The sequence below is a fragment of the Platichthys flesus genome, chromosome 17 (genome assembly GCF_949316205.1).
Source record: "Platichthys flesus chromosome 17, fPlaFle2.1, whole genome shotgun sequence".
NCBI classification, from domain to species: Eukaryota; Metazoa; Chordata; class Actinopteri; order Pleuronectiformes; family Pleuronectidae; genus Platichthys; species Platichthys flesus.
Window position 1 is genome coordinate 14057797 of NC_084961.1, and position 70204 is coordinate 14128000.

The 70204-nt window shown below is 43.8% G+C and overlaps 6 protein-coding genes and 1 pseudogene across 6 annotated transcripts; 2 read left to right on the forward strand and 5 right to left on the reverse strand.

Moving 5' to 3' along the window:
- The first annotated feature begins 4946 nt into the window (after positions 1–4946).
- dlgap3 (discs, large (Drosophila) homolog-associated protein 3) lies at positions 4947–19585 on the forward strand. The gene is made up of 11 exons (XM_062410001.1): positions 4947–6038; positions 9732–9943; positions 10585–10687; positions 10773–10989; positions 12724–13250; positions 14634–14728; positions 15623–15842; positions 17686–17980; positions 18080–18171; positions 18370–18516; positions 19144–19585. The coding sequence occupies exons 1-11, from the start codon at positions 4962–4964 to the stop codon at positions 19447–19449; spliced, it is 3291 nt and encodes a 1096-aa protein (XP_062265985.1). The 5' UTR covers positions 4947–4961; the 3' UTR covers positions 19450–19585.
- A 7248-nt stretch (positions 19586–26833) lies between these two features.
- On the reverse strand, positions 26834–30588 carry LOC133972449 (tissue alpha-L-fucosidase-like). The gene is made up of 8 exons (XM_062409917.1): positions 30116–30588; positions 29384–29518; positions 29163–29300; positions 28931–29036; positions 28645–28845; positions 28341–28537; positions 27568–27667; positions 26834–27403 (listed from the first exon to the last, which is right to left on the reverse strand). The coding sequence occupies exons 1-8, from the start codon at positions 30454–30456 to the stop codon at positions 27269–27271; spliced, it is 1353 nt and encodes a 450-aa protein (XP_062265901.1). The 5' UTR covers positions 30457–30588; the 3' UTR covers positions 26834–27268.
- A 1772-nt stretch (positions 30589–32360) lies between these two features.
- Positions 32361–33875, reverse strand: LOC133972000 (uncharacterized). The gene has a single exon (XM_062409163.1). It carries the CDS (start codon positions 33769–33771, stop codon positions 32953–32955), a length of 819 nt encoding a protein of 272 aa, XP_062265147.1. The 5' UTR covers positions 33772–33875; the 3' UTR covers positions 32361–32952.
- A 322-nt stretch (positions 33876–34197) lies between these two features.
- Positions 34198–38626, reverse strand: LOC133972430 (tissue alpha-L-fucosidase-like). Its single transcript, XM_062409888.1, has 7 exons — positions 38122–38626; positions 37855–37989; positions 37088–37331; positions 36782–36982; positions 36510–36700; positions 36324–36423; positions 34198–35421 (listed from the first exon to the last, which is right to left on the reverse strand). The coding sequence occupies exons 1-7, from the start codon at positions 38487–38489 to the stop codon at positions 35284–35286; spliced, it is 1377 nt and encodes a 458-aa protein (XP_062265872.1). The 5' UTR covers positions 38490–38626; the 3' UTR covers positions 34198–35283.
- A 1173-nt stretch (positions 38627–39799) lies between these two features.
- Positions 39800–44337, reverse strand: zbtb8b (zinc finger and BTB domain containing 8B). Its single transcript, XM_062410513.1, has 5 exons — positions 44202–44337; positions 43100–43292; positions 41945–42845; positions 41579–41757; positions 39800–40908 (listed from the first exon to the last, which is right to left on the reverse strand). The coding sequence occupies exons 2-5, from the start codon at positions 43271–43273 to the stop codon at positions 40594–40596; spliced, it is 1569 nt and encodes a 522-aa protein (XP_062266497.1). The 5' UTR covers positions 43274–43292; positions 44202–44337; the 3' UTR covers positions 39800–40593.
- An 11910-nt stretch (positions 44338–56247) lies between these two features.
- Positions 56248–60125, forward strand: heyl (hes related family bHLH transcription factor with YRPW motif like). The gene is made up of 5 exons (XM_062410092.1): positions 56248–56688; positions 58392–58458; positions 58541–58624; positions 58745–58826; positions 59067–60125. The coding sequence occupies exons 1-5, from the start codon at positions 56609–56611 to the stop codon at positions 59738–59740; spliced, it is 987 nt and encodes a 328-aa protein (XP_062266076.1). The 5' UTR covers positions 56248–56608; the 3' UTR covers positions 59741–60125.
- Positions 60126–65966: 5841 nt separating this feature from the next.
- Positions 65967–70204, reverse strand: part of LOC133972736 (coagulation factor XI-like) — a 5511-nt pseudogene continuing 1273 nt past the window's right edge.

Consider the following 70204-nt stretch of genomic DNA (forward strand, 5'->3'; position numbering starts at 1 on the left):
GACCTCTTCAAGTCCTGCTCATTGACAAATGTCAAAAACCTACTAGAACATCTCTGTAAACATGATAAAAGATAAGGAGTGAAAGTGAGAGAATGGATGATAGAAGGAGGAAGAGAAGTGAAATGAATAAGAAGGTTGTGCTTGAGAATGTGGGAAGGGTACTGGATGGGAAAACAGGGCAAGAGGGGGAGGAGAAGACAGGAAATTGCCCCCAAGGCCCTCTTCAATTTTACCCTTATGATTGGACCATATTTCCCCTGTGCTGTGGCCATCATCTCTCTCACACACATGCAGTCCCTGTCAAACTCTCTCTGCCTCTCACTCTTGCATTTCCATTCATTCTTTCCTGCTGCAGTCCTGCTACGTTCTCCTCCTCTGTCACTCTTCACTGCTCCCCATTGGCATCTCAAGATACAGTCCATTGTCAGCCACCTTCACCAGCTCCTATTTTCATCTCCAGTGGGTGCTTGTGGGGGCATACATCAGCAGGGTACCCATCGTCACAGCCATGTTTGTAGATTAACTTCTGCCAATTTCCACGTAAATATTTGTTGCAACTTCTTCATCCAGAATGGATAAGAAAGCATAGACCAGGACCACCAGAAAGAGAAATCCAAGCCATTGTATTTTCTTGACTTCTTCATATTTCATTTCACTTTGAAGCTGCCTCAGATCTCCGTGCACTCACATGTTACGGGTCCTCTTTCACAAGTGACCCTTGAAATGTTCCATCTTTTCCCATCATCTTTGACCATTTCAGGATCGTGATGGGTTCGCTACAGCAGTTACCTTCTGCTCTAGTGTGTGTGGTGTGTGCGTGTGTGGAAAAATGAAAATAGATCATTCCTGGCTAAGAGCTGAGAGGAGCGAAGCCAGATTCCCAGCATGCATGTCTCTCTGGCTAGCGAAGATGGACCTGCGCACCAACACTCAGCTGAGCCAATCCTCCATTATTTCCCATTCCCCTTATTTATACAGTACATTTTGCCATTGTCTGCCCCTCTCTCCATGATGGGTGTGCAGAGCTCCAGTGGTTGATAGCATCTTTGAAGTCTCCAGTGCAGGCATATATGGAATGATACAACAATAATGAAAACTTTGCCATTGTTCGACTACAATTCTACCCTCTCGTATTCTTTAATGGGTCGACATATCTGCCCCTGACCAAGCTATAGCCTGGTTCATTGTATCTGCTGTCAAACAGCCGGTTTTCAGATGCACAAAACCCACCACCGCACGGCGTCTGCCCATTTCACAGAGAGCAAAGACTGTGGCTGCAAAATAGGGACACAAGTATTTAAAGTAGTAATTCTTTACATTTTACATAAAGGAAGTGTCAAATAAACAGTGTCTGTGCACTAAATATGAAGCTACCACGAGCTTAGCCTTGCACGCAGCATCCACACAAACACTGTAAAAATGGCTCATGCAACATAACGTCCTGTAAAACACTCTGCTGATACACTCAAAACATGTCATGTGCTCACACAGCTCCAGCACCTCAACTCCATAATGCAAACCCTGTCTATATATATTGCATGTGCTATTTATTATTGGTGTTTTATGTAATATTGTATGTGTATTTGTGTGCTTTTGTAATATGGAATTTGTTCCCAGGTAGACTTGCTGTTTCTGCATGGAGTCTGTGAGAGCCTGAACTGTCTCTGACTGAGTGATTACTATTGAAAGTTGTGTGAAATTGATTTCATGACCTACAAACCGCAGCTGAATGTTTGGATGCTGCAGTCTTTTCTCTTGAGCTTGAAATGTGTCTTTCTGCTACACTTCATGGGAATCGGGCTGTATTCTGCTTCCAGACAGAAAGCTAAAGTTCTTTAAAGGAGGCATTGCATGTGTTTCAGGGGACGAATTTACCCTGTTTTCCCTGACGTGGAAAAGCCTTTGACCGACAACTCACAGCAGACGGCAGAGAGAGGGCAGACCCAGCTGTTAGCAAAGTGGGTCAGAGCAGCTGGCATGATCACATTAATATTTAAAATGAAACAACTCCAGTCTTGAAGCCTCTGTAACAATTATGTTGATGCCAAGCAGTGTTACACAATGACAGCGTGCTGTACAGCTCCAACTCCCGGCTGAGCAGCTGCTGAATATTTTTAATACCACACACAGAGGAGGAGGGAGGAGGAGGCTTTGTCCAAAGACAAACAGAAGTATGGAAAAGAAAAATACGTGGCGTGCAAAAATTATTTGAAGAGAGATCCCTGAGCACTTAGCAAGGAACTCATGGAAGAGGGGGCTGAGAGCGAAAAAACAAAGCACCTTGAAAGTGTCCACTGATATTTGGTGTGTTACAGAGAGAGATTACAAATTTGAAACAAACTTTGTAATTAGAGAAGTACTGACAGGCTGAGGGGCAGACAGACTGACAGGTTGAAAAAGAAAGAAAGGAAGAGAGTGAAGGGAGAGGCACGTGACTTGAGGATGGATAGAATTAGGTCAGGAGGAGAGACAGAAAGGAGAGGGGCACGGATGGAGGGATGGATAGAGAGAAGAAAATAAAGATGAGTGAGAGACAACTTTCAGCTGCGTTTCTTTTAACCGCTATCTCTACCGTCTGCGCACAGGGGTGTCTTTTTGACGGTGTTGTGCAGTCAGTGTGCATGTGACTGTGACTGACAGCTCCTAGCCAACAGCCTCTTCCAAAGCCAAAGACTTCCTAATAAACAGAACAAGGTTTAATTTACTCCTCCAGGCGGAACAGAGCAGTGCTGCAGCTCACTTTGCCGCCCTTTCACAAAAGCAGACACAGACACGCAAGTGTGACACACTCCAACAAAAAAAATTGTCTGAACGAAATATTTTATATCGTGTTATTGCTTCTAAGACAAATAAACTTGTGCTCAAGGGGACACAATCCATTTTACTTATTTTGGGATTCTAATCTTGCTTACACCTAACACACATACAAACCAACCAACAAACAAAAAGGGACAAGGGGGGGAACATAACCTCCTTGATTAGATAAGATTAGATTCAACTTTATTGTCATTGCACAGTTCATGTACTTATACAACGAAATGCAGTTTAGCGTCTAACCAGAAGTGCAAAAAAAGGAGTTAAAGTGCAGAGTATTGTGCGTATTTAAAATGTATAATGGTTGTCATTTTTCAGATGTGTATGCATAGTTAGAAGTTGCTTTGCCAAAGAGCAAACATTTCACAAACCAATACAACAACAGATCGTAGGCCCAACATACAGCCAGATTCTTTTCATCAAGTCCATATGTGATTCTTGTGATTTCCTCCACTTCAGCATAATTGAATGGGTTCTTTCATGATCCATAGTGCATCCTTGCACAATCGTGTGGTAATATTTTATGTAGATGTTGTGTAGCCCTGCTGATAATGCCATATATAGATAAGGAAACCAACGAACAACAAAACAACAAATGGACAAGGATGGTAAAAAAACAAAACAGATGAGTGACACACACACGGAGTCAATGTGATGTGGCTCGGTCCATCCAGGTGCCACAGCTGTCTGAAATCTGTCCACAGTGGGATACTGACGTGGTGTGGGCCGTCGTCACGGCTACACCAATGACACAGAAGCATGTGGGGGAGCATCTTGGGTGGCGGCTCTCATTCACCCAATCAAGGCAAACAGGCCACGCTCAATTTAATGATTACCCCAGCATCTGTGCCTTATCTTGCATCTCTGTGTGAAAGACGGCAAAGACGAGCACAAACACACTGGCAGGCGCTCCGAGAGTCCCATCTAGTCGAGGCTTTCATCATGTAATTTCATCACAGTTTAATCACATCTAAAAGCGACGGGAGAGGCTTGTGCACATTATAAACAGTTTGAAGCATGTGACTCATTATATAGTCAGTGGATATTATGGTTAATAGAGGATGTGATTACAGCCACAGCAATTAATGCCAGTCCAATAAAACACATGATTATCACGTTTGGAATTTAATCGGAGTTGTTATCCATGTGATGATAAGGCGAACACAAAAGGCTTTATCCTCTTTCCATTCTGTTTACTTTGACTTACAGCAACTAGACTATGATTTGCATTGTGCTACATCATTTCTGCAGCTCGCCAACGCACAATGGTTTCATTTCCTGCGTTAGTTTTTTTTTATCCAGTCAAGCCGTCAGCAGCGTTGGTTTCTGCCTGGCCACCTGAATATTGTGAATCGTAGTTCTGTGACTCAAAAAGTGAAATCCCTCTTTGATTGGCTGCACAGACATTTGTGAATATGCCCGGACAGACAGCAGGGAGAAGAGCCTGGCTGATGGATGCAACAACAATAAATGGGAGAGAGAGAGAGAGATGAAGGAGAGGCGCTAAATGGGAGAGCACGCCGGAGAGACTATGCAAGAGAGGGGGTAGGGGGGGAAGGCTAATATCCTTGATTTATCAGCCCAGCAGCCTCAGAGATGAATGAGAAGAAGAAAGCTGTCTGTGGCCGCTTATTGCCGCCTGCGGGATGAATGTTCACTATTGCACTATTTGTCTTCGGTTGAGTAAAAAATGAAGTGCAGCATCAATAAAAATGTTAATCAGAAACAGGAAAAAAATAAAAATCCTTTCAATTTGCGGACATCAATCTACAGTCTGATTTTTTGTTGTGATTCATTTGTAAGTCATCGGGTGAACTACACTGCGCTGCCCCTCACACAACTAGTAGAGTATAGAAACATCAAATAAGTTATTTATACCTGTACTCTATCAGAATCATATCTTTAAGGTATTGCATCTCTGTTATTGCCTTTCGCACAAATCGAGCGGATTCTCTTAAAAACTATAAAGGCAGAACAGTACTGAAAACTTTAGATTCCATTATCTGATAAGCCGAATGTTTTATTATGTGCATAAGATCAGAATCTAAAAGTTCACTTCTTCTGTGCCTCCAGGTGAGACCGGTGCAGCCCTGTCACGCCCACAGCGCCCCCTTTCGGCCCGGACGGCCCACCACGCCCCGGCGCCTATGAAAGGGTACCATGTCAGCCGTAGCATGTCCCAGCATTCCTCCGGTGGTGGCGGGGGAGGCCCTTGCCACTGCCCGCCTGAGGACTGTGATGGCCCAGGCAGAGAATACTACCAGGGTCACAGCGACGGCCAATATTACCCTCCGGGGGGTCACGCCGAGGCTCTGGCACTGGAAAGGCATCATTCCCACTCCCACTCCCACAGCCACTCTGGAGGGGGTACGTTTCCTCGCTCCCAGCACCCACCTCTCCAGTCGTTTGACTCTTGTGAGGAGTGCCTGACCTCAGGCCACGGAGGGAAGATGCACCGTATTCCCCCGAATATGGTTGACCAGTTTGAGAAGCAGGTGCCCTTTCATCCCGATGGTTTCCACACGCTGCAGTACCAGCGCACTGCTAGTGGGGGCGCTGAACAACGCAGTGAAAGCCCCTCCCGCATCCGTCACCTAGTCAACTCCGTGCAGCGCCTCTTTGCCAAGTCCCATTCCCTGGAAGCACCATCCAAGCGGGAATACAATGGCACAAGAGGAGGTGGGGACTACCGTGGTGAGAGAGGAGGAGGTCACAGGAGTGGAGGGGAGGAGGGTGGAGGCCACTACTCAGGCCACCAGTCTCGCTCTACCAGGAGGAGCAAGTCTCGAGAGCGCAGCAAGAGTGGAGACTCGAGGCACGAATCGGGCCGACGCCACCGCAGCAGGACAGCGGGCTGGTGGAGCTCTGACGACAACCTGGACAGCGACAGCAGCTACATGGTGAGCGGAGGCAGACGGGGGTATCCAAGTGGACACGAAAGCCTTGACTCTGCCATCCAGGAGCTCACCATGAAGAAGCCCAAGGATCACGGGGGTGGGCGGGCGCCCGGGGAGTGCGTGGCGTGTACCACAATGGCTTTGGCTGGGACTGAGGGAGGGGGACCCCAAGGACACCATGGCCACTCAATGAAGAGGAGCACCTGGTCAGCCATGACAGTGAGTCAGGCCAGGGAGGTGTACCCGTCCACCAGGGGAGGAGCTTATAATAAAGCCCTTGTACCCCTGGAGAGCAAACTGAAGGAGAGGACCTTCCACTACCTGCAGGTGTGTGTACGCCAACCAGTGTGTGTGTGTCTGTGTGTTTGGTCCAGGTATAACCCATTGGCGACTTGTTTTCCTTATGGGACAAATAGCAAATCCACCTGACACAAATAATTTTTTGCTTCAACCTAAGCATGATTAACCAAACAATGAATTCTTACTGGAATTTAATTTTCTATCGGCTCATACAAAGGTATTCATAAAACTTGTCAAAAAACATGAAGTGTCAGGTTAAGAATGAGCAAACACAGCCAAAGGTTGAAAGGTTTAAATATCCACCTGAGCGACACTGTCAGTGACTGTCTTGGTATTTTCGCTGTGAGTCAGAAAACAATGATCCTCACCCACGCAGAGATGATTTGATATCACTCCTAACAGCTCTTACTTCTAGGTGCTGCACTCTGTCTCTGACTCTAACTCGTGATATTTTCCTTTCGCCCTTTCCCTCATTATATGAATTACCCTAAAATTAAAAGCTAATGGTTCTTATAGGGTATCTACAGAGGCAGCTGAGAGATGGAGCGAACACACATATAATTGTACACACACACCATCAAACGTCCAGCTGTGCGGAGGTAGAGCCGCCATGCAGGCTGTGTTTTTACGGAAACAGCAGGTAGCCAAAGAAGTCCCTGGTGTTTTTCCAACTCTCATCCTGTAGACGCAGCTGAGGTCTGCTGATAGAAGAGACAGTGAGAGCAGGGCTGTGTGTGTCAGTGTTTTCAAAGGACACAACCCCACACAATTCGCTCCTGCACCTCAGGCTACACCATCTCAAAGAAATTCCCCCCCACTGCAGCGTTTCTCATATCTCCAGGCATCCTTTGCAGTTTTGCGAAGGAGTGGCGCAAAGGCGTGTGGAGAGAATTTTGTTCGGCACCCGGGATGTGCTTAAGTCAGCCAGATTGATCCATGACTTCAGAGCCGGCGGTTCCCTGAAACAGGAGATATAGAGCTGTTCATGTCCACTCCACTGGGAAGATACATCATGACAAACAGCAGCACAGGTGCCAGAGTGAAGCAATGTCTGGAAATATCTTTGCAGACAGTCTGGTGCAGATGGAGTGTAAAGACTCAAAATCGCACATTGAGAAGCAGAATGTAAAGCAGGTATTATGAACATTTTAACATTAATATTGGATCAGATGACTTCGTAGATGTTTAAGCCGTCACTCAGGGAATTATCACCAACTCCTACAGCTCTCCCAAGATGTATTTAACACAGATAAAGAACTACACAGAAAACATTACGAATAATAATCTACAGTGCAGAGGGAGGCAGGAAAACTCCTTATTTTCAGGCTTAATATAGCTAACATTTATTTCCTATGATTTTGTGTGGTCAAAATTGATTTATTGCAGGTTTAACATTTTTTACTTTTTGTTTTACTTTAGTAAAAAATTACAAAACACTTCACACCTGACAGAAGCGCTGAGCTAACACAAATCTTACACCACAAACCATGAAAAGATCACAATTTATATAACTGTAAATACATTTGTATAAATTGCAAAAATAAAATAAACTTTCTTTCATAACAAAGCAAGTACATTTCCAAGTACCCGTTGAGTTGGTGGGTTTTGAAACACTGACATGATTGTACAAGTCCACACCAGGTCACTGCTCAAGTGAAGCAGCTCAAAGTGAAAAATAAAGGAACATGAAAAGCCGGAGTCTGAATTACAGTTGGACATGTGTAAGGTTTTTCCCCCCATGGTGTCAAAGGCAATCACGATGTGTGGCATCAGAACCCGGTGCCCTCCAATCCCTTAGCCTCTCTCTTCCCCCCTCGGCCTGTGTCTGATAGATAAGAAATGAGAAAAACAAGAATATGGAGCAAAAGTGAAATGAAGACATAAACAGAGGGAGAGACGTAGACTGAGGGGGGAAAGAGCAAGGTAGAGGGATGCAGAGATAGCGGAGCAAGCTCAGGGATAGAAATGAGATAAAGGAGGTGATGATCGCCACGGGGCAAAGTGAGAGGAGGAGTGAAAGTGCAGGATGAGAAAATGAGAGAGATAGTGGAAGGCCAGGGGGATCGGGAGATTAGGCTGAATCATCTTTTTAAGTGATGACCTTAAAAACACACACTCAGCTAGATGCCAAGCCCTGGGGCCTTGACTGAACGTGTGTGTGTTAGTCAGTGTGTGTAGGTGTTTTTTTATATGAACACATGTGTGTGAGACTACACACCTCAGAGAAATTGTAAAAACTGAAGCTTTAATCACACTGGAAAATAAATCAGACACATACACACGCACTTAAATATCGAGCTCCTCCGCCGTATCCGAATGTTGATGTCACTAATTTCTGTTAATCTCTTATAATCTGTGGATTTATACACATTGTCATTACCATCTAATGCTGCATATTTGAAACCAAAACGTGAATTTAACAAAGACACACCGTCATGACTTGTGAGCAATGCTGTGTGGATACTTAACATCTACTTAACAAAGCACTATGTCATTTGGACTGCAGCCACACATGGTGCATTCTGCCGGGCACAGTGCCCCCCTGCCATGAAGTGGTTTTCCTGTTGACAAAAATACAGATTTATTAATCTCTAGACTGGTATATCAACCGTCAACCTTTCTCTAGAACGGTTGAAATTCCTCGTTATCCCTCATTTCTTGAACCAGAGGAGCTGCCGATTACTGATGGTTTAAGTTTCCTAGCTAAATATGAAGATAATCACTGTTTTTTTAATGCCTTCTGTGTATTTTTAACTGATATACAGCTTGGCATCATTCTTGAACTTGCTTGGCCTGAATCTGGTCATTTAGGCTGCAACTATCAGTCAGTTACACAGGAAAAGTGTCAAAGTGGGTCGCTGATGCATCATTCTAATACTTGACAGATTACAAAAGAAATACAAAAGCTCAGGATGAAAACGAGGTGCCATATACCTAAGAGACACAGACGGAGTTGTCCAGAGTGTTTTTGGTGAACTCCAGAGAAAGTGGATCCTACGGCAGTCTACGGGGTTCATTTCTCAAAATTGCTCAAGTCACGTCAAATCAATGTGCATGAAAATATTTTTTCAAATTCATTCCCTATGTGCCCTCTTAAGATCTTTAGAAAATCTCCTAGCAACAAAACCAAATGGAGATGATATTTTAAAGAATATACTAACATTATGACATAGTTATGAGAAGTCCGAATTTTACTCAAGGACTACAGTGGAAACTATAGGAGCCAATATTATGGTTTAATTTCATTGCTCTTTATTAGTTATCTATGTGTTGTTTTACCTGTGTGTGTGTGTGTATCTGTGTGTGTGTGTGTGTGTGTTGTTTTCATTTTGTTTTCTCATCAGACTCCTTCTCGTCCGCTCATCCATCTTCCTGCTCTCCGTGCGTTTAAGTCTGCTTCCCTGCTTCTTGTCTCGTCACCTTGTTCATCTGTCTCTCTCTCTGTATATTTCTGTTTTGAGAAGTCTTTAAATAACAGATAAGGGAAGAATATGCCGACAGTGCAACAACAATCAACATTAATTTGCATTGTTTTCAATAACGTTTCCCTGAGCAGTCGGTGCAGTTGAAGAATGCACTTGCCTTAAACTCTGGGTTCAACCCATTCACAGAGAATCTTACTAAACCAACAGGGCCGTGTGAGTGCTCCACATGGTAGATCAATCCTGCCTCTTTATCGTTACACTTCATCGTCTGACTCCTCATGTGAACGTGTCTCAGGTCCCCTCAGATGACTGGGGAGGCAGCTACGGTGGCGGCCCGGGCGAAACCGGCGGAGAGATCCCTTGCCGCCGCATGCGGAGCGGCAGCTACATCAAGGCCATGGGTGATGACGACAGCGTGGACTCCGACACCAGCCCCAAGGCCTCGCCCAAGTCCACCCTGATCGCTCAGAGAGACGCCTTCCGACGATCCATCAGCATGGATCAGAGGTCAGATGTTATTGTGATCATTTTCAGAGCACTTTATACCACCGATGGAATGTTAAAATATCACAGCATAAAGATACAAGTAGACCCTTTCCGAGAGCAATGACATTTTTATTCTTAAAAATATTCAGTCTGACATGGGAATCCGAATTAGAGGCATTGAAACATCCCAAATGAATGTGGCAATGTTGAAATAGTTGCTACAAATATCAACAAATCCAAACTTTGTATCACATCAGCAAAGTCCATTCATTAAAAAGAGACACAGAAATGAATGTTCTTGCGATGTACATCAGGTAACAGACACCTTCAGAAATAGTCGATAAATTCTTTGGGGAAGTATGTGAGGTTTGTTGTTTTTCCTTTTTTTTCTTCCATAACTGTGTATCCAACATGGAAATAGCGATATTCTGTTCTCAGATTGATTTCTTACAAGATACTCAGGATACTGTTTGGTATAGTACTTTTCAGTTTTTCTCCTTTGACACAGGAACGCAGGAATTTATTTGACCAAAATAGCAAAGCAAACGTTTGGATATTTTGCCGCCAGAATACAATTTCAACTAGGCGGGAAATAAGAGCGGGTTTCACCACACACTGTCATAGTTAAAGTGGATTTTTGGGGTGTCATGTGTTTGCTCCAGGTACTCGTGTAAGCAGTGCACGGATTCCTACCCTACCAGCCGGACCACGCCCAAAACCCACACCCGCTCTCGTAGTTACACCCGCTCTCTGACCAGCTCACAGGTAACCAGTCACGCGCTTCATTCGTTTCTCATCCCGCACAGTGAGTTCATTAACTATACAGACTTTACTCATTCCTCTGCTCCAGCTGGGGGACACTTTGAACCGTCAGTTTGAGGCCGTGTGTGAGACCATGTTCGGGGAGGTGGAGTCCCAAGCCGTGGAGGCCCTGGATCTGCCGGGCGTGTTTCGCTCCCGCAGCCACAGCTACGTCCGCGCCATCCAGGCCGGCTGCTCCCAGGACGACGACTGCCTCTCCGTCTTCTCCATGTCAGGCCCCCAGGGAAGCATCAAGGGCGGGGCCGGTGAGTGTGAGCGTGTGGCGCGGTTCAGTCAGCTTGTTAGTGTTAGAGAAATGTGTGGTTGCCGTCTGTGTGGTGGGAGCCTGGTGGGAGACACAGTTGGAGAAGGAATTTTATGACAGCTTGCGCCTGCCTACCTCGACAGAAGTTTACGAAATTACACACAGACACACACACACACACACACACACAAGCCAGGCTCTGCACAGCTGCATGAAGTATGTGCATCCATTTTAATGTTTTCCTTCTCTTTTCCTTCAATCTCTGCAATCGTTCCCCTCACACTCTCTCTCCTCTGCAGTGTTGACTGTACTGTATGTATATGTGTGCATGCTGTAAGCCCACGGGCTTATGTGGATGTGATTGTGCCGCCCTTTGTTCTCTGTCACCTCTGTCTTCACTCCTATCTCTGCCATCACCCTCCCCTGTGTGATGGCAAGTTTCTGCAGCTCGGTAATGGGGAAACCGGAACGCTCATGATTATGATGATAGCTCAGTGTCTCCAGCTGCTTCTTTCTCTCTGTCTTTCCGTCTGTCTCCCTACCTGGCACCTTCACATTCCCCCTCGCCTTCTCCTCCTTCACCGTCACTCTTGAAGTGAGACATCGCCGATATCCACTTCATCTGCTTTTTTTATCTGGGAGTGTGTCAGCGTGTGTATTTGCTTTTATGTGTGTTTTTTACAGTTGACTGCAGGGCCACTCAGTGCCTCACAGGATATTATTTTTTTTTCAGCTTAGACCAGCAAATCCCCTCTGCGATTTATTTAAGCCACTGTGAAGTGTCAAAAAACACATGATGTATACACAAGCTTAAGTACACATACACCCAGGGGTGCATCCAGGCGCAGGGCCAGGGGGGCACTGGCCCCAGCTGAAATCTGATTGGCCTCTGAAGGGCCCCTGCCCTTTTTTTATAAACTAGCCACTTACTAACAATACTACCAATAAACAAATAAAAATGTCTTAGCTTTAGCATATTCAAGAACAAGTTATATATTCAATGATGTGTGGCTTTGCTTAGAGCTATTTTGAGCTAACAGTAAACACGGAATGAATTAAATGTGCACCTTAATTAATGGAAATGGAAATATAAATGGCCCGTAAATTTTGGCCCCATCTTGGCCCTGATTTAGAAAAGTCCTTTATCTGCCACTGCATGCACCCACGTACAAGTACCCACACACACTGCAGGTCACAGCATCAGATGTATATTTGTGTGTCTGTGTGCATTTTTTTGTGTGTGTGTATACGTTTGATTGGAGCGGTGAGGATGAAGAGACAGAATCTGCACTTCTCATTTTAATATTTCTCTCAGGAAATTGCTTTATATTCCTATGAAGCAGAGTTAAGTTCGCTCAGGGGAAGAGGTTCCTTTTGTCGCCTCTGTCATGTCTGTCTCTTCCACCCCTTTGCTCTCTGCCTCCCACTGAAATTCACACTTTCTTTGGTGAAAAGAAATCGTGAGCTGCTTTTTAAAATATTTTTGTCACACTGGCATTATTTTTTAATGATTTTGTTGTTTTTCTCTCTCTCTCTCTCTGTTTTGGTTCACCTCCTTTTCCCTAAATAAATGTCCCTCTTTTGTGAATCCGTCTATCCTTTCATCTTCTCTTGCCAGTCTGTCAATTTTGTAAGTTTCCAACTCCCCCTCCTCCCAGTTCAGAAAGTTCCTGTTTTGCTTTTAATTGCCCACTCTGCCTCTGTCTCCCTTTCTCCCACTCTTCTGACACTTCAGTCTTTCCCTATCGTAAAGGTGCTCCTCCCCCACTCCCACCTCGCATGTCCAAGTCTTCTCTCTCGGTGCGGGCCCAGAGCAGCACCGAGTCCACCCAGGACGCCTACTTCCAGAATAGTGGACAGTTGACCTCTGTATCCGGGCGCCAGAAGCAGCACAGCAACTCCGTGGACATGGGCAGCTCTGACGGACCCTCGGGTCGCACCTCCAGGGGGGGCTACTACACCGCCACGGGCCCTGGACGTTCCCGACAGCACAGTAACTCGGCAGAGAGCCTCGACGGGGTCAGGGGTTCACGGGAGCTGGTACCCTACGGAGGGGGTCCGGGGGTCGGGGTGAGGGCCAAACACAGCAGCTCAGCTGACAGCCTACTGGAGGGGCCACCGAGGCCGGCCAGAGAGAGGGATGGCAAGGCTGGGGGTAGCCTGGGGAAATCAGTCTCTCTGCCTCAGAACAGCCTAGTGCTGTGTAAAATTGCAGGGCAGGATGAAGGAAGAAGAAAGTGGAGTCCATCAATAGCTGTACAGGTGAGTAAGGACCCAGAGATGATTGTTTAGTCTGTCCAACATCCACAGTCCTAAGAAATTCAAGTTGCATTGATTGAATAACATTCGAGAAGCTTAAACCAAAGAATACTGATCATATTTGCTTCATAACACTTATTATAATTGTTTTCAAATGTTTCTGTTCATTGACTGATCATTCCAGCACTGACATAGGGCTGACAATGTAGGCACTTGTTGAAGGAATAGTTGACCAATGTTAGTTATTCACTTTATTGCTGTTCGCTTATGTGCATGAACTATGAAACTAGAGCTGGATACTGGAAGGAAACTGCTCTGCCCCTCCCCCTAAACATAATAACATATTATCACTCATTTAAAGCAATCATTTGATATTTGGGGAAATGTCTAAACAGGTGGCAGGAGATGTGAAAATCACCCCAGTGGTTTCTTAGTCATTTTTCAACACTGTATTTATTTCGGAAAGAGTTTTCTGATTTCCCAGGGGCCCCTCCTCCAGTGCCACCTCATTTAAAAAAAAATCCTGGTATCGCCCCTGGCCAGGAGTTGGATGAGAAAAGATCAATTCAACTCTCATGTGTGCCTATTAAACATGAAGCTACAGCTAGCAGCCATCGCTGCAGTTATTCCCTTGCTGTAACCTGTTGTTTTTTCTACATTTAGGCTTTTGCCTGGCTTCAAAAGGCCTAATGAGACATTATTGCTCACATTCCCGAATCACAATTTGCCTCATTGAACTTAACAAGATGCAGCATCCACTGCCTTTAACCCTCTACGAGAGTGCGGAAAAACGCCCCCCAAAAAAGGACAGACAGACGTGCCAGATCACGTGTAGAGCAGAGCAAATAAACAAAATAACAATATTTACAACATTCATGAGAAATGAGAGTCTCTAACATAAATGGAGGGGTATATCGATTGTAATGTAGTAGCGGTATGGCCAGGAATAGTAGCATATGTGAGTAGGCATATTATACATCCAAGTAATCTAGTTGTAATCATAATCCACGATCAGATGCCTCCATGATATGGCCGCAGCAGCGATACCTGATCTGCAACGATACAGCACATGGACCTCGGGGAAGAAGTCGAGTCAGTAACATGTATTGATCAGACATTTATGTGATTAAGAGGGAGAAGAGGAAGAAGAAGCTTTCACGTTCTAGGCCTAAAGCAGCAGAACTAAGAGCTGGTCCGAGACCGGAACCAGCTCTGACTATAAACTTTATCAAAAAGATGGCTTCTTCCTCCTGAACTCGGATCAGATTACGTGGTGCTGGCACATTTACCAAAAAAGTGAACTTGTATGTGACATCTTTAGTCCACGTTTTTCAGCAAATAGCTCGCCGGTCTGAGTTTGGTGCTTTGTGTCTTTTTGTGTTCCAGGTGGACAGCTCGGGGACCCTGTCCGATTCAGAGGGAGAGGGTAAAGCTCTGACAGAGGTTCACTCTATAGGGGTCCAGGTGGAAGACGACAAAAGGTAACGGAAGTTTACAAGAAATTCAAAGTAGGGAAATAATAACAATGTGGCATTTGAATTTGCCCTAATTATGGACACCAGGTAAGATCTGCATTTTGTTTGTTTGCTAATTCATCTTTGCCCCCTTCAAAATATGTGGTTTCATCAAGAGCTTGTGATCTCCGCGCGCTAATTTATGTGAATAATCTCCACATATAATTTGAAAAGGCCTCCATCTCCCCGGCGCCCAACAGTGCAGCCACGTATGGTTTGATTTCTTGGCTAGATCCTATTATTTCATTTAACATTTCATCAGACATCACAGCGTGAACTCGGTAACACTTTGTTCCAAGAATGTCTTGTTTTTCGCCATTAGTGACGGTAGCCATGACTACTGCAAATCATACGCTCGACATGACTTTCACATGTGACGCAGCCCTTCTCCTCATTATATCCGGTGCGGCTTACGGGTCAGATGCACACAAACACACGCTCCCGAAAAAAAACTCGGGCGGTGTGTGATCATGCACCTGTTAACAATGTCCCCCACCTCCTGTAATCACAGAGGATGACAGTGGGGCGTTGGTGGAGGGAGTAAAATAGGACCGACATCTGAGTCACACCTCATCACGCAGCAGAGACGGATGAGAGGAGGCGGGATATAAACTTGTAAACACTCATCACCGAGTCCACTGACATGACATTTGCACACAGCGTTGCGTCATATGCCAGAGGATTTAGCAGGACTTATCAAAAAGCGATGGAATAGTGGTGACAGCAGTGACAGCGTGACCGACCCCGGCTCAAACAGGCATCTGCAATTATTAGAAGGGGAAACAAAAATTCTCATCAGAGAGATATTTCTCTTACATGCAATGCTCTGAGTGACTGGATGGCTGCGGGCCTGTGTTGCAGGCGGGCTCGCTTCAAGCGCTCCAACAGCGTGACGGCGAGCGTGCAGGCCGACCTGGACCCCGAGGGCTTCCCGGGGCTCAGCATCGCCGTGCCAACGCAGGATAAGAGTCTCCAGTTCGGCTGCTCCTTCCAGAGGCACTCGTCGGAGCCCGAGTCGGCCAGTCAGTACGCGGAGTGCCATCGCACCGTCCACACGCAGGGACAGTGGGCCTACAGAGAGGTAGGACTGCAATGGTGTGCAAAAACATCTGTTAAGAAGTTTCTCCGATATATCTATACACAGCAGAACCAACATAACTTCCACGGTGAGGGTCACATTGACAAAGAAAGCAGTTACAGCCCCACAAGCTTGAGAAACAAGACATTTAAGCCTAGTGGTGAACCGGCATCATTTATTTTAATTCTAATAATTACGAGAGAAATGGTATTAAGACTCCTTCTTAGAAAGAAAACCTCCTCATTTGCTTCTCAAATACCTTTTTATCTTATTTGTTAAAACCCTTTTTGTGTCCTGATAGTCATCAATAAATAAATTTGTCAGATGGAAAATTAAAAAAAAAGTGGTGTGTCGCTGCAGGTTCATTTGCTTTGGGGAAGTAGCTTATGCAAGAGGGCTACTGGGAGGGGCTGGGATGCATCGGTTGCATTTTAGCCTGCTCTCTAGCTTTTGCAGTATTTACCAACGCTGGCTTTAAATATGACAGTATACCCCTCATGGATATTCATGAAACAGAACCTTTAGTTAATCAAAAACTGTATTTAAGGATCCATTCAATATAAGTTGGTTCATTATGTGGGTCTGTCACCCAGAAAAACACTCCCTTCAGAACATCTGTCTGGAGTAATATCACATAATGAAGATGAAGCACCTTCGTAACAGTGTTGTAAAACACCATCAAACTTCATTTACACTAATGAATTCCTGCTTAAATGGATCATTTGAAATATTCTGGAACAGAAACTAATATAACAACAGGGTGGTCTATTAGATTAGATTAAATTGCTCGGATGATTTTCAGCAGACGACAGTAAACAGGTTAATGTTAATCAGGGGAAGTACTGGAGCTTTTGGCAGGAATATGGTTTGAATCATAGACTAGATATCAAGAAGCACAGCGCGTCTCCATGTCCTGCCAACAACCACAAATGAATGCCGCCATCTTGCGCATTTGGAGCCAGAGTCTGTGTCAGTGGCGTTCATGGAATGGAGCCATGGTAACACTTCACTTTTGGGGAACTGTCATACTGACAATCTTTACATTCAGTTTATGGTGTAGTCCATGTGATTGTGCCTCGCCGTAGCCTACATGTGCACAAGATATAAAGAAAAGGAGAACCTGCTTAAAATCATCCCTTCAGTGCTACTAGTGGTCAAAAACTCACTTTAACGTAAAATCCTAATTTTTTCCCAATTAAAGGTTTAGCATGTACGATTTTGTGGCCTCTAGTGGTGACGTTGCATGTTGCAGCTGAATACTCGTCACGTCACCCTCCCCTTCCAAACATGAAAGAGGTGGCCTTCAAAAGGTGTTAGTTTGTCCAGTCTGGGCTACTGTAAAATAAATAAAGTATGGCCTCCGTAGAAAGGACCCGCTCCTGATGTGAATGCAAAGAATTTAAATATAAACCATATAAAGAAAACAACCATTTCATCTCAATCTTACACACAGAACCACTAAGATAAATTCATTTCAATAAAACCAAGTTTACACAGGGTTAATCCATGACTCTTTGAATTGCAGCCATTGAAGACTCTAACACAATGGAAAGATGCGATGCACATGATCAGGCCTCATATCATCCTGTAATTATATTCCCCACAAAAAGTGAGTTCACAGTCTGTCACTGAAATTGTGATAGAAGCGACAGTGGGAAAGTCTACCGTGGTCTGTGACTGAATGTGGGATTGTTTGGTGCATTTGCTGTAATTACCTTCTTTCAATCACTGTGATACAGGGTGAGGGTCACAGTGAAAAGAAGGTTTGTAGTAGCACTGTCTGGTTCTAATCAGAACACATTACTGACAGTCCAAATACCAACAGTTGTCTCTTCCATTTCAGCAGGACTTTATTCAGGGTGGCTACCCCAACGAGGCCTGCCCGGCAGACCCACGGCCCCATCCCCACCCGCACTTGCCCCCACGTTCCCACTCCCCTCTGCCCATCACCTCTGAGCGAGCCTGGGCGGGAACACCGTCCCTGGAGGGCCCCCGCAGCCTGCCCGACTCGGGCCGAGCCTCACCCTGCATGAGGGACGGAGAGTTCTTCTTGCGCCTCCTTCAGACAGAAGTGGAGAGGATGGAGGGCTGGTGCCAGAACATGGAGAGAGAGGCCGAGGAGAACGAGCTGCCCGAGGAGGGTGAGTTTGGGATGGAGATCGAAGAAGATTAGAGATAAAGATGAACCATGAATAACTCTTGGATTTTCTGAAACTACATTTGTGCTGTTTCCTCCCTAGTTCTTGAGCTGATTCGAAATGCAGTTGGCAGCGCCCAGATGGTCATGTCTCAGAAAGTCCAGCAGTTCTTCCGCCTCTGCCAACAAAGTGTGGTGAGTGTGTGCGATGCCTGCAAACTCATGACAACACACATTACACATGGTGCGTGGTTTTGCCGAGACTCAATGTTTCTAAAGGCAATAATAACATTGGCTTCAAAAACAAAGGAAACTGGTTCTCGCTTTAAAAAATCCTTGTTTATTCATTTCTCGCCCCATCACATGTCACATCCTGACCCCCTGCCTGCCCAGGACCCATCAGCCTACCCTCAGCCCACCTCTCAGGACCTGGCAGGCTTCTGGGACCTGCTCCAGCTCAACATAGAGGACGTCAGGGTCAGGTTTCAGGACCTCCAGAGGCTCAAGGACTCTGGTTGGAGGCTCCTACCTGAAAAGAAGGTGAGACGTCCGGGGATCCAAACAGCCCAGCTTTCCCTTCAACAATCCCCCAGAGCTAAGATGGCAATGTGCAGAAGAGTAGCGCAGATGGCCGTGCCCTCCGAGCCTTTGCAGGCTGCAAATATACAGAACAGCAAGAGGAACTGAGCTGAGTTGAGCTGAGCCGGGTGGAGCGGCCCAAGTGAATTCTTAAAAAGTCTTAAACTGCTAGAAATTATTCCAACTGTAATTTAATTTTGTATTTATTGCTGCTTGTCTGTTACAAAGGTTAAGACGACTCATTGATCAACTACATTATTCTTGATAACAGACTAACAATTGTTTCTCCTTTTCTTCTTGTTTTTTTTTACATTATTTTTTGTTTTTCCTTTCCCATTTCATATCTGTGTATGTGACCTGATGCTAATGCATGCTGGGAAACTTTGTTTTGTAATGTCCTGTTCCACAATTCTTCCTCTCGTGTTTTTCCTTTGGTTTCTCATTCTCCTTGTCTACCCCAATATGTCCTCCTTTTTGCCACGGGATTCCTATTGTGCCTCGTTACAAAACCATTTCCCCACCACCCGACACAAAAATATCCACTGTCTGTTCACATGTTAAATCTATGTCTCTACGTTGACGGGCAAGGAGGACAAGAAGCTTCCTCCTCCTTTACCAAAGAAGCCAGCGGGTGGCGTGAGCGGCAGCCTCAGGGCCGATAGCGCCGGTGACCTGGGCAGCGGAGGTGGGTCGGGGGGCCTGGTGGTGCCTCGTGTGGGCGGACACACCTTGCCCATCAGGGAGAAGTCCCTGGACCTCGGGGATCGTCAGAGGACGGAAGCGAGGAGGAGGCTGCTGCAGACCAAGAGAACCGCCTCCTTCAGGCAGAACTCGGCCACGGAGAGCGCAGACAGCATCGAGATTTACATCCCCGAAGCCCAGACTCGACTCTGAACACAAGGACTGTGGTGTCTCCCTAACCGCCCCCTCATTCGCCTCAAACAGACCTGCCCCTCATTTTGGATCCGGAGCAGGTCATCTGCTCGCTGTCCCTCTGCATTTCCATTGTCTCACATCTGCAAATGCCAATATCTTGCTCATTCAACAAGCAATGACCGCCATTTTAGTGTCTTGAAAATGTTGACACAGAGGCCTCGACCTGACATGGTTGCTAGCAGATTTGAGTTACAGACCTTTTTAACTCTCTAGATTTCTTTATTTGTTTCATTTACTTGGCCAACAAACAGTACATTTTTATAGGCAGCAGAGGTCCACGCAGTAGTAGCATGCCTGTGCGTGTTCACCTAGCACTTCTCCATCACTGAAAATAAAGGGCTTAACAGGCACAAAACCTCTGGCAGAATCTCCCTGTATGGATCCCTGCAGCAGAATTAGCTCCATATTGCGTTTGAGAAAATCCAAGCCAGTTGAATCATCGATGCTACCACTAGGGTTGACCCTCTCACTATCAGATTATATGCTGTTGAAGTCAGATGGTCCTCAATCCTCAAAGAACATCCTCCAAACACCGTGAGCCTCCCGCAGCTGTCACCTCTCACCCAGGTGCCATCTGTCCACCCAGGCCCTGGGTCAACGAATACGAAGCAACTTTCCGTTTCTCTCCTTCATTTCCAACATCCGCATCCCGTGTGACCACTCTTAGCATTCAGCCGTGAGGCTGTATGAATGTGCAAGTGCTATTTGTACGTAGTGTGGACACTCATGTTTGCCAAAAGGAGCTCTTGCAGTATAGAATCACAGCCTTGACAACTAGAGAGCATCACAGTCTAAAGAGGGAAAAAACATTTGCAGTTTTCTCTTCATGTAGTCTTTCTGAAGTTTCAGGGTCGGGCGGTCACTGGATATTTTTATGGGATTTTGTTTTGGTGGCTTTTCAGGACTCTTTACTGGCAAGGCCCCTACTTCACTGTGAGACTATAGCACCATCAAGTGGTCAAACATGGACCCAAACCAACAGGAGTGGTGCGTAGAGCGTTTGTTTTCCACTTCAGTCAGAAATGAACAGGTGCCCTGATGACACAGCCATGAAGAAGATCAGTTTCTTTGTTGTAACTTTTTTTCAGCTCTCTCCTTTCCCCACACTCCTTCCTGTTTTATTTTATGAATATTGTTTGAGTGGACGTCCCCTGTGGTGTTTTTTTACTTAATTAAGAGGGAGGTAGATCACTAAGCAAGAAGGAGTGAGCTGCCAAGGTCCTGGGTTGAACCCACCCACCTAACTTGAAGTACAATCCTCTTTCACACACACACACAAACACACACATACATACACACACACACACACACACACACAGCTGATGAGAGACGGAATGAGTTCTCTGATGGGAATAAAACAAAAGGAGACACATTGCGCGCGTCTCCCTCCGTACCCTTTCCAAAGAATCATCACAGAGCGGAAACCACTAGTTGTGAATTCAATAGAAAAGAAGCCACTAGATGTATTGCTGAGATTAAGTACCCCTTGTTGTGAATGGAGTTACACTGAATGTGTTCCTGTACTGCCCTAATTTATTTACTAGAGGCCCAGTGACTACTAACGAGTCCAAATCAACCATTTTAAACACACACACGAAAAATGTTTAAGCATGACCCTGTTTAATTCTTTTTCTAAAATTTGGATGGAATGTGTCGGCAAAATGGGATATTTTAATGGGAGATGTATATTTTATAATATAATCTACATTTCTAGATTAGTAGAGACTATTGAGTACAGTATATGTACAAAAAAGAAGCATATATCAAATGTGAAATACTACAGTATTATTATTATGATAGATTATAGCATTGTGTGAAACTTCAGCCGTGTGGCATATTCAGACTCAGTATATGTGAAAAAGACTTTTAAATAATGATTATTATCTTAAGTTTGTGAGTGCTGGGTCAGGTTCACAGGGTATAACTGGCAAGAGTGTTTATTGCCAAGTATGATCCTCCTTCGATCTACTGTATATCTATGTGTGGTTCGAACAACATATACTGCTGTATCCCCTCCCTGTATTTCCTCTTTAGAGCCAACTACACGTGCCTAACCAGCTATATGTGGTGGTTTCCTTTGAAAACAGTTTACAGTCCATATATATATATATATATATATATTATATGACGGCGAGCGAGAAAGACATGTAAATAGAGGACTAAAATCTGCAGAAAAGCTGCAGAGCATACTGTTATAGAAAATGTTTTTATCGTACTGACACGCCATTCTTTGTCTCCCTCACCTTCACTTGCAATACTCACATACGACTCGCAGACTTTGTTGATACTGCATGTTTTGTGAAATTTAGCAGAATCTCTTTTTTTGTTGTTTTGGACCGATAAAAGTTGAGCAAAATTTTGTAGCTGATGAAGCTTTTTTTGGTGTGATTGAAAAAAAATTAACAAGAGTTTTACAGTGCAGTTGTTTCAATGAGTCACTACTTTGTACAAAGATTCTATCCTCGGAGGACGGTAACACTGGAAACCTTGAATCAGCAGTCTGCGTTTTTTGACTTGAATCTGGACAGATCAATTGAACAACCTCTGTGTAAAACAAGCTGCCCTGGCGATGAAAGAAGAAGATAAAAAAAAAGGGCTCTGAGTCAGATGTAGTTTTGAATTCATTTTGCAGCAGCGCAGGTGTCGGAGCAGCCTTTTATCCCCTCGTCCCTTCACCTGTGTCACCCTCACACTTGACAACATCTCAGTGGTGTCTGACTCGGCCCTTGAACAAAGCACAAAGACCTGCTTTTATACTGTTACTCCACTGTGAACGGACTCTCGACTCCGCCCTCCAAATCCTCGGACCCGCACGCAGAGGGATGGCACGGCCTTTCCATTTGGGCCTAGAGGGACACCAGGAATCAAGGAGACTTTGGTGGATATTTATACTCGGTAGCAACTTCTACTACTTCTTATTCGGTTTTCGCTGACTTTCTCCTCTGTACTCTCGATCACAAGTTGAGGTGTTAGCCAGCCACCTAGCCTTGAAACAGGTCCATTGCAAACACACTTTTTCGTGGTTGTGATTTCCATTCTGTTTTGTTCTGTATCTATCTTACCTGCTATATATCTGCACAGTATAAATACAGGGGTGTCAGCTAACAATAGCACCTGGGTGTATAGTTGTACAAACATGATCCAAGCACTCAACAACACACCAGACTATTTGAACCTCTCCCTTTCTGTGCTGAAGTGCAAAGACCCCACATGGACAGCACTAAGGACATGTCAACTCTGAGTACCTCAGTTTCTAGCAGCAGTGTCTACAGCCCCCGGCCCCCGACCCCAGACCTCGGCCCCTGTCCTCAGGGGCTTCTCTAGCAACCACACAACAGGCGGACCCTGAAAACACAGGACCAGAGCCGTCCCGCAGGAACGTTGATCCATATGAACAAAACGGGAGGGGGACGCTCGCTGTCTGAACCCAGTTTCTCTAGTAGCCATTTTCAGAGACTGGATGAGTGGAGGGCGGCAAAGGAGGGGGGGTGATAGCTCAATTGTAGCAGGTAATTGTGCATCTGCAACAAAGTAGAGCAAGAGGGATGTTGTAGCAGCAGATTTGAGTTTAAGTTTGACATTTCTCTGAGGCAGAGCTGCTCTGGAGGAAGGAAGTCAGCGTGTGTCAGCACTGAAAGGCTTTTAAATAACTAGCAGCAAAAGTCAATGTTAACGTCCGCAGGGAACTAGACCATTATATCATTATCATTACAATTTAAAAAGATTATTTTCCTATCAAAAATATAAACAAGTGCATAATGTGAATAGACCTATTTGCTAAAATAATACAAATTTAAGTGAAAACTCCCCCCACCATCCAAGACACATCTTACACACACATTTAGATGTTCTAGTCTTCAACCAAACTTCTAAAATTGAGATGATCTTGCAGTCTTGTGTACATATAGAATTCATGGGGGTTCTCACAATATTGCCATCGCTGTGGACTAACATAATCCACTGTTCTTGGGGGCCCAGCTAACATTAGAAAACAGGGAAATTCTAGTATTACCTTCAGTAAAAAAATTGTGATGTAATATGCTATGGAAACAGATTAAGCTAATAAATTATGATGAACATGAGAGTTGTGATATTGAATTACGCGCCTGCAGAAGGAAAATAAGATGTTTGGACCAATTAGCAGACTGCTACATTCCTCAGCTTAATACGGGGAAAAATAAAAGCCATAATTCCCTTTCTACATTGTTTTCAGCTGTTTGAGGTCTGATAGCTCAATCTTTTGCAATTACCAGATTGACAGGCAAACTGTTTATCTTGATGCACTCAACTCCAAAATGTTAGGCATGGTAAAATGCAGATTTCCTGGAATTATCTTAACAAATTAGTTTTGATAAAATTTGACTTGCTCGAGATTGATATCAATATTTTGAAAGATAATATATAGATATAATATAGATAAAATGTTGCTGGATTATGTACAAACATGCATCATTTATCGTGAATCACTAATAGATATAAATTCAACCCCTCAATGGTAGAAACTCAAAATGAAAACCGACACGTTAACAGGATGTACATATACCAATTGGCAGTTGCGGAAAAAAAGAGGTCTGACTTTATGAAAACCTAAAGAAACTTAACACAAAAGTTTTATTTTGACCGTACCCCTTTAAAACATGTTTCAATTTCTCCTCTATGAGGTTTGACTCTCCCTCCGCCTCCAGAGCAGCTCACAGTCAAGACGAAGTTAAACTGAAACTCCGATGTGCCTTCAGCGCTGAGGTGTAGCTGTGCTGCATGTGTGTGCCTGTGTGTCAACGCTGTCACCTGGCTCCACGGTACACACACAGGTCACCATGTGGGTCAGAGACAACTGAGCAATTACTGTGTAATTAACAAGAAAAAACGATCACCCTGCCACCCTCATGTTTACAAGACTGTAAATACATGGACATTGCTCTTCTCAATATTACATATATTGTTATTACAAAAATGATTATTATTAGTATGATTATTGTCATTAAAGGATTAATTATTGCCGCCACTCTCATTAATATAAATGGTGTTGTCAGTTATAGCTATGGGTAAACAGTGTCCTGTATTCAAGGGCAAGTCTCGTGTCTGATAACATAAAGAGATGAGTTGAATCTATGATAATGAGCCTTCAATCGCTGCTACTAAGGAGATGGAGTTGAAGTAAAGCAAACTGACACTAACTCTGGGATGGATTACGGACGCTCCTGTGTGGAGTGAGAGATCAACACAAGCGAGGAATGGACTGAAAGGAGGATTCAGACATTATAGCTTCTTTCTCCATGACCTTTTATTCCACTCTGAACTTTGAATTGTGCCAGAAGAGGAAAGACAAACATGGACACCAAACTGACACGGACTCTCCACTCTCTGTATTCTACTCTATACAGTAATGTAGCAAAATCTAAATAGTCTCTTTCTTCTCTGTCCACCTGTCCTCCTCCCCTGTCTCTTCACTGAACACCATGATTTTAATCAGACGGGTTTGATACAGCGAGCTTTTCTGTCTTTAAGCTCCGCTTTATCCTTGAGTTCTCTTCTTTTATACGCATTTGATCCAGTGCCAAGACAGCATATTGTACATACAAACATGAAATGATTTTTTTTCCTCCTGTAAAATGAAACTGACCAGAGCATATAGCAATAGCGATGCCATAAGATATGAACTTTGTTTCGTTGATGCCACCAGTGGATACACAAGATGCATGAGAACACAACGGCTGACAGGGGAGACGGGTGCGGTCTTGACTTTACGAAGGCCAGAGGGGAGGGGGTTGCACAGTGAAGACTAAATCATGACTCTTGTTTGTTCTGTTGTGGTTTCGCATTTTGTACATACAAATTTATTTATTGATCTCGTATGTTTTATGGATCTAGATGTGTACGAGGAGCACGTCTGCGAGCGCTAAAGCCCAGAGAGATGGCACACTGTGACGTGGTTTACCCCAACACAGAATGTAACACTGTCAACGTTGTCAAAACATTTTTTAATGGCTAATATTATTACTATTAATATGATTATTATAAAGCTATTTTAGCGAGTTAAACCAGGGCGGTGCTGTGTCTCCTTTGTCTTTCTTTTGTGTCAATTTTCTGACTGTGTGCAACTTTTTATTTGTGCGTCTAATTTTCTATGTTGCTCAAATGTGATCAGTCTCACACAGAGCCAAAGTTATTTTAAACCATAGACTGTATATGAAGATGGAGGACATGACAGCCAGCCCCCCGCTGTATATTCAATATATCCAATACAGATTTTGAAGATTAACATTGTTACAGTGCTGACACACCCACTCGAACAGCATGACTTGAAAAAAAAAAAAGCAGAGGTCAAAGAAAATTTCCATTGGGTCTTTCTGCTCGTAGGCATTTGAATTGCAAATCGAAAGCAGGCCAAACACACCTGCTAAGGAAGTTTAACTGAGATTTTGATTGCTGCCTCTCGGAGTCAAACACACAACCCCAGTGGGTATCCACTTCATGGACAGGCCTTAACACAGGCCGACACATTGAGTATTTTTTGTCCATTCACAAAACAGTTGTGGCACCGGACTGCACAATATAGATATCTGCTTCCGAGTTTTAAGAACAAACTAAGATTCAGGTTCGCACAGGAGTATAGCTTCAAGGTGAAAGAGGCAGGTTACAGTTAAAGAATAACACCCAAAAAAAGGCAGTTGTTTGCCTCCGCCCACCAGTGCAGTTTCAGTCAGCAAACATAATTTTTTTCCAGAATCATGAGAACATTTTGATCTTTACCCTTTTATCCGCCCAAAGCTAATCCGTTAATCCCTAAACCTAAGAGAACATTTGTGGCGATTTCGAAAGGTTTCTCTAAAGACGTTCTTAAACCAAACAAGAAACAGTTTGACGTTTGAACTGTACCAGTTGACCTCCTAATGCTAATCAGGTCATCCTACAGTCTGAGTGCCAGATGTAATGAAACTCACTGAAAGTCACTGAAGAGGTGAGGAAAGTACTTTAGTGAAGGTTCCATATTAACTTTTCTACTTGAGTAGAAATCAATAAGCAGTTGCGTTTAAATGTACTTAGTAGTTGCAGATAATTTAAAAACATTATGTCATCATTGTGGCTGAGTCTCAGCGGGGGATTTTTCTAAATTCCTTTCCGGTGTTTGCTCACCAGTGATACTGCTACTGCATGAGTGGGGTCGAGTGGATCAATTCCATTATATAATAGTTGATAAATTGTAGAAATATAAAAACAATGTGAACGCAATGTAATTTCATGGAAGTGGAGTAGAAAGCACAGATATTTATTGGTATGTGTCCTGTAGTAAAAGGTAAAACATACCTGAAAACAAACCTACTTCAGTAAACTAGAAAAGAATTTTTGAATAAAAATACTTTTATTCACCTTAAACATTTCACATATGAACAATCATTCAGCAGACAGATCAAGAAATGTTTCATCCCACCATTTAAAAAGTTTTCAGTAAAAATATAAAAAGTGCATTTTAGGTCAACTGTTAAAATTCCTCTAAACTCAGCAACACATTCCCATCTTCATTCAGAATCATTTAAAAAAAAGGGGCACAATTAAAGCCAGTGGCACATTACACCTTAGCGCACAAAGGAATCACTGAAGACAAGTGTCTTGTTATTTCATTTTTTGGAATAATACAAATCTAATACACAAGTGTTGCTGTCCTTTCAACACGAGTGGATAAGCTTCCCCTTCACCATAAAAAATGATAACCTGAGTTTATGAAGTGGAACCCACAGTCAGATCGCTGGGGTTGAACTCTCCAGGTATTTAAGGATCAATGGACATTTTCCAGTTTCAGGACCCACGCCTCACCGGGGCTGTAGGGCAGCTGGGGCAGCAGGACGATAAGGCCAGAGCTGGGACCAACTGGGGACCAGGGTAAAGCCTTTGGATTCCCCAAGAAGGTCACCTGGACACGGGACATCAGTGATTTAGATTCGTACTTTTCATATACTGGAGATCACACACACATATCTTCTGTAAGAGGGTTGTAAAAGTTCATATGAGGTTACAATTCTTTTTGTCAAGTCTTTACTGATCAGTTTCAATAAAACTTCATCTCTGCCCTTTTACCTTGGTGGTTGTTGATGTTTTGGGTACAAACAGTTTGATAATGGCCTCCGAGGGTTTGGTTACCAGGATGGCATAGACGGTGGTCCCTTTAGATGTATACCTGGAAAAAATGTAGATGCATCAATAATCTGCGTGCTGGATCAATCCCTTGAACAAGATTACAAGAGGTATTCAGCCTTTTTCATGACGATATTTACAAACCAAGCCTCTTTTGCTCAGATGCAGGTTTTTTAAACCTGTCATCCAATAAAAAGAGTCACACAGAGAAACCTTCCACACCGAGTACGAAGCGTGTCATTATTGAATTTGTTTCAAAAAGTCAAGGAGTGAGAATAATTATAGGGCTTCCTCCCACTTCCTGAAAACATTGGATCCATTCAATCCTGTGAAGACGTCAGGAAAGAGTATTTAATCTTCTGATATAGGATCTGCAAAAATGAACACTTCAAAGTCGGTTTCAGGATGCCAGTGGTTTGGTTTGATACACTTCCAGCACTGAGACAGCGCTTTAAAAAGAAAACACTTTTCTGTTAGCTGTATGTGGGGAGTTTCTCTTCTGTCTTTTTAAACATGCAGCAATTTCGAATTTCAAAGTCCTTCAAATGCTTGGATCTCCCAAAGTAGGCGGGTTTGGAAAGACCAGGTCACACTCTACACTGTATGAAACCAGTTTACAGCTTTAGCATAGATTTCTCAAACTTCGGCTCTGGATTATGACACATTCTCCACCTAAGCAACTGTTTGTCATGATTCAGCTCTTCCCCATTAATTACCAGATTGGCTGTTGGCCAGTGCCGTTTTCCTTCTGGACCCTCCAGGGTTCAGAGGCATAGATGGCTTCCCCGTTGACATCCAGCCAGGCCCCTACACCCCTGAGCCTCTCTTCAAACAGAGGAGGGATGATCCCGTCAGATGTGGGGCCCACATTCAGAAGGTAGTTACCTCCCAGAGCCACTGTACGAACCATATCCTGCAACAGCAGCAGCAGCAGGGTGAGGAGGAGGATAACCAGCCTAACCATTACAGATTCAGACTTTATATACTAGTATACTATAAGACACTATCTCATATCCTCACCTTTATGATGGAGGGTAAGTCCATCAGGTCAATCAACCTCATGTTCCGCCTGTAGCCCCACGAATACTTGTCCACAGACGTGCACTTCTCCCACTTGTGCTTTGGCAGCTCACCTGGAGTGTACTTGTCATCACAGTTAAAGTAGCCGCCATGTTTACAGCGGCAGCCAGCTCCCCACCTGTCATTGACCACGATTGTGTCCTGAGGCGAGGGAGATCCAATAAGCACATGAAACCTCACTGAAGCAATAAAACTTCCGCTACCTGAACGTGATAAGTGCACTTACTTTAACTGGGCTGTCATTATAGAGCCAGGCCAGGAACTGGGTGGAGTTCCAGTAGGTGTCAGGTGCTTCCCAGTCCCCATCCGACCAGATCAGCTCAGGTTTGTACCTGCGAGGCAACAGGAAGGGAAAGTCTTAAACACACTCCCAGCAGGCCGTGCCTCTGCCAATAAAACTATGTCTGGTGATATGATGTGCAAATTGTTGCTGATTCAATAATGGCAGCACTACAGACCTTACGACCATGTTATAAAGCTCTGGAAGAAGCTTTTGCATCACAAACATCTGTGTTTTAAATCCATTTTTCTTGTCAGCCTGGTAGAGCGGGTTGAACCACTCGTACAGGGAGTTGTAGAGTCCATAGTGCAACGACCTGCATGAAGAAATTACAATCTTTAAATTTCTGATTCGAGACCAGCAGTCAACGACAAGACCCCTGTTTCTCTGAGGACCCACCTGCTGCGCACTGCGTCTGCCAGGTCGCCCACCAGGTCTCTGTGAGGACCAGTGTCCACGGAGTTCCAGTTCCAGGAATAGGGAGACGCCCAGTTAGTGAATCCCTCGTGATGTTTGGCCGTCAGCACGACGTACCTGTGATTCACATGACAATGAAGGGGTGTGGTCATGTGCTGCTCAGGACACCAGAGCATGTTTAATAATACTGAGTGAGTGTATGATCATGTGTACACACACACACACACAGGTTTGCACAGCTGTCCTTATCAGCCTAACAACCTAACCACAACCTCATCTGTGACCTTAGAGATAAGGCCGACAGTTTGTGCGCTGTGTGTACCCACACACACAACTCCAAGCAGGAGGATAACAGCAGGCATTTTGGCTAAATGATGCCGTTTCAGATATTTCTGTTGCTTTTTTTACGTTTGAAGAATCGGTCTCCAGTTACCTCAATTGTATTGGATTTGGCTGCAATGCTGTTTACCCCTGAGACTCCCAAAGGGTTTTGTGGACTCAAACACTTCACCCACTCCCTCTCTCCCTCTCGGTGTGTCTCTCTTCAATGTATCTATATGCTAAACTCTTCTCCTGGACCTTTATCATGACACCACATGCACAACTCCCTGCTCTGTTGTTCCTGCTCTACCAGTTATTCACTTTGTGTCGCACTGTTGTTTCTCGCCTCTGCTCATCGGTAAGCAAATAAATGATTCACAGGAGCGCACTCACTTTGCACCGGAGGCCTTGAAGATGTCCGCCCACTCCGCCGGGTCGAAGAACTGAGCGTGAAACTGAGGAGCGAACTCCGCGTAGCTGAAGCCGGGCGGGTAGTTGCTGCGCATGAAATTCACTAAATTGGCGTCCGGCGGCTGTCGGCCCTGCCAGTTCCACCAGAACCACTCGCTTCCAAAGCTGGGGACGGAGAAGACCCCCCAGTGGACGAAGATCCCCACCTTGGCCTGATCGTACCACGGAGGCAGCGGCCGGGCGTCAAGGCTCGGCCAGTCCGCCGTGTAGCGAGCCGCGGTTTGAGAAACGAGGGCCGCGATGCAGAGGAGCAGGAGCAACATGGTGACAGAGAGCGAGTCACACCACCATCACATGAGCGGAGTGTGAACACACCTCACAGGAACACGGAAGCTCAGGCTGAGCCACCGAGAAACACACTGTGTTGTTGTGAGTCTGCAGGTGATTTACTTCCTGTCATGTGACTGTTCGCACATGATCGGTCACGTGGCCTTTTCTTATTAAAACTTTATTTAAACTTGTGCACAAGTGATACGCTGTATAGTTGGTCTAAGAAGTGTGTTATATGTAAAAGACACACAATAACTAAACAAGATCATGTGTTATATATTTAAATATATAGATATGACTTGGTCACTTTTAATTGACATTAAAGCAGATGTGTAGTTCTGTCAATGGAGTGAAACAATGAACAATTTAAAATGCTGCTCAAATATTAATCGATTTAAGAAGATTTAGATCGAAACATAATGCAAATGTATGAACTTATTGAGTAACATTTATCTTGTGTCGTTGCTATTGATTAATGGTTAATTGATTTGTTATGTGATTTGTAGAAAGAATGGAAACTCAAAAAAGGGATGAATCTGAATTCATGTTATTAATATGAAAGGGGCAGGTAGAATAAAATCTTAATTTTTTCAGCTCATGGGATGTGTAGAAGGGTATTGTTTGTAATTGTATTGTTTGTGGCGAAAGTGCTTGTGCCAGACTGTCTCTCTATAAATGTACGGTCCTGATCTTTATATGTTATGATCTGGCTCTTAAAATTGAATTGAACTGCATACCTTTTATTATAATTCATTCCTCATTTTGCCATGGAGTTTTTGCTTAGATCAGTGCTTACACTGATTGATATTGTTATTATCATTTAAATGGTTTGGATAACAATTAAACAAATTAAATAAAGGATATATAGATATATTGCTATACTATAATCATATGAAATGAACCATATATATATAAATTTACATATACATACATGCTGTATTATTACCCTATTCACACAGATCAGTTCTGAACATCTAAACATAATCGTTTATCTCCATCCCATTTGGGTCAAGAAGTCAAATCCTCTTTAATTGTTACATCCCTATGAAAAGTGTAACTAGGTGATGATAGCTAAGGATCCCCCCAGGTTCACCAGGAAGATTTGTTTTCCTGCTTCCCTTGATGGAGGGTTTGATTTGCCTGAGGTTTAGCTGTTATTAAACTCTTGCCTAACTGGTGAAGTAAGGTGATTTCTTCAGAATTATCAGAAACCAATGATTGACTCTTATTTCTGTTCATTTGGAAAAACATTTACTTGCAATCTGTTATTCAATCTGAAATACACAACACTGCCCCAGATAGACAATGAAATGATGAGAGACTGAGAACTACAGGTTGCCAATTTTTTATTGTGAGGAAGATAAGTAGGCAAATCTTTTCTTCGTGTAATATAGTTCATAAAATTTAAATAATGAAATAAATACATTTTGGTTACTACAAGACAATCTTTAGAGTTCTGCCCAGTCCTTTTGAGAATGGCCCAACACATAGACAGGCCGATGTTAAGGCAACAGAAGAAGACGGAAACCTTCATTTTGTCATATACATACTGGATGCACATTGATTATTGTTATTTTGTTTAAATTTCCAAAAGTTATTATGTTTTTATAGCCCTCGAAAAGTGTCATGCAATGCATACATTCTTACAAATACGAGTCAGGAGCTTCAGTTCGTTTTCAGGATTGGAATAAAAATTTCTGAAATGATCATATATAAATATCTCTGCTGAAGTTTTGTCAGAATGCTGCAGAAAATCCAGTAAGTAAAAATTATATATATATGGATAATAGGGCATGAAAAGCATGAATCCATGGACCTGACCTGCCTTGTCTTATTGTTTCAGGCTGCTGCCCCAATTAACCAACCTCTACCTCCAGCACAATAACACATCATTGCATAAAGCAAAAAAATAATTTATTGGGCTCATGAAAATGCTGTTAAAGATCTAATAAAACATTTTAATGTGATAACAATGCACATGTCTGAATAATGAGGCTACAGTCTGAATACGCCACGTCTTAATTCGATGATGGTGTATTCCAATAATGACCTTATTCAGGTAAAGGTCATCAAAAAAATGCTGTTTACATTATTCCGATTTTATAAGGTCAATATGAGAATGTTGATGTCTCAGAACATCAGTGACCCAAATGTGACTCTATAGTACACCTCTGGGATTTGGTAGAACAGGAAATTGGCAGAATCATTGTGCAGCTGGAACATCTGCAGATATGATGTGGTGCATTGCAGTCATGTCAACATGGAGCATAATTTTGTGGATCCATGCCCTCAGGGCTCGGTGAGTTAATGTTACATGTTCTGGTGGTGCATAGTTCAGTATGCACAGATTATTCTGTTCACATAGAAATGCACTCAGAAAGCTGATTTATTATCTAATCTCTAAAGAAGGTATACCCTTTTTTTACTACATGAACAGTCCAGGTTGAGTCTCCATGCTGCAGTCAGAGTTTGTTAGGGGACTCAATATTTCATTCTGGGTCATTCTCATCATTGCACACAGCATCATGGTCCCTGAACACAACATCCGTGGAGGACTGGGTCTCTGAGTGTTGCTCATTCTGGTCCCTGAACACAACACCTGTGGAGGACTGGGTCTTTGGGGCCGGAGCCCCCTGGTCACTGAACACAACACCTGTGGAGGAATGGGACTTTGGGGCCAGGTCACCCTGGTCCTTGAACACAACACCTGTAGTGGACTGGGACTTTGAGTCCGGGTCACCCTGGTCACTGAACAAAACCCCAGTGGAGGACTTGGTCTTTGAGTCCGGGTCACCCTGGTTCCTGAACACAACACCTGTAGGGGACTGGGTCTTTGAGTCCGGGTTCCCCTGGACCATGCACACCAAGTTCGTATCGGTCTCCAGCTGTGGGCAGGACGCGTACACGGCCAGAGCCTCCAGACCGGCCACGATGAGCGAGTCCCGCCGCTGCGTCTTGCGGCTGTACCCGAGCCGCTTGAGGGTCCGGCGGGTGGTGGCGAGCGAGATGGGCTTCTCCGGGGCGCTGCTGTTGTATAGAGTCTGGATCTGCTCGCTCGTCGCCTGGATGTTCGCCTCCACCACCCTCTCCATCCTCTTCTCGCCGCTCTCGTCGACGAGCCGCTTCCTCCCGCAGGACCCCCGGTGGCTTGACGTCTTCCGCTTCTCGCACCATTCCCGGTAAACCCGGGACACGGCGGTCTTGGAGAAGCCGAGTCGCTTCACGGTCTCCGAGATGCTGCAGCCGGCGCTGCGTGCCCCCACGATCATCCCCCGCTCAAACTCACTTAAATCCCGAGACTTCCCCATGTGTGTCCCCGCGTCGCTTCCGACAGCCTCCGGGTTTTTACAAGAAGCTCCGGGGACTCGGGGTCTCCGCTAGAAACAAAACAAAGTCGTAAATACTGCGTCTTCTTCTGTGGTCTGATTTTTTTTGGCACATCAGACTGAACGATGGCTTATTGTCGCCCTCCTCAGTTTGGCTTTATGATTTCTTATTCGACTTTCATAGAGTTCTCGTCAGAAACAATGAGACACACTCTCTGTCAGCTCCCACATGAACATATACACACACCAGTAAAAACTATAAACCATAATATGAAATGACAGTTTCACACACTTTAGAGTAATGTCACATTTTATTTTAGATGGAAGTTTTAGTTCCAATCACATTTAAATGTGTAATGAAAAATATATTCAACCATGAAAGGGGAATAAATATCAGGAAACATGAAATTAAATATTTTGTATTTATTCTCATAATTTACACATTGAAAAACAGTCATAGACAAAGTTCAATACTGTTAATGCAATAGAAGTTTAAACATTTAAAACCGCAGGGTACCTGGCAGATAGACCCATTGTTAGTGTCCAATGATGAATTCCTCAAGTTTATAAACGATCAGATTGATTCCTACTTAGATATGAACTCAACCCCAGATATGTCATCAACTACAATCTGGGGATCCCATAAAGCCTACCTCAGTGGACAAATGATTTCTTATTCTGCATTTGAGAGGAGAAAACGCACACTCAGAACTGACCACCGAAAAAGCAGAAATGGACAAAAAGAACAACTACTGCAGCAAACTGAAGTTGACCACATTTGCCAAGACATACTGAACAACTTTCATATAAGTCTAGGCCGACAATTTATGAACATGGCGACAAAGCGGGTAGCCTTCTATCACACCAACTTGAAAAGAGAGCGGCTACTAGAGCCTTTCCTGAGATCCATGTGGCATCTGGTGTGACTTCCACACAACCCAAAATGATTAATTATTTATAATAATCTATACCCTTCAGAATCCATTGTAGCTGTCTCCGAAGATTAATGCTTTCCTTGATCAAAAGAAAAATCAATCCATAAATTGCCCTATAAGCCAAAGCTAGCTCTGAGGCTGCTATAACATCCCAGGATATTTCTAAAGCAATTAAGTTGATGAACAGCGGCAAGACTAGAGTCAAAGCTGTCCCCCGTCTTAAGCTCAGTATATGAAGAAATACAGATAAAGCAAAAATTACCCGAAACGAGGTCACAAGCAGTCACTTCAGTTATACCGAGAAAGATAAAGACCCACTGGATTGTGGTGTCTATCAGCTTATTAGCAGTCTGTGCTGTGACAATTTGATTCTCACAACGTATTAAAACAGTGAGGCATGTTTGTATGTTTGATTATTTTAAAACGTATAAATAAAGTTAAAAAAAAAATCCAATTTTGGACGCTTCCATTAAAACTCACTGATGATTTCATCTTGCATGAGTATTAGATTTAGTAAACATCAGTGTTACAGATATGCAACTTGACACAACCCTTTATGTCAGGCTACACCCTCCAGCTTCAGAGTCCAGGCATTTCCATGAGACGGGGGCATCAGAGGCATAAGAATCATCAGTCCGTCTGTTGGCGTCAGTGGCTTCCACTTCAGTCTCATGTCGGGATAGTCCAGAAGTGTCACCTGTGGATGTGAGAGATGATTAAGCTTGAGTTTTTCTTAAATACAACTGAGTGAAATTCAAAAGGAGTAATAGCATGCTTATACTCAGGTTCTTCATTTTTCTGACTAGGCATTTAAGGAGTAATGTTATTAGGAGGAACTCTCTTTAATGCAGACTATGGGCTTTTTAACCTTTGGTGGCTTCGCTAGAACGTGTCGTCCACTAACCACAAGGTCGGTGGTTCTATCCCCAACTCCTCACTTCTGCATTCAGAAGTTTCCTTGGGCAAGATACTAAACCCCAACCTGCTTCTGACGGCCTTGCCGACAGTGTATCAGTTGTGTGTGAAAGAAAAAGCTCAGCAAACAGTAGCACTGTATGAATGGGAGTGGGTGAATCTAAGTTATCTTTAAGCACTTTGCTGAGACTAGAAAAGCACAATATAAATACAGTCAATTTATCATTTTATCCTTTAGCATTCAAAGAAGTGTTATGGAAAATTCCACTGATCAATATCTTATCCTGTTTTGACTGTTTTCTGTGCACTCAGCTGATACAACATCAATGTCTTCCACATCCTGTTTACCTTTATTTGAGGAACTGTGTGAGGAAGATTTGATTCCTCTTTCTCTGACAGTGATGCCCTGTCTGCTTTCAGTTCTCTTTCCCATTTTCTTACATTGTATAAAAACCCTCCTTTTTAATTATCTTGTTGTTGCACCTTGAGCCATATTGCTGACTCTGTAAACCTCTGCAGAGATAATAATTAAACCTCTAAAGACAACTCCGGTCTGAGGACCACATTATTTCAAATCACATGATACATTTCCACCACAGAAGCCACCCATGAAACACAGTAGAAGATAGGCAAAACTGAAAAGCATCATATCCTCCTTTAACAGACACAGTGAGTAAGGCTTACGCTGGTTGCTGCAGATATCTTAGGCGTCGTCAGGTGAAATGGTTGGTTGGAAGGCCAACCCAGCAGTATGGCATACACTGTGCTGTTTTTGGTAGTGTACCTTTAGGAGGAGCAAACAGTGGTTAAACCCAAACTAAATCAGTCTTTTGCATAACAGTGAAACAGATCGTGACTGCAGATTCTCACCAAACTTCAACCGTGTTGTTCTCTGTCTGGTTCCTCCAGAAAGTGGTACCATATATAGCATCCCCGTTTATCTGCAACCAGGCACCGAGTCCCCTCAGCCGCTCCTCGAACACTGGGGCGATCATTCCATCTGCCATGGGACCGATGTTCAATAGGTAGTTGCCTCCCATTGCTACCACTGCCACCATGTCCTGACAAAGAAACAGTGTTAGATGAACGCTGCATCTCCAAATTAGTTATGACACAAATAACAGGGGAATGTGACGTTTCACCTCTATGATGGAGGGCAGGTCCATGACTTCTATGAACTTCATGTCTCTTCTGTATCCCCAGGAACGGGCGTCGATGGATTGACATTTCTCCCACTTGTGGTCTGGGAGTTTACTGGGGCTGTACCTGTCAGCACAGTTGTAGTAGCCTCCATGTTTGCAGTAGCAGCCAAGACCCCACCGGTCATTGGTAACCACCTCATCCTAAGGTAGTAAACATGACTGATGAATAAGGAAGTAGATAAGTAAGTAAAGATTGAACCAAAATACTGTGTGTGTTTTCGTGTGTGTGTGTGGTGGGTGTTTCACCTTGACTGGGCTGTCATTATAGAGCCAGGCCAGAAACTGTGTGGAGTTCCAGTAGGTATCTGGTGCCTCCCAGTCCCCGTCTGACCAGATCAGATCTGGTCTGTATGTCTCAACAAGGAACCTGAGCTCCGGGAGAGTCTTCATGCCAACAAAATGTTGAGTCTTGAATCCGGAGGCTTTATCCGACAAGTAAAGGGGATTAAACCACTCGTACATGGAATGGTAGAGACCCAAGCGCAGGGATCTGATGGCAGGGAGTCAATGGTAAATGTAAAAAGTAGTTATAAGCTACTCCTTTTTATGACATCTATTATAAGACTTGATTGTCTCTCTGTTATGAGATGTTGAATGCAATAATTGTAAGTCGGTTTGGATAAAAGCATCTGCCCCACCAAACTACACGTGATGTAAAGAACAAGGTGCAGCTGCAGTGTTTCTGGAGGAACAGGTTTATGGCCGCGGTGGGAGGTGTGTAAAAGCTAACTCGTGTTCTCTGAAGAGGGGCAAACAACCTGCCAGGTGCCGGGTGACCTCAATCTCTGCTCGGGACTCAATTACACCTTTGCGTTTATAAATTAGACATTGTCTGCTATACAACCTTTAAATCATATGATTCGGTTTTGCAGATAACACTAACACTCATTCCCTTGCATGGTCTAAAAAGAACTTATTAATCTACTGGTCATTATCACTTTGTCCTAAGGATAAGACAGAGAAATAAGGATTATAGAGAGGTGGATCTGAATAACGACAGATGCAGCATCTACCTCTTCTTAAGAGCAGCAGCCAGTTCTCCCACCAGGTCCCTGTGAGGACCGACGTCCATCGAGTTCCAGTTCCAGGAAGTTTCTGAAGGCCAATTGGTGAATCCCTCATGGTGTTTGGATGTGAAGACAATATACCTGCAGAACCAAGCACACAACATATTGGTATAAAGAGCAAACGTATAGCCTTGACCTATTTAGGACATTTGTATGGCCCCATAAACATCAGCACGTGACGGTACCAGGTAGAAATGGAGCTGAGGACCCTACCTGGCTCCGGATGCTTTGAATATATCTGCCCACGCATTCGGATCGAAGAACTCCGCGTGGAACTTGTTCGCAAAATCCGCGTATTTGAAGTCCGGCGGGTAGTTTCTCTTCATGAACTGCACGACATCGGCGCGCTGGTCGTGCTTCCACCAGTACCAGAGCCACTCGCTGAACTTGCCGTAGCCGGGGACCGAGAAGACACCCCAGTGCACGAAGATCCCGATCTTGCCCTCGTCGTACCACCCGGGCAGGGGTCTGGCATCCAGGCTGTTCCAGTTCGGCTCGTAGTGCCCTGCGCCTCCAGGTCTAATCAACAACACACTAATAAGGAAGAGAATAATGCACGTAGGACGCGGTGAAGTTAACATGATCACCACTCAGGAGGGAGAGGAGGATTAGGATCCCGTGGCCATGAAGAGCAGAGCTTTACCCACTGACGTGATTCTGCTGTAGAAATTCTCTGCTCTTATTTACAGATTCTTAAGTTGACAATACCTCTGTACAAGGTCCAGATACGCCACGCCCACTCAATACGCACTGTCGTTAAAGGGATAGTTCACCCCAACTGTCATCTGATGTCTGCCGTCGGAAAGTAGATTATGAACTATCCCTTTAAGATGCTTTTTCACAACATGATACCCAAACCACTATCGCTGACCACATGGTTACACCAATAATATGTGCAACGATTCAGTGGGAGAGAAAAGTTAGAGCTGGAGGAGACAGTGGTGAACAGCATAGTGAAGTGTCAGACAATCCTTTTCAACAAAAAAACTGAAGGACTGAAAAGTGTGTGCTGAATGAACTTAGGACCAAAAAGCAGGACCATCACTATGGATGTTTTAATTCTAAGAGGAGAATTGATAAATTACTTCATCAAACTCTAAAAGCTTGATCAAAAGGCCTGGCCTAGCTGGTCTACTGTCTTCAGCTTCTCTCCAGGAGATAGTTGAGGAAACATCACCATTGACCTAGATCAGGGCCGGCCCTGGCTATGTGGGAGCCCTAAGCGAGATTTCATATTGGCGACATTCATTTAATGATTCTTGAATTAATTTGTAAATAACAGCATTTAATGCATGTGTTTTTCTCATTATTTTTTTATTACTTAATGAAATGATTTATTACCATTTCCTTGTCACTTGTGCTCCTCACTGGAACTCAGTGTGTCACTTTACAGGATCATTTCATTCCCCCACTCTGAGCTGTGCTCAGGTTCTGCATGGAAGGAATCCAAGGTGTGTCAGACAAAATGGCTTTCAGTTCCTGGACTTTTTTTTACACCTGTTTTTATTGAAAGCTTCCTTGTAAGAAACTTGTGAGTGGTTCCTCGTAAGAGTTGTCTGCTAACTAATGTGATTATTCAGAAACACCGAGCCACAGCAGCAGGATCCCAGCCAGTGTCTCACCCACAAGTGACAGAGCTCCTGCAATATCCCCCATTCCCTACAGTTACTGCAGAGTCTTTCACTAAGGGTTAGAGGATTAGTTACCTTCAAGTAAAAATGTCACTGTATGGGTCAGATTTAACGACTGGAAAGCATCAGTCGTTAAATGAGCTCCCCATTGACATCCGGACATCAGAAAGTCTACACATCTTCCGCCGAAAACTAAAAACATACCTCTTCCGACTTTACCTTGAATGAAACAAAAGAAAAAAAAAAAAAACAACAACTTTTTGAAACTAACACTTTACTAGCACTTAAATGGCACTTACTTATAGCACTTTGTAGTTTTGCTTTATTTGAAGAAATTGTATTTTCTTGATTCTTGTCGTCCTTGGTATGTACCCTCGGGTTTGAATGCACTTATTGTAAGTCGCTTTGGATAAAAGCGTCAGCTAAATGAAATGTAATGTAATGTAATGTAATGCATCAAACAGCTTGATGCCAATATAATGTATGTCAAGCAGCAGGACAATTAGCATATATGTATATTTACACATCTCGGATTGTAAAAAAGCAAATGAATACAGATAAATTAGATGAAAAGCTAACATGTCCACAGTTACACAACACATTAATTGTAACAATTCCCACAGTGGTCCCATCATAACAAAAGTATTTTTTTTTGCTGTGAAATTTTATCTAGATCAAACTGTCATCATAATAAACAACAAGCCCTTTGTCCATCATCTGTATTGATTATAAAAATGCAGGAAAGTACAGCTTTGAAATTCTCTTTACGTAATCAGGCAAATAGGGATTTGATTAACCGTGCAAAAACATGGGCAGGAAGTCAAAGAGCACACTTATGATCCACAACACATCCTGAATCAATTTGCTTTCAGACAAATCACAGGAGCCAAATAGTCAAAATGGGTAAATTTGTGGTTACATAAAAATCAATAAATAAGCTCATGACACAGCAATAATTTAACATCAATAGCAGTTTGGCCACAGTTAACAACTGCACAGCAGAACGGTTAAGAGTCAACATGGTTTTCTTGACTGCGCATAGCGGTCAGCAGATTCACAGTGTGTGACCAACATCACTGCAGACGGCAAGCTGCCGTTCCAGCATCTGTTTCTCTACCAAGTCCTCCACTCTGCCAACCTCCACCTCGTCCACGTCGTCCATAAAACTGGACCAATCTGTATCGCCATCTGCACGCTCCATGGGCTCTGGTTGGCTGGCAGCCGAAACGGGGGCGGACTCATCATGAGTGGTTGTCACGCAATTGCAGCTGTCGCAGATGCCGAAGCGTCTGAGTCCCGGCGACACACTGGATCCGGTGAAGGTTCGTCTACAGCTCTTACAAGACACGGGCCAGCAGTGCCTGTGGACCTGGTGATAGTGAACAGTGACAGAGACAAAACAGTATTTTAATCATTTTGTAGAGGCTACAAACAACTTTGACATTATTATACAGTACAGTGAATAACAACATAAGAGCCAAAGGATTAACTGCTCTGATTGTGCCTTACTACTCACAAGCAACAGGGATTAAAACAGTTAATTTTACTGCGCTAAATTAAAGACTGAAGCGGCTAATTACTGTTTACAACTAAATGTGAGCTATTACTGGTTTAAAATTCAATTCAAACCATTAACAAATTTACTCTCAACAAAGGATGAATTCAAACCGTTAACAAGTTTAATCATTTTATGCTCAACAATGGGCTACATATTTGTTGTTGTTCAACCACTGAGTTAGGGTCATGAAATGTTTTAATCAATGACGTTAAGCCACACGTCTTTCTGTGTCAAGGCTGTTGCAACACACAGTTTCAGTCTTTGTGCAAACAATAATGGTCCATCTTTATCTTGAAATGGTCCCGAAAGCAGGCTTGTGAAATATTTATTTTTCAAATCCTATGTTTTCGGAAGCGAGCAAACAGACAGAAACAAGAATAACACATATTCCCCTTTGCCGAGGTAACTAGACTTTAAAAGCCTTCTTAGAAACAAGTTATGTGACGCAACACCATTCATCACAGCAACACTGATATCTTACACTGAGAGAATGGCTGCGGAGATGCTCCTGTCTTGTAAACCTCTTGCAACACATGGGACAGGGGAAGGGTCTCTCTCCTGTGTGACAACGGATGTGTCTCTTCATGATGCCCTTCTGTTTGGCAGTGTATGGGCAGAATGGGCACTTGTGGAGCTTCACCGGCACTACCAAGCCATCGCCTGTAGGGGGAGAGAGAGGCCAATAATTGAAATCCATCTCATTAGGACAACACTGCAAAATGCCTTGTCTTCTCTGCTTGGGAATTTATTGAATGCAGCATAGTTTTTGATTCAGGATGTGATTTCTAAAGCCTTTGGGTAAATATGTCACCTTATAGGACATGTAACATGTGATTCTCTTAATAACCTGCATCCTCTCCAAGCCAGTCAGACTGCATCTCCATGATAGACGATCCCACGAAACCTAAACTTTCATCCATTCGGCCACCACCTGGGCTGTTACTAAGTCCTTGGGAAAAGCGCTGCCCCACTCGGTCCCCCAGGGGACTGGGGCCCTCGCCTCTGGCCAGCATCTCAATCAGCTGCCTGGCATTATAAGAAGAGCTGTATCCCAGGGAGAAGCGCTCGTTTGGACTTGGGGGATGCAGCCTGCTATGATGAGGATTATGCAAAGAAGGCCCAGGGTACGAGGAAAGGTCTTTGGTGTCAGGGGACTCCATTAGCTCCTCATCAGGGTCGTATTCTAACTTAGGGTTCAGTAACTCTGGGGTCATAGCAGTGGATGAGGAAGTTGAGAGGTTTGTTTGATCCATCTGTCCCTTCTGTCCTTCACTCCCGGATGCAAACTCCTCCCTGGAATGGTAATCACTGTCCAAGTCCCTGCTGGTCCCTGGAGGTGTGGCAACAGGGTTTGACAAGGAAGTTCTAGCCGAGGTCACAGACTCCGGACCTAAACCTGCCCCTCTCTCTGCAACCTGTGAATGAGGCTCTGCAGCCCCTGCACCACTGGAAATCCCAGCGGTTGGAGTGCCGCTGTCTGCGGGACCCATCGCTCCATCTTGTGCCTGCTCCTCCTTCTCAGTGTCCCTCTCCTTGTCTTTGTTGCATATTTCCAAAGATGAGCGGATGTATCCTTTACAGAAGTTCACCAGTTCAGTCATCTGCAGGTAACTGGCAGCTGACATCACCTCAATGACATTGCGTCTGTTTAAGGCCAAGCGGCCAGAGTAGAGGAAGTCCAGGATAATTGAGAAAGCATCAGCCGTTACAATGTCCAGTGATGCTGTGCTGTTGTGTTTACCATTATCCTGAAAAGACACAGAATTGAGACAAAGCCTTTAGTTTATTCATTTGACAGTTCAAGTTTCTTTTATTCTCCTTAGCCACTTCTAAATGAAATATTAGTTTGTCTAAGACATAAAGGCATCAATGTAAATAAAACGCAACACAAATACTTTATCATGGCCAGAACACAATCTTTTTTTCTTCTAAGAAGTCAGGCACAACACTCATTTGCCACTACTGAAGAAAAACAAAACACTGAAAAGACAGTTTCTCTCACCTGCAGATAGTGAACCAGGAGAGCTCGGAAATAGCCGCTACCAGCAAACAATACATTGCGATGGGCCTTGAAGACGCGGCCCTCGACAAGGATGCTGCAGTCACAGAAAAAGTCTCGCTTTCGCTGCTCATTGAGCTCAAACAGCAGTTTGGGCAGGTAGCCGGGCACCTCCATGTCTGAACTTCAGTGACCCCTGCCAAGGAGAGAAAAGAGAAGGGGGTGTCACTTTAAAACAGGGAACAGCAACAGGTTGGGACTTCTCAGGTTCTGTAAACAACAAAGTTATATCTCTAACATCAACTACACACTTCAAGATCTTGTGGGACACTTGATTGCTTATTTTGGAGACAATCTTTGAAATCCAATTCTTAGTTATCTTGTCTCTGGGGCCGTCAGTTATTAAAACACAAAGTATATAAATAAAAAAATCCAGAAAAATAGAAACGTACTGCAAAAAGTAAGGAAACATGGAGAGACGTTGGCACGTCATGCCAAAACATCTAACAATTTCCATGTTTATGATCCTACAGGCTAAAACGCCTGAAAAAATGACAACTACACAATTTCACACTTAATACAAAGATAAAACAATATATATATTAAATTAAACATAATGCCTTCATTTTTACTCTCCTGGCAAGCAGCACAAACTTTTACTGGTGAAGTATCCGTCAGCATGTTTAACTTCCACATATCAAGATACCGATGTACAGGCACGAGCATCCGGCTTGCCAAGTTTTTGAGAGTGTAAAATAAGAGCAAGCCCCAGTGCTATGACAGAGACGTGGGAATTTAAAAACAATATTATACAATATTATATTATTGCATAGTTTTGGGAAGCAAACTTTAGAAATCTAAGATTGCTGCCACCACTTCTAGAAAGCTGTCTTCTTTCCGGACGCCTGGACTTAATGACAGCCACGTCGAAACGTACAGGCATGTGTTTGACAGGGGATCCGAGGGGAGGATGCTAACAACATGCTAGCCTGTGCTGCTAGCGCCCAGCAGCGACTGCTATTTCGAGCTACTGTTGCAAACGGCTTCACTTTACGAGGCACGTCAACACACAGTGAGGTTTAAGAAAGACACACGGTGCTCTCACCTGTCTCATGAACGTCACCACACCTTTAACAAAGCACAAGAACAGCGGTTATCAACGCTCATCGTACAGCGCTGCACTCAAGCCAAACACTTCCGCCTCCAGCACTCGTTGACGTGTTTCTCGTATCCAATCAGCGGCCGACACAGCCGACCAGCCACCAAACGTACTGTAAAACTTTGTGGTGCTTTAAAAAACGTGTTGTTGGAAGAGGTGGGAAATTATTTGAAAGCCATCAAGACTTTGTACCTCGATCAAATCTGGTCTGGGTTACTATTTACATATTGTAGAAATGGAAGGCGGTGTGAGGTCATGCAAAACCTGACTGTCAGCATTCACATTCACATGTTCAAGAGGCAGATTTAGCATGTAGATTAAATAGTTTATGGTGGCTTATGATACAATTTTTACATTGTTTTTAATTTGTTTATTGCACTTTGTCGCTGGCTGCGTTTGGAAAATCTAAATATTCTCCTTTCCGAGCCACTATTCCTGGACCCCTATGGAATACGTCACCAGGTCAAGGAAAGAGTTGAAGGAGAAGACGTAAGGAGGAAAGGAGATCCACGTTGTAGAGAAAATTCACTTCCACTTACACACAGTGGTTTAAAAAAAAAAAAACAAGTTTATTTATAACAGAAGATACACACAAAATGTACAATACTCTGTTCTGTGCTCTGACAGTTATAATAAAGTTACCTAAAACAGAATGAGACAACAATTAACCATCAGTTACTCACAGAAACAAACAAAAACAAAAAAAAATATGTTCATTTTCATTTAGATTTAAAGGATGCTCCCAGAGTGATGCCAAAGTGTCTCGATTGCCACCTGGTGGCTGGATGCAGTATAGGTCTTAAATGACTCTTGCTCTTCCATGTTGATGGATGGGATATGGACCAAACTAAAAAGTAAAATAAAAATGTAAAATAAAATTCAAATTCAAAGTTTATTTTCTGATATCTTATGATAGGTAAAACCAAAAGGGGGCAAAACATCATGAATGACAGCTTGTACTGACTGACTTGGTCAAGTGTGTATATCGACAGGACCTCGCCACCACAAAATAACATTAACTCATGTCACTATTAATTTTATACTGCTAAATTAAGTAATTTTGACATAACTTTCTAGCTTAAAAAGTGTTAAGTAGTTGTAATTGTTATTGCTGCAGTACATTGTGTTAGTCCTGTTGTTGATAATCTTGTCATAAAATATTAGAGCCTAAAATACCAATGTTACGCAAGTGCAATTAACATGTGGGCGAATGCAGTTATACTCCTGAGCCATTATCCTGCAGTTAACCTCTAAAAGACTGACACAAAAAATAACTTTCAAAAGAACCTTCCATTGAAACCCCACATAAGGTCTCTGGCTGAACAAAAGAAAAATATTTTCACTATAGAGACAGGTGAATTTAGAAGAGATTAGTATTAGAAACTGAAGGATTTATAGTGGAGGAAATGTTAATACTGCATACATTCATTATGTAATTAAAAAGGCACATTAAACATGTTTTCTACAGTATATAAATGTTCTGGGCAGAGTGTTGATGATGTTTCTCACAAGCGACAGACACACAAATGAAAAAAACCAAAAGGAATACACAAATCTCAGGATGAAAATCCAGTTCTGTATATATATAGAAGACACAGAAGACGATGTTGATAACGACTTTATATGTTAAGTCCTGTCTCTGCCTGCTGTGCCACCCCTCATCTGAACACTCCACTGATGTTGTTGTGAATGCGTCTGAGCGGAGGCCCCTCTGCTGCATTGTTCATGTGTGAAAGGCAGACTCCGTAAACCCAATTTTACGGACATCCTCATGAGTTCAGGTCTGAAAACAGCTTATGTAAGTGTTGCTGAAAAAGCAGCACAGCGGCCTCTGCAAACACAAGATTTGTAATTGCTCTAAGCTGAGAGTCTGAGATTAACATTGTCTGCATACACAACAGGGAAGGATCTACGCTCAGCAGGGGCGAGAACACAAGTCGTGGCCCCGGACCTTGACTTACCCATGTGTGAGTATGTTTGACTAACAATAGGATCCACATTGTCTCACACACTGCAGAAAATGCCATATGTGTGGACGCATCCAATACAGACATATTTTTGATGCTTGGAAATGTTTAACTTTTTGCACATTTAGATTTCACACAGGCTTGTTTTGGCTATTAATAACTTTGATTGATGTCTTCCTCTGTCATTGCAGAAACTCATTGATAGTGATGATGATGGTGATGATGCCTTGGGGCAAGAGCCTCAATGTGTCAAACTCCTGCTCCTACCAAGTCTAGCATGTAGCTGCACCACCACAGGCGGCTCGCCCCTTCCCACGTCAACTCAACTCGTCATACTTGTTTATTTGCCTTCCATCTCGGAGAGAAAATAGTGCCTTTTCTATTTTTTGACATGGCGAGAGTAAACAAGTAGTTCCTTAAGCACCACGCCCCACCCTCTCAGCACAATCCACAGCTCTTAGAAGTGTTTTTTACAATGATTGGTGCCGACCAGGCGACTTATTTGTTTCAGATATTTTCCCATGGCAAACAGGGTGAACACAAAGGCTTCGTGGTGGCCTGGAGAAACCACGGAGTAGGCGTACATGAGCCTCCATACTCAACCTCTTTTGAAAATGAAATTTATGGCACATCATAAAACTCAGTTCACGCTTATAAGCACTAAATATAAACCAGTAGGGTTTGACTCCGTCCTTGTAAATCTGACCCGAGGGAGCGCTTTGTCCGGCTGAAGGCAGGCCAACCGTCGGTTGACCCAGCTGCCCAGCCCTGACACGAGTCCGTCCCTAAACACAGCCGAAATGGGTTCAACTCTGAGGTAGCGCTAGTTCCTGACCTTCTTCTCTCTGACTCAGGGAAACACAAGGCCTTTGTTTTGGTCATGTGTTGACATAAGGGCAGGAAACTCCCTCAACACAGACCTTTCACAGCCAAGCAAGCACACTGCAATACTGCCCCCTCCGCATGGCAGTTCAATGCTGGTTTACACCCAGTAATGGGTTCTGGAATAAATAATATTCATGATTTATCACCATACAACTATGATTATGATGATATATGATACTGATCAAAGCAAAGTCTAAAAAGTAAATACATGTAGCGTTAACTGTTGTTTGTGGCTACATCCAGAATCGGGACCTCACTCATTGTGTGTGTTAGCCACTCTGAGACCCGTGGCTGGCACAGAGGGCTCCAGCAGCACCCCTCTGGGTCCCTGTGGTCTGCGCCTCAGTACATAACAGCCACTTAGGCCGGCATTTTCCCAGGCTGAGACAACACACCACGGTGGCAGCGCGAGCCACAGAGAGGGCCTGATTAAAGAGTAGGGACAATGGAGGGAGAGTGAGCCGGGGACCGTGGTGGCATTTTCCATCTCCGCCGCTGTCTCCTGGGGGGACCAAGTATGTGCCGTGAAACGTTTGAATTATCCCAGAATCTCTGGAATTCAGACAGAGGCACCACGGAGAGGACCCTCGACCGGGGATCAAAGAGCTTTGAGAGGAGTGTGGTGGACTGGTGGTGAAGTCGAGTACATAGGGGCGTGCGAGTGTGTGAGTGCGTGTGTGTGTGTGTACGTGCCTTTAGTGTTTCAGAAAACCGATTTGAAAAAGATAAAGACAATGTTTGAATTTGAGTCATATTCTCTTTTCTGGCTACTTGTCTAAAGATGTTTTCGAAAAAAGCCATGTTTCACTTCTGAGGAGGCAGTGATCGTTGAGCAATGAAATACAGGCATGTGGTGAGAGAGCGTGTGTGTTGCTGCCCTTTCATCCCTTATGGGATCAGACAATGCAATCATAGCCAATCATTGGCAGTCTAATACAGCAGGCGCCCCTCTTCAGTTCAGAGACGCCACTTTCCTCTGTGGTGGCAGAGGAAGAGGAAGAGAGAGGCAAAAACCTCATCTCTCTCTTTCTGTCTATCTCTCTCTGTAATTATCACTTAATGTCCTTCAGTGATCTGGAGACGTCTGTCTCTCGCTTAGTCCTTTCTTCCCTCGCCGGAGAGGAAACGTATCACAGTCTGAAACAATCTGCCAGCCTTTTTATTATTGTATATTTAGCACCAGAACAGAGTAGTAAACGGAGCCGTCCCAGACCACAAGCTTCCGGTAGCGCAGGGCCTCAGCGCTGGCTGGCTGTCTTTGCCACAGCCGAGCACTGAGATCAAAGCCTCCTGTGCTATATACAGTGAGCTTGTCGCCCTCCAGCATTGACCTCAACCAAGTTTTCATGTCTGAGAAAGACGGCGTGTGTTTGTGCCTGAGCTTTGTGCAGAGTGCATCGGGTCACTATGCAAATATGCCTTTCAGCGAGATGGTTTTGCATAAACATCTGACGCACATATAGGTTTTTGAATGCATTTATTCATGTCTGTGAGCTTACATCTCTGTCTTGCGTTTCTTTGATGTCGAAACAGACAGAACTTTACGTTATGATTGATGTGTTTTCTTTTTACTCCAAAAACTATTTGCGATTTAAAAGTGCAGACAATAGGCTTCATGGTCAGATGCTGTGCATTAAGATGGACAACATGATTGCTGCCCAAAAGTATGGTGGCTGGCTGCAGAATGAGTCGGGAGTCATGTCCTCTCCATGTTAGTGGAGGGGACATGAACCCAATTAAACAGTCAAAGTATACGTCAAAAAACTCTCAATGATGGTTTCTGTCATTTCAAGTAGTTCGGACCAGACTAAAAGTTAAATCTTTACAGTAAGTTTGGTTTTAAATAGTTATTCGATGCCATAAAAACAGGTGAAACATCAGGACTGATGGCAGAACCTCACTGACATCCCTTGAACGCTTTTGCACAAACTGGCTGGGGACGAGTTATCAATGCATGGATAATGAATAAATATAAATGACAGATACAGATGTTATAGGTCAACTAAGCTAATAGATAAACCGCTGAAATAGCGAGCTAAAGATAATGGATATAATGAGTGAAATATTAATCTGAGAGCAAAAAGTAAAACATGGAAACCGTTAGGTTAGAAGTAATGCAGGACTTAAGGGTAATTGCTCAAATATCCAGCTTGTTCCGTCACTCCAACTGTTAATCCAAACTTGTCTGAAAATGAAAATATTTGGTTTTAAAGAACAAACACATTATAATCAATTCATGAGGACATATTTGGAACCTGCTCAGTAGTATTGATGACAAGGTACTTGAGTTTGTTCGGATACCACTGCAGTTGTTTGTCAGTAGAAAACCTTGGGAGCCGCTCTATTCATAATAGGGCCATACTAGTTTTTCACAAGTATCATTCCCAAGTTTATAGATCAGCTGAACTGTTCCAGTCCATTAGTTTTACTGAATAACAAAGACTTGTTTGTCAGTAAAGAAAAAAATAGAATCCTGAAAGGATCCAGATTCAGTGATCAGAGCATCACTTCCCTCAGCTCTAGTCATTGTTAATAATAAAAGCCTCTATCAGGTCCAATAAAAGTGGCACCAACTCCCTCAGGAGATGAAAACGATGTTAGTCATTACCCTTCCTCCATCAAAGTCTTTTCTTTCCATGCACACTCACTCTAATCCCCTTCTGGGAACACTAAAAATTACCCAGCAGTGTGGTGGCGGCAAGTTTTTAATGCCGGTTTTTGAAGGCTTATGGCCGCTCTTCCGAGCTGCCGTCAGGACGAGGCGCGGGCCGAATGCCTCGCTGATAAAGGCCGTAATCTGAGGTGTAAAGTTATAAGAGGGATTTAGGAAAGTGAGAGGGTGTCCGAGAGCTGCAGCCTATAGAGCGATAAAACATGGATGGGGCAACATCTCCTGGGTTTTCCACTCAGAGCTCCTCTGAGGAATCCGGCGCCAACTTTATCCAAATCTTTGAATTTGACTGGGGGACAGATGCATCTGTTTACTCCTCTTAATACATCCTTCTCGTGCAAAGTTGACTTTCCATTCCGGGTGGCAAGTGTGTTCCCTGTGTGCCTTTTTTCTTCACCGACAAAAATAGAAAGCCGATAGAGGAACTAAGCATCACATGGCTCCATGCCATAAAAAATGAGTCTCCTCCATAAACTTGACTGATAGTCAGCTCGAACAAAACTAGTTTTACAGTGGCTAATATTAGCAGAGTCTTAAAACCCTGGGTCAAATCAGGCACAGTCGCATGCATGGCTGAGGGGACTGACTGGATTAGCCCTGAACTCTTTCATATTTCACTTTCCCCTTCTTCTCCCCGTCTTTCTCTGCGGCTCATGAAAGATTGCGCACTGTGTCTTGATGTGGTTGAGCAGCGCAGTCAGAATGGACTGATTACGGACGAGACCCGGCGTGCCTTTGAGTCATGTCACCGAGCGACATTCTTCATGCACTTAAAAATAGTAACAGTTGGCTTTTTTTGTAGGTTTGTTTTTGTCATTGGGGGAACTTTGGGGCATCCTGTGTTGGCTTCTCTTTAGAGGCTCGAATCATAACCAGATTCTTTTTTTTCCCTCCTTCACCCCCTCTCCGCTCCCTGTTTCCTTCATTTTGTTATTGATAGTTTGTTTAATCTTCTGAAGAAAATTGGCTTAGCGTGGGAAAGGCAAAATTCTTTTGGGGATAGGTTTTGTTGTTTTAGAGTTGCGCACATTGTTTTGTTGTGTGTGTGTTTTTTTTGCAGGAAGAAAAAGTGCCAGTTTGTGCCAAAACCTCATGAAATACAGATAAAAAGGAACTGAGTGAGAGGGAGGCCACAACACCACGACAAAGATATGGGCTGTCCTAGCAAAGGGTTTTACAAATGACGATCTCCAGGGGAGGGGGGGCAGTCGACTTGAGGGTGGAAGGGAGTGGAAGAGGAGGCGGGAGGAGGGGGGAGAAGAGGAGAAACAAATCTGGAAGGATTGAAGGGAGAAGGAGGAGGAAGATGGGTATTGGGGGGAAATAACGCAGAGCACTGGGGAGGGGGGGGGTGGATGAGAGGGGAAACATTCCCCCTTACCCACATTAAAGACATAAAAAAGAAAACAAACAGAAAAACATGTCTGACATAAAGAGGCTGGTTTCCGCGGCGACAGCACAATGGCTGCCTGTGGCTCTGGGGGCCCTCGCCGTCCCGTCTGGGGTCCGGCACCAGCGAAAGTCACCGCAGTCACAGGGCCCGTCAGCATGCGTTTGTCTGTGTGTGTGTGTGTGTGTGTGTGTGTGTGTGTGTGTGTGTGTGTGTGTGTGTGTGTGTGTGTGTGTGTGAAACATGGTGAATGTCATCACAAGCCCAGTGCTGTGGGAACCGCCATGAGAGGGACCCCACTCGGAAACCACAAAAGCTCCTTTCTGCTTCTTCTCTTCGGCTTTTAGCCTCTTTATTTATCTTTGCGTAAGGGAGCCGGATGAGGAGGGAGGATTCACTCTCTCTCTCTCTGTCTCACTGTGTTCTCTCTCTGCGTCTCTCGCCCCCTGACAGGCAGCATGCCCCATCACTGCAGCCCTCCTGCCCTTTCGACACCTCAAATCACAGCAGCCACTATCTCAAATAAACATACTGACTGTGTCTCAGCCAATTGCTCCGGAGGGTCTTCACAAAAGCAATCAGGTAATATAAAAAAACTCAATGCAGCTCTTTGGAAACGCGCTATATTAACGAACCCGGCGTTTCCGGGAATGCCTCGTATATCCAGGTTATGTCCAGACAAGCAGTGCCACCGGTCCCATGGCATTCCTTATCTGAGCGGCAGATAATTCCCTCATGGGTCCAGCCTGGACAGTGCCAAGCGAGTCTGGAGCCAGTTCCCATGCCAATCTTATTATGACCCCAGTGACTGAGCGCTCCGCCACAGGCTGAACATTAGAAAGGCCTCATACCAACAAGGAATTGACTGAGTTTTTTGGGCGTATGTCAATTGCACTTGCAGAGAGCACGGCGTCATGCAGAGCTCATTTGACCACATTTGGCCTTTCGCACATTCTCCACAGGCGTTCCTAAACATGAGCAAACATGACATCTGTTAAATGCCATTTGTTCACATTTGATTATTGGGAATTTTTAGGAAACTTCACAGCAATTTGTTTGTGTAGTTGACTGGATTTAATTGCGCTAGTATTAAAAAAAAATTCGGAGCTAAAATTGATTTTAAACCTGCAATGATTTAAATTTGTTGCACAGTTTTTGTATCAGTAGGAAAAGATCAATGTCTTTATTTAATCCTATCAAAACATTGTGTATTTCATTCAGAGGCCTTCTGCAGACCTTAGGTTGAAGCAGAACTGGGAATTAACAAGTTTTTGAGCATTAGCAACTTGTCAATTTCAGAAATATCCACTATTTAAAAAATTTTTTGTATCAAATTACAACTCGTAATATTTTGCTTCTATTGTTGGATATTGTTATTATCCTGTGAAAATGCTGTGTATCTTTTATGGTGATTTTGAAAGATATATTTTTTCTGTTTTAAAATGATTAAATTACACAAAGCGAAAATAATAAGGCTTTTATTTATTTAATGAAGAACTTATGTGTGGTTGTGCTTGATGTGAATGTCTTGGCTGCTTTATAACATTTTAGCTAAGTTTTGGTTCAGTTCAAATCTTATTTATATACATTATCATATTTCGTTTCTGTCATATAAATGTGTTTTATATCATATATGTACCATAAATCACTTTGGTGCTGAAAGGTGAAACACAAATAAACATTAGTTGTTTTTTGTCCTTGAATATAAGACCCCAGTACTGTTTGTAATTATGAACTTTTTTAAGAAATAAAACTATCTCTGCGTATTTTGACGTTCGAAGGTTCACGTTGAGTTTACTAGTTTTTTTTCTTTCAACACGTTTCAAATCTTTTGAGTTGGACTTTACAAATTTTGGGTAGAAAAAAGCGTTGCTTAAAGTTGGTTTTTTGATCGTGGAAAACAAAAGTAAAACTAATCGGCAGCCCTGCAGTGAGACACATCTCATCAGTTATTCAGTTTGACGTGAACGCAGGGGAAATGTCACAAACAAAATGTCCTGCAGAGCTGGTTCCATATCACAGACTTTCAAACAATAGCAATAGTCATGCTTCAGAAAACTATAATTGTAGCAGAGTGTTTGTGCCTTATAAATTGTGGGTATGCACTGTCCACATTCGTGTGAGGGAGTTGCATGTGTGTGTATGAATCAGCCATGGCCATGTGTGTGCGTGTCCCTGAGCATTCACACGTTCATATTTGAGCTGCGCATGTGTGCGTGTGTGTGCAAATTGTAAAAGTATGAGCTTGTTAATTTCAATAAGGGACGTTGCCTTGTTGTGGTTTGGGGCGATGGGAGGGAGAGGACTTGAAGTGGCCGACCAAGATCGCCAGAAATCTCCCAGAATTCCATCCCACCATCCGCTGCCAGCTCGCCCTCTCTCTCTCTCTCTCTCTCTCTCTAACTTTCTCTTATGTATCGCTCCAACATCCTCCCTTAACACACCCCACCATGAAACCATTTTCATAATTAACTTATTTATTTATTCATTCATCTTGTTAATTACTTTCCACTCCGTGCTTGTTTGCCACGCAACGTGTCACGTGCTGGAACGACTGGGAGGTGGTGCTGGCCAAAATCGATGAGTGAAACCAGAGTGATTTCATTTTTAAAGAAAAGAGGGGGGAGAAATGGCGATACTGAGAAGAAAGTGAATCTTTGAAGACGTGGGTCGGTGAGTGACAAACATAACAAACGGAGAAGAGACTGAAGCCGACTTCATAGATGTCTCTTTGCTCTCAGACGCTTTCTTTCTTGGTTTCTGATGCTGAAATGAGATCCAGATCTGAATTAAGGAATGATTGGTAATGAAAGGATATGTGGACGGGGGGGGGGGGGGGGGGTGTTTGGAGCGAGGGAGAGGGGGAGACAGAGGGATTTCTCTTTTCTGTTTGTCCTGACTCATACCCACCACACTATAAGCCCCCCTGGTGATGGTCACACTGATTACTGACACTTGGGTATTATAAACACACACACATGCACATGTTATACGTTAGTTTGTTACTTCACATGTACGATATGATAAAATGCAGACGGGCAACCCTCAGTTCCAGCTAATATAAGTGAAATAAACAGAAAAACAAAGCTGGAGAAAAGGATATCATCTCCCAAGAGAAAAAAAGTAGAAAGTACAAAAACATGGAGCAGGAGAACGAAAACCCTTGCATACTTGCTCAAAGACACACACAAAGATTTTGTGCACTGTGGCATGTTTAAAGTAACACACCCTTCCAGTCTGCCAGGCAGGAAGAGACACACTCTGGGCATTGTGTGGAAGGGGGCATGCCACTTGGCCTCCCTCCGTCTTTAACACACACATATGCACACACTGCTGGGTCAGCCAGGCATCGCTTCTAACAACCGGCGCCTGGGTCTCGTGTTGCCATGGCAATCTGTGGCAGCAATCTTCCCACGGTGGCAGCGGAACTGAGTGCTAAGTGTTGCGAGCGACCGTGTGTGTGTGTGTGTGAGAGTGTGAGCGTGTGTGTGAGCACACAGAGAGCGCTATCTTGTCCGGCGAAGAGCCCAGATGTTCAGACACTCACTGGGCTGAGTTCCCTCTTGACCTCCTCAGTACCTGCCCTTATGTCTGCATAGCTGACCCGCACATACACATGCAGACACACACAAACACACACACACACACAACTGTTGCAGCTGTAGTGAAGCTCATACATGTTTATACATATTACAGGTTGCACAAAAACCTGTGTTTAAACTGGGTTAGTGTTACTGAAATTTCTTGTTGTAAATGCAAACTTTTAACCCTGAATAAACGCAATAAGATTAATTTATATTACACGCCAAGAAAGTCCCCAAAAAATGATATTATTCATATATATTTATATATATTAGAAAAGGCAGACATGAACCAGACGTTGCAGTTTGATGCAATTTCCTCGTGTGTTGCACCATGTGGTGAGTGGGAAAAATGTTTGGATGAAGTTTGGGCTGTATCTGAATTCTGAACCAACGGGAATTTTTGATAAAAATTCAAAGTCAGCGTCAAATGTTTTCTTTTAAAAAGCCTATAGATGCACGTGAACATACTCGAAATGGTTATGGATAATAGCTGAATATACGACTCAAAGTACAACACTATACAAACACTATAGAACAAGGTCATAAATAGTTTAAAAGTTATAAACTATTCCAATGTTTCGCCAACATCATTGCAGAAATATAGGTCACAGAAAAGAAAATTGACGACTCAAAAAAGAAGCCAATATAAACCGTTTCATAGTGTCGTTACACTTTTAAACGATTCAGTACAGAAAAACATGCAGTTTATATTCCATGAAAAAAAAAATTGAGAGCATGAATGGCAGTGTTGTTGAGTCATTTGACACGGCTGCGGGTTCCTATGTCCGACTAATAACTGTTGGGAACAAGTCATTTAATTGATTTTACAGCATACTAAACAGCATTAAAGCAACATAAAGAGCTGTTTAAGGATGAGGGTATATTTCTCCATATTGTGGTTCTATCGTGATCGCTGACAGCTGCTGTAGGTCATGAGTGACACTGAACTGGTGTTTTCTCTTCTCTCCAGTTGCATTGTCCCATGCACGCTCACAAAAAGCCGCTGAATAACTCCATTCTGCGAATCACCTGTGCGAATCTGTGAGAGCCGAGCATTGTGCGGCGTCACACAGCCGATGGTGTGCTTTCACGGCCCATCATTCCCACGTTTCGATTCTCTCCCTCCCACCGCCATTGTTCTGCGAAGGAGTATAATTAAAAGGAGCAGAGAGAAGGAGAAAGAAAAGAGAAAGGAGGATGGAAGGAGGGACAGAAAGAGAGCAGGATGAGATTGGAGGCTAATTGACTGAGGATGACTGAGCAAAAGGGGTTTGGAAAGACCGGGGGGGGGGGGGGGGGGGGGGGGGGGGGGGAGTGGACGGGTGGGAAGGTGACAAGCCGAGGAAGGGCAGATTAAAGGGAGGGAGGGAGGGAGGGAGGGACAGGCACTGGAGGCGGGGAGGGGGGAGCTAAAACTGGCAACCCTGCCCCAACTGCCAAAGCACTATTTTGTCATTGGGTGGAAGTGACAGAGAGAGGGAGTCAAGGGAGGAATAACAGAGGGAGAGAACGCGGGAGACCATGCCAGTGATAGAGTGAAAAGACTTAAAGCAGCTTGTGAATTTTCCTAGTTGTCATGGGCCCTCGGGGTCGAACAAGTGGCGGCGCTGATTCACCGAGGAGAGGACACGAGAACACAAGGAGAGACAACAGCAGCAAGGAATGAACACAAGTGACGAGAAGTAACTAAGGACGACAAAGCTTTTATAAGTAACAGGGAGGCAGAGAGGGAGATAGAGAGAGAGACGCAGGAGAGTGAGGGGCACACAGGGGTCCAGTGTGTTTGACGAGACCAACCCTAATCCTTCAGTCCATCGTCCATCCATCCGTCCATCCTGTGTGGAAGAAGCAGAGACATGAAGAGACCTCACGACTACAGCTCCCCAGACTCGGACACCGACGAGTTCATTGACGTGGGACAAGAAGACGGCTTCTGGTGAGCATCCGCCAACCACAGCTGAGTGTGTGACACATGCCCTGCAGTCACACTTTTAAGTGAACTGACATGTTACCCAGTTGTAATTAGAGGTGTGAACATTTCCCTCTTGTTTTGACTCTGAAAAAAAGTTGCTGAAGTTTTGGGGAAAAGTTTGAGCATATCAGAATCAGATGAGATCAATGGGTTCTCTGCGTGCATGTCGAAATCCCTTTTTTTCACACATGTATTTAAGTTATTTTAAAAGATTTTGACAGAGGCCTGAGCTATCAGTTTGAAGTTCATACTTCAGGCCTTTGGGGACGAGGTTTTATTGTATTCACTCACTCAGATCCTCTATGAAAGCGTGCGTCATGTTGATGCAGATATTTGGCATTGCTTGCATGGCCTGCTTTCCAATGTGTGTAGGTCACGTCACTAGCAGAGCTTTCTGATGCAGTCTCTTCAATACATTAAACATTTTAAATATCATTAGATAAAAAACAAAAAAAAGACTTAAATTGGATTTGTTCAATCACTTTTAGTTGATTGTATTTGGGACGTGTCCATTTTTAATGCTTTAAACTTTAGGGAGTTTGTCGGAAAAAAACTTGCCGACTCTATATATAATGAGGATTTTGGAAAATCGTATAGGTACATATGACGCACACGCTGTGAGGGAATGTAATTAATTTCATTATACTCCCTCTCTTCAATGCATGAGCTTTTTACTGTATGTGAGAGATTTGAATCACCATAACAAATACTGACAAACCTATATTTAAATACTTTTCATGTTATTTTATAGAAAGGTTATGATTTTACACTAAAATTGTCCAATTATTTTGTCAAAAATTCATAGCATCGATTGTAGTTTTTCCATTATTCATATGTGTATAGTTAAATATACATGAGGGAATAATCGGGAACATGAATAACAAAAGCTTTTTATTCGGGGGAAAAAAACGAACCGTTCGAACCTTTGAATACAAATATGACCCACAATGCCACGGTGCAGGCCATTGCACATAACTCGTTTCAGTGATGTGGATGTGCATACAGTACGCAGTGCTCAGCAAGCCACTGACGCTGAAGACAGTCTGGATAAATTAGAATCTCCATGTGACATGCAAACAGACGACAGCGCCCTTTTCAAATCAGCCCCCATCAAACGTGCGACCTAAACAAAAACACACAACTAATCTGGCAGCTTCCACGTTCAAATCTAATAGAAACGCAATAAGTCTCTGGTGGGGCGGTTTGAAGGGAACTCCGAGCTGACGGGCCGCTTTCGGGCCAGCAGGATGAGAGCTCACAAACAAACACAATCCATATTGAGTGACTGCACGTCCCATGCTGCATGCTGGTGCCCCATGTGAGCGAGAGCATCGGCCCCGGGCTATATAATCATCTCCCTAAAAGTGCCTTTGCTCATATGGAAAGGAGAACAGCTTGCCAATTCACTGAGACTAATGTCCACGAAACGCGCTCAAACAAAAACAATCCTGTGCTCCCTCCTCTCCCGGGCTCTCCCTTGCCTTTCTGTGCCCAATAAACAAATTAGATTGAAGGGGGCTGATGTGCCATCCCGCCTCTGTGTCATATTAAGGAGGGTAATAATAACAATATGCAACAGAGAGTTGCCATTTCCCCCTCCTCCCCCCTCAATCTCCCTCATCTCTCTGTCTTGCTTTAACTTTCTTTTCTGTATCTCCATGGTTCAGCCCAGTCACCGGGTCCATGTCTCCCGGCAGTGCCTCGCAGATTCTGGCCCGAAAGAAGAGAAGAGGGGTGAGTTGGCCGAGACACTTTCTCTTAATAATTTTCTATTAATTGTTTTTTTGCTCTAACCGTCCCTCTACTCGTCTGGTAGATCATAGAGAAGCGGCGCAGAGACCGGATCAACCACAGTCTGGCAGAGCTCCGCAGACTTGTTCCCAGTGCTTTTGAGAAACAGGTACGTGCTCACAAATCAAGACTTTTTCAACGTTTTCATTCCAAATCGCTGACGGAAGACAAACACCAGCTCAATAAAATCTGATGCAACTGGGTGAGATGTCGCTGACTCTCTCTGCAGGGCTCGTCCAAGCTGGAGAAAGCGGAGATCCTGCAGATGACGGTGGACCACCTCAAACTGCTGCATGCCATGGGAGGAAAGGGTGAGGTTTTTTGTCACCTTAAAATTTACTTTCAAGCTTTTTCTGCGTGTGATTCATTTTCTATAAAACATGGACACCAAAGGCTTCTCTGGGAAAGCTCTAAACTGCATGAGAATGAAGACACATTTATTAGTATTGTGGCCATTTTAAGATGAAATACACAGCCAGCCCTCTACGTGTCATACATACATTCCATTACCATTATTCACCAAATGACTCAACTTTCTTCTCCTCTCCCAGGATACTTCGATGCGAGGGCCCTGGCAGTCGACTACAGGACCCTGGGTTTTAGGGAGTGTGTCGGCGAGGTTGTGCGGTACCTCAGCTCCCTTGAGGGCGAGTCCCCGGACCCCATAGGAGCCCGCCTAGTCTCCCACCTCTCCCACTGCGCAAGTGAGATTGACCCTCTCCTCTTGCAGTCTGCCCCGGCCTCCGCCTTGCACTTCCCTCCTTGGCCGTGGGCATCCTTCCCCCAGATCTCCCCCGCTTCGCCCGCCTCAGCCTCCCCTCCTTTCCTTGCCGGGCGAAGAGACCTGGCCCTGCTCGGGAGCTACCCCTCACCCGCCTCCCTCCGCCTCGCCCCCCTGGCTGGCTGCCAGCAGGGTGCACCGCCGCTCCTCGCGCCGACAGCCCTGGCCACCGTCCACAGGATGCCCTCCCTCGCGGCAACCCCAGCTTTAGCCCCCTCCAGACCTACCCAGCCGTCCCCTCACTGTGCCACCAGGGCCTCGCCTCTTCCTCACCCCACCCCTTCCTCTTCCTCTCCTTCCTCCTCCTCTACTTCATCCACTGCTCAACCACAGGTCTCCTTCAGGCCCTTCGCGCCTCTGGGGTCTTCCACAATCCAGCGCAGGGGTTTGAACGGATCGGCCAAGGCGCCTCAGGGATGGGGGACTGAGATCGGAGCTTTCTGAGGCTCGGCTCCGGTTTGGGTTTCCCAATGAACTCTGCACAGTGGACATGGAGCTGCCGTGTGCACCACGTAGCAAATATGATGAATTTGGAGAAAGACGTCTTGGACCATCGATGATTGTCTCCAACTTTAAAAGGGACTTTAAAAGCCATATCCGACTTTGGGTGAAGTTTTAGATCAACACTTAGTTAAAGAATGGAGGAGTGTGAAGGAACTTTTGCATTGTTTTCATGATCTTGCTTGAGAAACTCATACATAGTAGTGTCCAACAGAGCCATATATAGATATATATAATTCTCAGCAGATGGATGTTGAGTCTTCACTGATCGTTTAACTGTGATATTTGTGTCCCCCCCCTCCCCCAATCATTTAAACACTTGTTTGCCTTTTCCAACTCTGAAGAATGTTTGACAAAAATCTCTATAAAGACTAAGTGCCTTTACCTTGCTTCATGTCTTCTCCGTGTTTTCTCTGACCGTACACGCAAATGCAGACGTGCCTTAGCAGCTACAGAGTCTGCCATCAATACAAAGGCCAAGGAAATTCATGTTACACACTTATCCATGTTCGCCATGTCTGAAATCCCGGCTTGCATGTTCCCCAGCCATACCCCCCCCCCCCCCCCCCCGCATCCCCCCCACTGTCTAAGGCAAGCTGTCTCCAGCGATGCCTGATGGGAGCTGTGGTCTTGTGGCCACAGAGGATAAACATGGTGGGAGCTGGTGATGTTTTTGGGATGCCGCGGCGAGGCAAACAGGCCCATCACTTTGCCCTCTAATTGGCAGGCCCCTGTAATTAACTCTATCAGTCTATGTATCTTCTGCTCCCCGGCTGTCTCTCTGCCATTCTTTCTCTCCAATCTTGTGGTGCGCCAGCGGATATCTTCTGTCCCCGTTTGTCTGCGCCTCAGTCTCCTCAACAATGGACAGACAGTAAAGCAGAGGGCAGGAGGGGAGGGATGGAGAGACACAGCGAGAGGGGAAACAAAGAGGTAGATCTGAGGCGCTGTGGTCTGGTGACTGATTCGGCGTAGACGTTCAATAACAGGGTGGAAGGGAGGCAGGAGACAGGGTTACGGGGAGATGAGAGGGAGAAGGAAGGTTTAAAAGGGCAAGGAGAGAGACGGTGTGAATAACAGACAGTGGGCCAGCGTGTACGCCGTGCGCAGGAAAGCCCCAAACAGTGATGAATGGCAGTTGTGACGAGTCGTTTCGCGAGAAGATCAGCATAATTGTTCCGTGCTTCACAAAAACAGCTCCGTGGGGATGAGAGAGCAGAGAGGAGCCCTGTGTGTGTTTACTGCTGGAAAACGCTTTGATCTACTTCAGGATGCAATGGCTGTGGTCTGCGGCCCAAGAGATGTGTGTGTTCTGCAAAGTGCACATTGTTTATTTGAGTGAGTGTGCGAGTGTGTGCTTCAAGCCAGTCACATGTGCCCGCTGCCCCCTTCGTGTGTTTGTCTGAGTCTTTTGTTTATGTGGTGTTGTGCAGACACACACACACACGCACACATCTTGTATGTGTGCGTGTAATGCGAGTCTAAAGGGCTGGCGTCAGGACTGAACCGCGGTGGCGGCGTGGCTCTCGTGCGAGGCCGGCCGGCGGTCGGACGGACGGTATGGTGGTGGAATGTTTGTGGAGGGTGCATACGTACTCACACACACACACACACACACACACACACACAGGCACGCAGACAACACACCAACATAGATACACACACACAGGCTGGCTGGCACTATTCTAGCCTCTGAGTGGAGGAGCCAGAGTCACCACCACAGCTTCCAGGAAGGACGACCACAGTCACACTGCGCTGGGTTTCCCACGGGGGAGGGGAGGCCAGAGGGAGCAGGGAGGAAGGAGGGAAGGGAACGACAGGGAAACAAGGAGGGAAGTGCTGCATGCTTGGGGAGTGTGCATGTGAGGCACAGGCGTAGTGAACCGACTGACGTTGTGGTTCAAGCAGAGGAAAAGAGGAGGGTTTCATTATGCAGGGGAGGACGGAAGACGTTTGTAACCAGGAAGTGAGAGAATATTTCTCCCCTGCTAGGAAAATAAACATATCAACGCATTTGTGCACAGTCCTATTGGATTGTGTGTGCTTCTCTTTCATTCTCACATCTCTCTACACGTGTTTGTGTTCTTGGAGTGTTGAGGAGCCCTAATTCTGGTTACAGTCACATTATGGGGACTTTTAAATGGACTTCCTAATGGGAACAAGAGCCTGACCCTGTTATGTGAATTCTGTGTAATACAAGAATAATGCAGAATGCTGAAGGTTTCAATGAAAACCTTTTCCTCTGTTTTGCTGTAACTTGCCATGTTCCACTGTGATTGTTATGTATAAAAAAAACAATATAAACACGTAACACAATGCATTGTAAAAATGCAGTTGAGCCGAAAGTGCAGATATTAGCCGAAATATGTAGTTAAAGTGAAAAGAAAAACTCTACTTAAATGACATTCATATACTTAAATAACGCAGTAAGGTACAATAATGAGGTAATAGTAATTCCCATCTTCCAACCACTGCTCGACACATACAGCTCTTCAGGGAGAATTATGACATGACTGGGGCCAGTTTGATAACTTCAAGAGGGGCAGGTATGATGCTGTTGTCGAGTAAGCATTGACATGTAACATTAAAAATGTAAACAACAGTATCTATGATTAGGTGACATGATGTATTTTAAAGTAAATAAAATATCAAAGAACTCACATGAATGAAGGAACCTACCAGTTTATGATGATTTGGAACATGACAGGCTGTCAAGATATGAACAACTTTTTAAGGTCAGATGGAAATAAAGTATGTGGCCACTTCCACACCGAAACAGATAACTCTGAAACGCCGTCTTTCCACAAAAAAAAACTAAGACTTTAGATCTCTTGTGCAGATAATAGTTAAAGGCATTAAGAGTACACATAGTGAAGTGACCTCGGTCAAAACTAAATCACTGTATGTGCAATACTCAAGGTGTTACAGAAACAGCCTAGTCCTCGTGACGGACACATATGAGGACACCACTACCGAGTAAAGGTCAAAACACGGTTTATAAAAAAAATTAAGAATAAACAAAAGAAGTCAGACTAATCTGCCTGGAAGCATGGCCAAAAAGAAAGGATCCAGATAACCCCCCCCCCCCACCCCCCTCTATCTACCTTAGCAACAATATCTAAATAAAACAAACCAAGAAGAGGACTACCAGACCCCCCCCCCACCCGTTCAACTAAAAGAAAGAGAACAATAAACACTTCCATGATGACAGAGGCTGTTGCTGGCAGAGAGACTCTCCAGCTTCTCTTAGAGCTTCAACTGTGCAGTGTTCAGTGACATCTCGTGGTAAAGATGCATGTTGCAGCTGAATACCCCTAACCTCACCCTCCCCTTCCGAACACGAAAGAGAACCTGTGGAATCCTTCAGACGTCATAAAAACTCAAAACATGTTAAGTGTGTTCAGTCTGGAGTACTTTAAAAAACCCGGCGGCCTCTGTAGAGAGGACGTGTTGGACAGATCAAAATTTAAGGCATGCAGAATAAAACAAAATTCACTGCATCAGCCGCTGATTGGTGTCTGGCATGTCCTGCAGGAACATGCAGGAATCCGAGTTGTCAGGCTGGTCAACTAAGACAGGGAGAACTCCACAAGGCTTGTGATGTGTCCTTCCGTTTCCAGGTTTCCAGGTTTCCAGGCTTCGAAGCGTGTGTTGGGTAATCCAGAAAGATTTTTGTGAAGCGCGTATCAAGGCTTGTGTTGATGACGCATGTGGTGATGTTCGAAGTCTCGCGAGCCAGCCGTACCACGTGACTGATTCAGGAAATGGTTTGCGGTTTGGCATGTGATTCAAAATATAAGGTGCAGGGAAAAGCAATGGATCCCCGACGCCTGACATTTTGTGGACTTCGGACTTTATTGCACATTTGTTGCAATCTATTCAGGTTTTTGTGCGATGGAACCAGCAAGAAAGAGGAGATTTCACCTGTCTGGGAACCTTTTGAGCTGATCTCTCCTAATAAGGTATGCACATAGACATAGTCATAGGAACTAGCGTAATATACTGTAAATAAATATGACAACAGAGCGTATCCCTTGTTCTGATGTCTTTCTTCTAATTTCTAGTATTTAAAAGGTGAATTGTCGATTGTGTTCAGAAGAACTTGTATACAACAATAACACCTCATCTACGCTGAGGCATTATAGCATGAAAACAAAGAGACCAACCAAGGTGGACCAGGCTTAGGTAAGCCATTTTAGGATGCAATGAAAAGACAGCATACAAACATAAAATGACATGGTAGGTTTGGTTGTGTGTTAGACAACATTCATTTATATTTTAAATGTGAGTAATTAATGACATCTGTCATTGAATACTGCATTTTTTTTGTCATCAGGAGAGAAGAATGATGTGGATGAGGCCTTGTTCAATATGGTGATTTAGGATTCCCAGCCCTGCCTATGTTCTCACCAAAAGGCAGGTGCGTATGTGAGCGCATGAAGCATTTTTTCCCCATATTTGCCATTCCAAGAGTGTTCTCTTTTTCCTGTAGGCTTTGAAAGCTATGGTGGAGGACAGATATAAGAAATCCAAGGAGAAAGCCAAAGCCATTGTGTCGGAGGCATCTGCATCTGAATTAATCACTTTTTCTTGCCTAATTTTATAGGAGAGGCTGACACAGGTGCAGGAGCGAATAGGCCGGCAGGCCGGTACTGAAGCTAATTCAAGAGGTGGATGCACGCTGGAACAGCACAAACCATATGCTCCAACGTGTTTATGACCTCAGGGAACCTGTAGGAGCAGCTTTTGCAGGCCTACGCACTGACGTTTGCCCACTCTCATCGGAAAAGTATGAAATTATCGCAGAAGTGCTTTCCCCATTTAATGATGCCACAGTTGAGCTGTCAGAGGAGAAGAGAGTGTCTGGATCAATGCTACACCACAAACTGGAGGAGGATGAAATGGTAATTGTCCAAACTCCAGAGAGCACAGCAATGGCTGAGAGTCTGAGGAGACGGTTGACGAGCTATACACTTTGCAATCAATGATCATCATGTCACTGGCAACACTGCTCGATCCCAGGTTTGAAAAGATAGGCTTCTTTAGCCCCAATAAAGCAGCAGTTGTCAAGAAGAGGCTCACTCGTGAAAGTGCTGCTGTTCATCACAACAGCACATATCAGAAGCTTCTCAGCCTGTGACTCAAGGTAATGGATACATTCTAATTGAGTTATTGTATTTAGTCACTTACGGCCTGTTTGTCTGTCTTAGGTAGCAAACTGTGGCATCGTTTGGACAGCACAGTCCTGCGGACGAGGACCCAAAATGTCACTGCGGACTCAACAGTGGAGATCCAAGCGTACCTGGGTGAACCAAACATTGGAAGATTAGAGGACCCCCCAGAGTATTGGGAAGGACATAATAATGTGTATCCCAACTTGTATAAACTTGCTGTTTGCTGTTCTCTTTACCCCAGCTTCATCGGTGCTCTGTAAAAGGGTATTTTCTAAAGCAAGCGAAATCATCTAAAAAAAAAAAAAGCATTGTGGAAAAGTTATTTTTAGGTAAAAATGTATAAAATGTTGTCCCTATTGTAACAAACTAAGTGACACAAGCACATTCACATCACTAACCTCTCTCCAATTTGTTTCCACTTCCATTTTTGACTCCGCCATTGTATCGTTAAGACAGTTTCTTCAGGGAGAATCCGGAAACGATATTCTCATATATAGTGACGTCGGGAGGAGAAGGTGCTGTGATCACACGCTTGAGATAACAGCGGCCCCTGGGACACAAAATCAAAAAAACAAGATTAAACACCACGTAGACAACACCTGACAGTTGATATGATAGGTGGGCCAAACCTCAACAACCACTGCAAACACATGTCAAGACAAAATTTACTTGATCAACCCATCATGCTTTGTTTATCGTTCCTTTCCTTCATCAATCCTTACACACATCCCTTCATCATCCTTCCCTCATCCCTTCATCCCCTCTTTCCTTCCTCCCTCATCTCCTATCTTCACCTCAACCTCTTGCCTCAATTCATTATTTCCTCAACATTCAATTCATCAAAATCCATTCCAACCTTTCAATCACATATTGTTGGGGCGTGGTCCTTTCTAGTGAACATCAAGTTAAATGTCACATGAGTGTGAACTGAATTCCTGGAACATGATTTTTTTGACATGAATGAGCACAGTACCTGAAATCAGGAGTAGGATTCATTAGGTAGGTGTAGAACTGGCAAAGAACTGGCAAAGAGGATCTGTAGTACAGGTCCTCTGACACGTGTCTGGATCATACATCATTTCAGAGCGAAAGTCAGAACCTTGGAAATGAACTCCTTCATGAGACACTTGAAGCCAACCTGTCAGCAGAGAGGGACAGAGTCAGACTCCCCCTGCTGGCCAAAGCACACACATACTACTCTAAGAAGTATTGCATAATAACCAAATGTAAGCCTATCTACACATGTTGCAAAACCTCTGACACTCAGTTCATAATTGATATTTGTTGGATTTATAATGGGTGAATTTTTTTTTTCTTAAACCTGTGTATAAAACAGGTCAGAGTCAGTGTGTGTGGTTTGTGATGGTCAACAAACACTGTGTCCAGTCTAGGTGTTGCATTGTGATACATACTGTCATTCATCTTGCAGAAGTGCACCGGTATCCCAGATGTGAATCCCACTTTGGTGTTTTTCCCCATTACATATTCATTTCCCTTCAAGTAACATTGGAAGTCTCCAGAGATCCAGTCATGGAAGTCATGACTGGATAAAATACAAGTTTAGAAAGTTAGGAGAAAACCAAGCAGATTAACACATTTAGCTGAATATGCAGAAGTCATGTGATACATTATATTCACGTCAAGCACCAAAAAGCAAAGACTACTTGTGCTCATTACCAGTGACCAATACACACTGAGAAAGGATTTTCCTTGTTTGCTCTTGACATTATAGCAGAGATGGGAAAACGAAACCCCCCATTACCTTGAATAAATTGGGGATTTCTCTGCCAGTAAACAAGTCCAAAATAATCATTCGCTGTTAGATATATCAGTGAAGAATTGTTACATGTTATATTTTGGATTTTGATTCCTTTTCATTGTCTCTCTTGAGTCACCAAATCAAAGATATGATTAATTGCTAGACTGACACTTTAAATGACTTAATGTTGAGTGTGTACTATTGGGTATAACAGTGGGGGATCTTTATTGCATATCATAACCCTCTCTCACACATGCCCAAAAAGGTTTGTGCCGTCCCTTTACATCCCTCCACTGAAGTTTATCTCAACCAATGACATAATAATCTGCTTTCAAAGGAAGAACTTTTAAATTGAATGAAACATTACGTTATACCTTATTAAGGTCTCTGGTGTGAAGACGCCATTTACAAAAGTAAAGAACCGACAGTGAGGGTCCTGTGTGCAGATCCTGTGACACTCTTCATCATTGGAGGTGAAGAGAATTTGTAGTCTGCCCCAAGGAAGTCCACATTCTGGTACAGCTGAGACTGACAAGGTTGTTCTGCCCAGGTGAGAATATGCTACCTAGTGAAACTGTTATGTGAGCCATTCACCGCCGCGGTGTGGTCATTCGCTGTAGGCAAATTGTCTGCGGGGAAACATAAAGCCAAGGTAAATGTTAGTTAAGACTGTCATCATTGAGGCTTCATAGATTTTCTATTGTAGAAGCATTGATGCATGATAAAGTTATTGGTTCTTGATCTATTCACTGCTCTGTAGGAATGGATGAATACCATGGGGTCAAGATGCTCGGGTATGGTTGGACAGACATTAATGAAGACTCCCCCAAAACGGCTGTGGTCTAAACTTCCTCTCTATGGGCAGAGATTTAATTTATTTATATTGTGATTAATAAAATGTATTTATATCAGGGTATCCACGGGGTCTTGAAAAGTATTTAAAGTGGATAAATATGTTTAGACCTCTACAGACCACAGAGTATCTGTTATGTGCGCCGTTTGCCGCCGCGGCGTGGCCATTCTCCGCAGGCGCATTGCCTACAGGAGAATATACTACCTATTGAACCTGTATCTGTATCTTCTGGTGATAACTTAATCCCTGGGGTCTCCCCAGAAACCCCTGCTCTGCTCCTGGCCACTCCCACTCTCCTTTGACCTCTGACACTCAATTGGCTAAAAGCCAGCATCATCCCATGACCAGCACCTCAAGGATGCTGGGCCTCCACAGATTAATAAATGATGCTGCTCATCAATAATCGCAGCTTTTTCTCCCTGCTGAGGACTTCGACCAGGGCCCTTCGGGGCCTTCCAGATGTTCCAGCTCTAAAGGGTCAACTTTAACTTTTATCAGCCCATTCCCAATTCCCTGAAGATAGAGATGACCTTTCCAGTTAGTTGATCCGGAGGTATTTTTAGGGAGCAATTAAAGACGTTTGTTTTATTTTCATTTTGTTTTATTTCTTTAATCAGTCAACGTCTTACATCTGTTAAAAGATAAATCTCACGTAACTAGACTGCCTGCTTCGCTGGAAGTTTGTCTCTGACGATGTTTTGAGAGCTTTCCTGATCTCTCTCTATCTCTCCCTCTCTCTCTCTCTCTCTCTTTTCTCCTAAACCTGTTTTTACACACGTCCCGACCTACACTCATATATTTCATGTGGCATAGAAAAATCAAGATTTAAAGAGCCTTAATACATCTCGACGCCATTCGGCGTCAAAACCACGAGATAAGAAATCTCTTTGTCTTAAAAATTCCTTTGTTTAAAGTCTGACCGGCAGCCATTTTGCTTTTCACAACGTGGCTTCACTAGGCAACCTCCATCTTGAAAGTACGTGAATGTAACATCACCTTGAATTCGGCCAGACTACGTCACCACGTGAACTCGTCATTACGCCATACCCACTTCCCCCTTTTCTTTCTCACACACACACAGACAGGCAGACACACACACGACCACACACACACACACATAGATACCCCGTATCACATGCGTGGTCTTAATTGTGATAAGTGCTGCTGCTGTTGTTGCCATCTTTGAAATATTGGAGTTTGTTAAATGAAGAATCATTGAAATAACATTAACTTTATTTCTCCTTTTAATAAATACTTTTGTAATTAAAGTATTTGTATTTCTGTGATTATTTACGCATATGTATGTGAATACAGCTGGATTACTATAGCCTGTGCTCGAACTTAAAACCCTTCATTGTTTATTATATAATCATTAATATTAAATATTGAGATTATTCATTTAACTTTTATCACTTGAGACTGATAACTATAGTTTGACTAGTTGGTCCCTGTAACCAGGGTGGTGCCCCGCGACAATAAGCAATGATTACAGATTGTATTATTCTTAATTGATAATTTTATTGTTTTCATTAATTATTTTAACTATTATTAATGGATAACCGTATCATTTCTAATTAATTGTTTTACTATTCTTAATTAATAGCTTTGTAATTTTGATTATTTTAAATAAATAATTGTTATTTTAATAATCATATTTCATGATTATTAATAATTAGCCGACGTCAAATCTACTCCTACTAATGCAAAACACTAGTGAACCTGTTATGTGCGCCATTCACCGCCGCGATGTGGCCATTCTCCATAGGCGCATTGCCTGCAGGAGAATATGCTAACTAGTGAACCTGTTATGTGCGCCATTCACCGCCTCGGTGTGGCCATTCTCCATAGGCGCATTGCCTGCAGGAGAATATGCTCACTAGTGAACCTGTTATGTGTGCCATTCACCGCCGCGGTGTGGCCATTCTCCATAGGGACATTGCCTGCAGGAGAATATGCTACCTAGTGAACCTGTTATGTGCGCCATTCACCGCCGCGGTGTGGCCATTCTCCATAGGCGCATTGCCTGCAGGAGAATATACTGTATATTATACAATATTGTGACCACCAACAGTAGATTCTGACATATTTACTTCCTCAAAGTGCACCAGATTGTAGTTGACAAAGCGAAGACAAAATAGTTTCCCGCGAATTTAATATTCAATCATTCGTTAGTTACCTCATAGCGCGTGTTATTTGTGCCGTTGAAATAAACTTTGTTTTACCGCAGGTGCTGATGGAAGAAGCTGAGGAGTGAGTCATCTCGCTCCCTTCCTATCCCTGAAACTCGGGCATGTGCAATGTGACAAATATAGCACATGGCACGTCCGTTTCGACATCATCGCATGCCAGAAGTCATAAGAAAGTCATATATACAAGTTATTTACAATTATTGCATTCAACATCTATGAGGGCCCATTTGAGGGTTCAGTATCTTGCCCAAGATTGAACCACCAACCTTTGGTTGGAGGAAGACCACTCTACCCACATATATATATATATATATATATATATATATATACAGCGTCAGTGTGAGATATATATATATATATATATATATATTATATTATATAATTGATTGTCCGGAATAACAAAACATATTACCTGTTAGCATTTGATTCCTT

What these genes read in the sequence shown, in the direction of transcription:
- LOC133972000 (XM_062409163.1), bottom strand. Translation starts at nt 33,771, where the DNA reads ATGGGGAAGTCTCGGGATTTAAGTGAGTTTGAGCGGGGGATGATCGTG.
- dlgap3 (XM_062410001.1), top strand. Translation starts at nt 4,962, where the DNA reads ATGAAAGGGTACCATGTCAGCCGTAGCATGTCCCAGCATTCCTCCGGT. An exon ending in TCCATCAGCATGGATCAGAG is followed by an intron (nt 9,944 to 10,584) that starts GTCAGATGTTAT and finishes TGTTTGCTCCAG; the next exon opens with GTACTCGTGTAAGCAGTGCA. An exon ending in GACAGTGGGCCTACAGAGAG is followed by an intron (nt 15,843 to 17,685) that starts GTAGGACTGCAA and finishes CCATTTCAGCAG; the next exon opens with GACTTTATTCAGGGTGGCTA.
- zbtb8b (XM_062410513.1), bottom strand. Translation starts at nt 43,273, where the DNA reads ATGGAGGTGCCCGGCTACCTGCCCAAACTGCTGTTTGAGCTCAATGAG. An exon ending in TCCTGGTTCACTATCTGCAG is followed by an intron (nt 42,846 to 43,099) that starts GTGAGAGAAACT and finishes GTGTCTTTTCAG; the next exon opens with GATAATGGTAAACACAACAG. An exon ending in TCCGCAGCCATTCTCTCAGT is followed by an intron (nt 40,909 to 41,578) that starts GTAAGATATCAG and finishes CACTATCACCAG; the next exon opens with GTCCACAGGCACTGCTGGCC.
- LOC133972430 (XM_062409888.1), bottom strand. Translation starts at nt 38,489, where the DNA reads ATGTTAACTTCACCGCGTCCTACGTGCATTATTCTCTTCCTTATTAGT. An exon ending in TTCAAAGCATCCGGAGCCAG is followed by an intron (nt 37,990 to 38,121) that starts GTAGGGTCCTCA and finishes TTGGTTCTGCAG; the next exon opens with GTATATTGTCTTCACATCCA. An exon ending in ATAATGACAGCCCAGTCAAG is followed by an intron (nt 36,983 to 37,087) that starts GTGAAACACCCA and finishes TTACTACCTTAG; the next exon opens with GATGAGGTGGTTACCAATGA.
- LOC133972449 (XM_062409917.1), bottom strand. Translation starts at nt 30,456, where the DNA reads ATGTTGCTCCTGCTCCTCTGCATCGCGGCCCTCGTTTCTCAAACCGCG. An exon ending in GCAGACGCAGTGCGCAGCAG is followed by an intron (nt 29,301 to 29,383) that starts GTGGGTCCTCAG and finishes TTCTTCATGCAG; the next exon opens with GTCGTTGCACTATGGACTCT. An exon ending in ACTTACCCTCCATCATAAAG is followed by an intron (nt 28,538 to 28,644) that starts GTGAGGATATGA and finishes CTGCTGTTGCAG; the next exon opens with GATATGGTTCGTACAGTGGC.
- heyl (XM_062410092.1), top strand. Translation starts at nt 56,609, where the DNA reads ATGAAGAGACCTCACGACTACAGCTCCCCAGACTCGGACACCGACGAG. An exon ending in GGACAAGAAGACGGCTTCTG is followed by an intron (nt 56,689 to 58,391) that starts GTGAGCATCCGC and finishes TCCATGGTTCAG; the next exon opens with CCCAGTCACCGGGTCCATGT. An exon ending in CCAGTGCTTTTGAGAAACAG is followed by an intron (nt 58,625 to 58,744) that starts GTACGTGCTCAC and finishes CTCTCTCTGCAG; the next exon opens with GGCTCGTCCAAGCTGGAGAA.